This window comes from Medicago truncatula, chromosome 1, assembly GCF_003473485.1.
Source record: "Medicago truncatula cultivar Jemalong A17 chromosome 1, MtrunA17r5.0-ANR, whole genome shotgun sequence".
In the NCBI taxonomy this organism is placed as follows: Eukaryota; Viridiplantae; Streptophyta; class Magnoliopsida; order Fabales; family Fabaceae; genus Medicago; species Medicago truncatula.
This window is the reverse complement of record NC_053042.1, coordinates 35,023,623-35,085,651: the sequence shown is the minus strand read 5'-3', so window position 1 is coordinate 35,085,651 and position 62,029 is coordinate 35,023,623. Positions and strand designations below refer to the sequence as shown.

General features: G+C 33.2%; 7 protein-coding genes, 1 non-coding gene and 1 pseudogene across 10 annotated transcripts; 3 read left to right on the top strand and 6 right to left on the bottom strand.

Annotated features, from left to right (window-relative positions):
* The first annotated feature begins 13,042 nt into the window (after positions 1-13,042).
* Positions 13,043-19,116, top strand: LOC25484325 (flowering locus K homology domain). 3 transcript variants are annotated; one of them, XM_013613106.3, is made up of 7 exons: positions 13,043-13,181; positions 14,012-14,652; positions 16,033-16,282; positions 16,779-16,927; positions 17,279-17,563; positions 17,670-17,864; positions 18,585-19,116. In XM_013613106.3, exons 2-7 carry the CDS (start codon positions 14,020-14,022, stop codon positions 18,774-18,776), a joined length of 1,704 nt encoding a protein of 567 aa, XP_013468560.1. In that variant the 5' UTR covers positions 13,043-13,181; positions 14,012-14,019; the 3' UTR covers positions 18,777-19,116. The 3 variants fall into 3 exon arrangements, with proteins under 3 accessions (XP_013468560.1, XP_013468559.1, XP_024635674.1); XM_013613105.3 differs by having other exon boundaries at positions 16,776-16,927; XM_024779906.2 differs by having other exon boundaries at positions 13,046-13,181; positions 14,018-14,652; positions 16,776-16,927.
* A 1,600-nt stretch (positions 19,117-20,716) lies between these two features.
* Positions 20,717-20,819, top strand: LOC112418854 (U6 spliceosomal RNA). Its single transcript, XR_003008927.1, has one exon. It is a non-coding gene; the product is annotated as a U6 spliceosomal RNA (small nuclear RNA).
* A 2,908-nt stretch (positions 20,820-23,727) lies between these two features.
* On the bottom strand, positions 23,728-28,940 carry LOC25484324 (fructokinase-1). The gene is made up of 5 exons (XM_013613104.3): positions 28,467-28,940; positions 26,622-26,872; positions 26,250-26,541; positions 25,102-25,254; positions 23,728-24,597 (listed from the first exon to the last, which is right to left on the bottom strand). Exons 1-5 carry the CDS (start codon positions 28,809-28,811, stop codon positions 24,211-24,213), a joined length of 1,428 nt encoding a protein of 475 aa, XP_013468558.1. The 5' UTR covers positions 28,812-28,940; the 3' UTR covers positions 23,728-24,210.
* A 1,096-nt stretch (positions 28,941-30,036) lies between these two features.
* LOC25484323 (cytochrome P450 94A2-like) lies at positions 30,037-31,594 on the bottom strand (annotated as a pseudogene).
* Positions 31,595-34,519: 2,925 nt separating this feature from the next.
* Positions 34,520-36,376, bottom strand: LOC25484322 (cytochrome P450 94A2). Its single transcript, XM_013613101.3, has one exon. The coding sequence runs from the start codon at positions 36,335-36,337 to the stop codon at positions 34,808-34,810; it is 1,530 nt and encodes a 509-aa protein (XP_013468555.1). The 5' UTR covers positions 36,338-36,376; the 3' UTR covers positions 34,520-34,807.
* A 4,103-nt stretch (positions 36,377-40,479) lies between these two features.
* LOC25484321 (iron-sulfur protein NUBPL) lies at positions 40,480-45,917 on the bottom strand. The gene is made up of 8 exons (XM_013613100.3): positions 45,718-45,917; positions 45,510-45,618; positions 44,375-44,497; positions 43,372-43,469; positions 43,084-43,210; positions 42,367-42,452; positions 41,508-41,633; positions 40,480-40,793 (listed from the first exon to the last, which is right to left on the bottom strand). Exons 1-8 carry the CDS (start codon positions 45,727-45,729, stop codon positions 40,635-40,637), a joined length of 840 nt encoding a protein of 279 aa, XP_013468554.1. The 5' UTR covers positions 45,730-45,917; the 3' UTR covers positions 40,480-40,634.
* A 3,183-nt stretch (positions 45,918-49,100) lies between these two features.
* Positions 49,101-51,302, bottom strand: LOC120578305 (uncharacterized). The gene is made up of 9 exons (XM_039830974.1): positions 51,039-51,302; positions 50,665-50,762; positions 50,489-50,573; positions 50,321-50,407; positions 50,140-50,226; positions 49,906-50,043; positions 49,691-49,824; positions 49,517-49,589; positions 49,101-49,423 (listed from the first exon to the last, which is right to left on the bottom strand). Exons 1-9 carry the CDS (start codon positions 51,300-51,302, stop codon positions 49,280-49,282), a joined length of 1,110 nt encoding a protein of 369 aa, XP_039686908.1. The 3' UTR covers positions 49,101-49,279.
* On the bottom strand, positions 50,671-53,498 carry LOC25484320 (protein FAR1-RELATED SEQUENCE 5). Its single transcript, XM_039828134.1, has 4 exons — positions 53,103-53,498; positions 52,274-52,403; positions 51,039-52,194; positions 50,671-50,762 (listed from the first exon to the last, which is right to left on the bottom strand). The coding sequence occupies exons 2-3, from the start codon at positions 52,328-52,330 to the stop codon at positions 51,310-51,312; spliced, it is 942 nt and encodes a 313-aa protein (XP_039684068.1). The 5' UTR covers positions 52,331-52,403; positions 53,103-53,498; the 3' UTR covers positions 50,671-50,762; positions 51,039-51,309.
* A 3,599-nt stretch (positions 53,499-57,097) lies between these two features.
* Positions 57,098-61,265, top strand: LOC25484319 (myosin-binding protein 3). Its single transcript, XM_013613098.3, has 5 exons — positions 57,098-57,237; positions 57,803-59,118; positions 59,198-60,632; positions 60,801-60,886; positions 61,037-61,265. Coding segments are annotated over exons 2-4 (2,601 nt in total). The 5' UTR covers positions 57,098-57,237; positions 57,803-57,953; the 3' UTR covers positions 60,802-60,886; positions 61,037-61,265.
* The last annotated feature ends 764 nt before the right edge of the window (positions 61,266-62,029 follow it).

The following is a 62,029-nucleotide window of genomic DNA, read 5'->3' as shown; positions in this document are numbered from 1 at the left end:
TCAACCCCAAATGAGTTATTTTCCAATTTCTTTTTACTTCGAAGTGTTTTTTAATTAATAGGAATCGAATTTTGTACCTCAACATTTATAAGACTTACATACAACGCACCAAACATTTGTGCTAGACCTGAGTGGTAGAAATATTTAGCTTTAAAAACACCCCAACTCTCATAATTAATTTACCTAAAAAAGTATTGTGGGATATTTGCCAATCACCACTAAATTGTCCACCTTTACTTAAATTGATTTTTGAGATGGTTTCAATGCACTTTTGGTTTAAGTCTTCTATTTTGTTCATAATTAATTTAGTCCCCCCACATTTCTAAAAGCATCATGTTTTGAAGCTTTTTTCCATTTGCTTTTATGACAATACCCTATGTTTATAAGGTTGTCAAAATAGTTGTTATGAATTAAATGTTTATATATCATTTTTCTTTCTAAAATTGGGTTTGTGGTCCTCAGTTTTTTTTACAACTTGTGGAATTTTTTTTGTCCTCTTTCTTTTTATATGATGTGGCAAAGCTCATTTGGAGTTTGAATAATTTTAGTAAGTGGAACTGAATTATATAAAATGGAAATTAGAATTTGAATCACCTTCTCTACACTATCACGATCTAGAAATCACTATGGGTACAATTAAGTTCAAATCAATACAAAAAGGCTAGGACAAGTCATTCAAAACTTCTAATTATTTAGGAGATTAATAATTAGATAAAACATTAAGAAAAGTGATTATTAATAAGTTAATAGCACATGTTTATATTGACATACTCCTATAGTCAATATGCTCATGCTCATGCTCAAGAATCTCTCAATTTTCGGTTGTTACTACTAGCCATCCCCAAGGGTAAATTAATTATAAATTCAATTTGAAAACGATCACATAAAAAAACCGATAATGACAGATCAAAAGCTAAATCAAAATAGACCAAATTGCTTGAATATAAAAGGAGAATTCAATAACATAATAATTTTAAGGTGGTTCATCTCATTTTAGTCTAAAGAACTTAGCCACCCATCATGTTTATGGAAGAAAGATAAAATTACACATGTAGGAATTAATTGAATCTTAAATATCTCGTTTCCAAGGTTGAATTCTTCAACTTTAAGTACTCCATCATGGACTTGGATTGCATGCAGTCATGCAGTTGGAGGAATCTGCACCATTCATATTAAATTAGACGGCTCACATCATATATATCAACAAATTGATCTCAGCCCTTCGGAGTTTATCAACGGTCCCGATTCCAACTGCAGTCAAAAGTGATTGCAAGCAATCTGTTTCCCTCCATATTGTGCTCTTGTCATAATTCTCAAGTTACAAAAAACAAGAACGTGTAGGGTTTTCATAAAAAAAAAACTTTTAAATAACTCTAGAAAACAACGCTGTCATCTGGTGAGTTCAGATCTGTTGCCAAGCGATACAATACAAAAATGCGCAACTTCAAACCATCGTTTGGTGAGCACAAACTCGTCACCAACCAAGATGAAACAGAAGCTACAAGCTCAATTTTATCGTGAGATGAGATTAGGCGGAAACACAAGGTCCTTTGCATTTCTTTCTCTCTAGGTTATGCATCAACGACATCAAAATTTTAGTAGTAATGTTCCATTCAAAAGATCGACATATTTAGTTGAACCAATGAAATAAGAAAAAACTACAAAAGGCTTTGATTAATGAAGAAATTGAAATCATAAACGCTTAATTTATTTAGGAGCTACAAAGCAACAATTAATTAAAATAACTCCTAGAATTAGCTAATAACCTAAGATAACTAAGATAAAGAGAGATCAAAATATAATAAAAACATGCATATGATGCAGAGTTTATTGGTTGTTGACAAGCTAGATTTCCCTTTGGGTTTACTATCTTCGTTGTTTTAACCTACGGGTCTAACTAACCAGTGCCCTCTGGGCAATGGTTAAGGAAAATATAAATAGAAAATTTGTCTTAAAAATATAAATTTTGACTTTTGATTAAGTAATAATTACATCACTTTTTATAAAAATAAACCGTCAATATCTTCCTAAGGACCTAAGAGCCCTCCTAAAGGGATTTAGGACCCTCCTAGAGGCCTCAGCGTCCTTCAAAAGGGCTCTGAGGCCCAGGGCGCCGCCTTAGCGTGCTCTTATGCCATTGGTTAAGCAACCAAAAGTACAATAATTGATATTAGGGTTTAGTATTGTATTGGTCATGCCTTGAGAAGAAGGGTGATATTTATAGCCCTCTATGAGCTTGATTTGTCGTGCCTTAAGCCTCAAATAATGAGGGTATTTAAAGTCTTTCTTTCAAGCTCTAGAGGCTTCTAAAAGTTACTATTTAGCATTTTCCTTAACTTATGAACTTGTTTTTACTAAATTTGCTTATAACACCGCAACAATTATTTTCTCACCTTCTGTTCAGTTTGCTTGTGGTTTTGGGTTTTGGCTTTGAATTTACAATGTGCATGCCAGCTTTTCAGCTGCCAAAGAAGCAGGTATAGTTTGTTATCTGTTCTTTTTGCAGTCCCTCTTTTTAATGGAACTTGCTTGGTGACTTATTAGACCAACTACAATGGACTGTTGAATGAGCAATTCAACATGTTGAAGCCATGCAATGAGGGTGTTGAATCTGCAAAAAATCTGAGTTGGAGGAGGGAAGTGTTGAATGGATTCAACAAGTTGAAAGGATGGCCCACGGAGACAGCTGGCGCGCGCAGATTCGCCAAAGCAGGCGCGTGCGCTACACGCGCGGACCGGGAGAGTGGCAGACGTCACACGCGGAGAGAGAAGAGAGGAAATGGATAAAGGGAAGACACATGGCATTATGTGATTGGCTGCTTGGATTTTTATCTTCTTAATAATTTGGACCCAATTATTTCATTGCAAATTATTTTATTTTATTTTTTTACCAAAATTCGTAATTTTTTTTTCTCTATAGAGACTTGGATCATTTGATTTGGACACAGAAAAAAATCAAGTTTTTCACTCTCTTAATCTTATTATTAGCTTTGTATTAGCATTTCTTTTGAAGTTTTAGTGTTTATTTAGTGAAATGGATCCCACTAACAATCAATTCAACACCCAAAATTCTTCCGATTATCATTTTAGCTACCAAAATCCCAACAATTATCAACACCCAAATCAATTTTCCAACCAACATCCTCAAAATCCAAATCAATTGTTAAGTGTTTCCTCATTTTAATTTAATTATAATCGATAATTGTAATTTTATGTAATTATAAAAACAAAAATATAATATTAAATAAGAATAAGAAATAAAAGGTGGTGGGGTAGGGTGTTGAATGAAAAAACCATTGGAGAGGTAAAAATTGAATGGGTGTTGAATTAAGAGAGAGAAAATGATGTGGAGTGTTGGGAATTGAAAAAGTAGATGTTGAGGGTTGTTGAAACTTTTCAACCATTGTAAATGGTCTTAGGCAGGTGATTTCAGAATCAGATTTTTATGGAACCTCTGCCCACCGTAATTAATCAATGATGACACTAAAGATTGCTTTGGGAATTGGGACGACCTATGATATTTTACAAGGAGTAGTTGTTTGTTATTCTGTTCTTTCATTTATTCCAAAATAAAATGATGACATAGTTGAATTGAATCATCATACAGACATTTGATTGTAGCAATCATGTGGGGCCAAGAAACTAGTAGTTCTAGACCAACACGTAGTTGCTTTATGGCCACAATATCATGAATGTATGCATATATATACACTATCATCCACACATATTTAAGACACCCACACCCACACCCAGACACCTGACACGAATATGAACAATGATTCAATGACACGTCAATACGAGTAATAATTTGAGAACACAAAAGGATTGAAGATGTTAGAACATCAACTCGTAAAAGAAGAATAAAGAAACACAAATCGCAAACAATGAAAAACGATTAGTTTTTGGCCAAGTGTGCCTTCCTATGCGCCTACAGAGCAGCTGTAGTTTTGCAACACCACACTAACTCAGCTCCCTCGCCTCTTGTCCCTCTTTTATGCCTTTGAGAGCCATACTCAACGGAATTAATCACATGCAATCAGTATCCTTTCAACCAACATGTGCCTAACATTTGACGCATCTTCAATATGTGCCTAAGAAATTCCCTACTCATGATAATATTTGACATGATATGTCTGCTAAAATATATAATTATTTTTAAAATTATTAATGCTATGCATACTTTTTAATCACAATATTTGATCAACTTTTTGTCCATCTTATGTAAATTTTGAATGTGCTCAGAACCTAGTTTTCAGCTGACTTTACAAATTTATGAAGCCAAAAATGTGAATGATTTATCAACTGTACTATTCTACTTTAAAAGTTATACTACTATCAATGTTTTTTAATACACATGCATTTTAATGAAGTACTTATAAGTACTTAAAATATAAATGTTTATCATATAAGCTATTTTTACAATGAAAGAGAGGGTACAGCTACACATTTTTCATGAATACATCTACACATATTTATAAGATAATTCCATATAAACTATATAATAAGCTATTCCAAACGCACAATAAATGTATTATCTTATAAATGTTAACAAGACCCTCTTGATTTTCTGTTCTTTAAGTTGCAGGTAGCTATTCCTTTTTCTCTGTTTGGCCATGTTGTATCACCATCATGTGCTACTTCTGATGTTCGAGTGCATTTAACTAAAAGCATTCTCAATCAGATTCAGTCACTAATGATTGGATAAGTAACAATGTCAATTGTGAGCCTAACAAAGTGAGTATATCTTATGTGCATGCTTTTCCATGTGATTATTGTATGATACTTAGGATTAATATTATGATAAGCTTCTTAATTACTGGTAAACTCTAGTTTCAAAAATTATAAGTTGTTTTTGACAATTTCACATAAAATAAGAAATGTAATTAATTTTATATGAAAAAGAGAAATTATGAAAGATTTTACAAAACTATTCAGCATTAATGGCATTGAAAAGAGAAATTAAAACAATTGAGAAAAAAGTAATAGTAAAGAGTGCGATAGGAAAAAAAATTGTTCATGTTTATTGATATTGTAAAGTGACATAATTTAAGACAATTTTTTTCCGTAAATTGACTTATAATTTGAGACGGAGAGAGTAAAATTGGTTAATGCAACTAAGGACAACTTTTACAAAATTTAATCCACTTACAATTGTCTTTGTTCACCCATCTTTAATTTCTCTTTCTGCCTCTTGTTTCATGCAGAGGTTTAGTTTGAAGCACCTACACAAACACGACCCTAATACGTAGACATCTGTAATAATTGAAGAAAACTAAAGTAATTGAATGTAACAAAACGTGTAGGTGTCCAGCACACATGTCGAATATTGAAGAAGTCGTCGTCGATCTAATTAAAGTTGGTGCTACAAATAATTCCCCACCTGCATAAATAGTTTGGTATGAACAGAAGATATATTGTGATTCTTAATTGCAAATCATGAAGATTATTCCCCAACGGAAACATAAGAGAAGATCACAAGGTAGAACAATCTTTTTTAGTTGTTGAAGTCCTTAAACAACAATAAAAACAAAATCTATTATAAGAGTTTATGAACAAAGCAACACATCTACTCTTATGATTTATGAAGACAACAAGATAAGCAACAAATGATGGAATGTATTCAGTTCTTTGAAACAAAATCACCTGGAATCTTATACAATTACCAATTATAAGTCCTTTTGTAAGCCTTTTCTGGCCTTCAATTGGCTTAGGAAGGTTGTATTGTGATGAGGGTATTAGTGAATAGTGTTTGCTTGGTTGTTGCTGAGGGGAACGAAGCCTGGTCCGAAATCATTCATGAGAGTTCTGTCAAAGACTGAAACTATTTATGAATGATCTCGAACCAGACAACGTTCCCCTCAACTTTTTATGTAAATATGGCAGACATGAGAAGGTAGGGAAGAGAAAAATATAACAAGAAAGAAAGTGTTAATAGAGAAAAGGAGAGACTAATGGCTGAAGATTTTTATATAGCCATGCATTATTTTATTTTACGGGGTCCTTATTATATACTATATATACACGTAAGTTTCAGAGTAGATTTTTCTTTGGTCACATGATTTGAAGTCCACTTTCTACACCACTCATATCTTGCTTTTCACATGTAGGACTTTTCAATTAGAAAGTAAGGATTGCTTGCTATCAAGAATTACTAATAGATATTGATCCGAGGCTGATCTAGAACGACAGTCAATGTTGCTGAGGTGCGACGGAGGATCGCAACGGAAGCTCTTTGGCGGAGAGTGGTGTACCTACAATCACTTAGACACTCAAGTCAGTGGTAGATTGAGATGAATGAGAAGTGGTCAGAATAAAATGCATACCTTTCTTCCGAATGCAGAAGTCCCCGTATAGTGGGGAACTTCACGAGAATTGGAGGAAAATATCGTTTAGTGATATATCGAGTGATTGATTGATCAACTCTTATTTCTATCACGTGTGTCATTATACTTGTAGGGCGCGTGTGCAGTGGATCTGGCATGTAAGGTCCAGTTTAGATGGATTTTGTATCGATCCGAAACATTAATAAAATTGGTTTTCAACAAATTTTCAACTTTGTGGGCAAATTGTTCCATTACAAATCATTTATTATTGAATTTGGATTAATCATGTATCATGTTTGGAAATTGCATAAACAAATACCTAATCATTATTATGCATGTTTTAAAAAGGCTGAAAAACTTGACCAAACAATTGTTAAACCTGAGGACACCCTATTTACCTCATTGGCTACCTGCTACCTTGGACTATAACTAAAGTTGTACCGAAATTGGAGGCACATGGTACCCTTAATTGGTACAGTAATCAGTGAATTTGAAATTTTCGAAGGTTTTTTATTCTTTTGAAGGTTCTGACCTTAGTTTTTTTCTCAGCTCTCAAGTAAAGGATTTCCCTTTTGCTTGCCACTAGGGTAAAGAGAAGATAATGATGTACTTGATGGTGATCCTTCATTGGTGAGATAGTATACCATATTAATTGTGCCAAACTTGTCTAGAAGGCTTAATAAAAAAAAATGTTTAAAGGTAGAAACATGTATAGGAAGAAATGAAAATATATATTGTGCCATAAAAAAGGGAACATGGAAAATATGTTTTTTTTACTTCAGTGCATAGTTAATAAACTTATGTGTCTAACGTCAAAAAAAATAACTTATGTGTCTAAATTTATGATTTATATAACGTTAATAATGAGAAATTGTATAGATAAGATGGAAATTTTGAAATTTTGAATTTAGTGGACACAACAAGATTTTGTGGATTTCTTCCAGTCAAGTTAGTTATCAAGGACCAAAGTTCATGAATATGTTGAAGACATGTCCCTAAGGAGACCAAAACGTTGTCTGGCCCAGAAATCTTCATAATTTGAATGAAAAGACATACAAAAAATAAAGTTTACACTTAAAATTTTATGTTATTAGTCAAAATGAGCTTTTGTGGGGGCCTGCGTAGCAGAATAATTTTTCATTGATATAACTTCCAAAAGCTATAGATAAATCTAACACTAAACTAGCCAAACAGGATAAAAGGTGCATGGAATAATGATATATATGCAAATTTAAAAAAGTCAATAACAATGCCTTTTAGTATGGCATTGGTGCTCCCTGTGAATTATTTCAAGTTTCTTCGACCAAATAAAGGTTCTTGATTTTTTTAGATTTTTGTTGGTGACAACCGACAATAACCGAGATACTATTCTAACAAAAATAAATTCATAACAAGTTGGATTTCTATGGGAATGGTTTGGAGAATTACACTATTACATTGACAGATGTCAAATACTTGAAGAACTCTTCAATGAAAAGTGGACGTGTTACATGTAAATTAGGTGGCGTTTACCATGCACAAGTAGATCTTTTTATGTATGGTGCAAAAAGTTCATTTTACCTGTAACAGCAGGTTTTCAGTCATATTAGAAATATTAAATATATCTCATACATTTTACTCATATATTTTTTAGATCGACATTTTATGAACAAAAATTTTTAATTAACATAAATACAATTGCATTATTATTAAAGATTCTTTTTGAAAATATCAAACTATAACATCAAACCTACTACTCAAGTTGTCCTTCTTCGATCTTGACTATTGAATATTTAAATAATAAATCAATGGTAAAATACTCATTTTTTATCATACACAAAAAGATGAACTTTGGTTATTCTAAATGCCACTTATAAGTTAATGCATGTTTTGTTCTACTTTTACTCTTAGGTTATCAAAATTACTAACTCCGTCCGTATATATAAGATAATTAAGAAAATGGATATTTATATTAAAGTTGTTTTTAATCACTATTGTTTTTACAATTTTATCCTTAAAAGAGATAATTGGTTTATGTTTTTCATATGCTATTTATTGTTGATTGAAGGAAAAAATGTATAATAAATAGAGGCATGTATGCAAAGAAAGTATTTGACATATGTCACATCCGAAAAGATCAATGTAATAGTGTAATTCTTCAAGTATTTTTACTTCATGCGTCTTAAAATAATAGTTATTTAAAGTCTTAGTACGATTTTAATAAAATGATTAATTGTGTTGATTTTAATGATAAAATTAGTATTATCTACTAAATTGCATTTATTAATTGTAGTTGGTAGAGTGCTTAAGTTTGATGAAATTCAGTAAATAAGTGTATAGTATTGAAAAAATAATTAATGTTGCATTGATATATATTGACAAATATTTTGAGACGGAATGAGTAAATGTGTAAAATTGATACTGATATTGATATGTTTGAATTTTTTTGACATAATTGATGTTACCTACATAATTTATTTTAGAAAAAATTACATTCACCTCCCCTAAATTCTTCTTAAATAACACTCGAATACTTTAATTTTAAAACTTACATTAATCTTCCTTATTTATTTATCAAATATACACTGGCCTCCCTTGCAAGATAACACTGTTACTTCTTTATTAAATGAAACCAACTACCATCCCATCCCATGAACACAAAAGCAAAGAAACCATGGGATTCTAACCACAAAGAAGCTTCCCCCTTTGTTGAAATATTCTCACTAATTTCCTTATTCGTCACACTTTACACAAATTTCCCTTTCCAATAATTTTTTATTTTCCCCAATTTTCTGAGTTTCAAATACCCTAACTGTTACATAAATATAAATATTAATTTGTTGGGTGCAACTTGTTTCAAGGAAAATTGATAATTTCAATTTGCTAGGTGTGTAGTAATTTTGGTGATCAAGTGTTGTTCTGTAATCTAACAGATAAAAATTTGAAAAATGATAAACTGATTTAGATAATTAAAATCTTACTATTCAAATCTCAACATAATTTTTATCTGTAATCCAAGTTCTAATTAGTTTATGATTTTCATAGAACATTATGGACCCAATTTAGTGTTGTTCTTTTTGTAGTATTTGTGTTCGTAGATTAATATCGGTCTTTTACCGATGAGATGAACAACAATATTAGTCCTGTTTTGATTAAATGAACAATACTTGATTGAAATTTCTCGTAAGCCACAAGAGTATAGTTCAAACAAAAGTAAACGTGTTTACAATACAAGGGAGGTAGGTGTTTCTTTCAAACTAGATGGGGTAAACATGTTATTTAAGAAACCTCAGGGAGGTAAGTGCAATTTGCCCTTTATTTTAATTTGGAGTTGGAGTTTGTAGCTTTTAGACTCAAACTTGACTTATACTCCAAATTTATCATCCAACTTCAATTTTACGAATAAATTATTCAAACATAAATAATATTACATTTAGTTTACTTTTAATTAAAATCAATGTATACAAAACTAAATTTTATCTTAAAATCAAAAACCAAATTTTATCTTAAAACCAAACATGCACTTAATACCGTAAAAATCTTTCTCCTACCCCACAAACACTCTCTCGGTCTCATCATTAGGATACTCATAATGTCCTTCCTAATCGCACCCTTCAATCCTTTCTTTTTTGTGGCTTTCGCACCGTCTCCAACTCACCAAAGGTGGACGACTAATTTGACTCGTGTGTAGAGGCACGCGCACTGACCAAGCGTTATTCCCCCGGGAAATCGAACCCGGTATTCCCTGGGTACATCCTTGGAAAGAGCTCCTTGCCACTAGAGCCCAAACAACTTGGTTTGCACCCTTCGATCCTTGTTATAAGAAACAAAACCAAAAATATCAAAACCAATGCAATTAATAATTCATGTAACTTTTTGAATATTTTTACAAATATACGCTCATAAAAATGTGAAACATTAAATACGTTCACTAATATTAAAAGAGAAACATTAAATGAGGGGTAGCAAAGTCTTTTAAGCAATAACGACATCTTAAAAGTTGTGATATTTCTTTTATAAATAGGACCGAATTTTTTTTAAAAAAATTTCTTATGATAAGGACCGAAGAGAGTATATTCTTAGTTATCCATCCCTATTTTGCGATCTTTTCTCTGGTCATAATGAGATGCACAAAATCTTTAGGTCATTCCTTAAAAAATAAATATCTTCAAGTTATCTTGTTGGCATGTGTTTGTGTTATTTAGATAGTGCAAAACAATTATCTTTTTGCTCATAAAGATCTATCCTTATCGAAAGTTTTAGATCAAGCAAAACTTCATGCTTTGATGGTGGTTAAAAAGTTTCGAAGAAAAACTTTAGCTATGATGTGAATTTTTTATGGCTCAATCCGCGTTGTAGTTTTCAATCTTAAGCCTTTTCTTTGTTCCGATGTGACTCTTGTTGAGAACTATTAGGTGCACAACTTAGATTTTTTTTTCTACCCTACTTTTTGCCAAAAATACCAAAACTACCATACTTTTTCAAAAAATTGTATAAATGCCCAACTTTTTCAGATTCTTCTGGTACCACTCTCTACTTGAAGCTGCGGGGTACCCTCAAAAGTGAAGAAATTTTTGTCCTCATTATACCCCACAACTCCAAGTTGGGAGGTAGTTTCTTTATTTTTTTTTTTGAATTTTTTAAATACCCCATCTTGACTTGCGTGGTATTTTTGGGATTTTTTAAAAAAAAATTAAATACCCCACAACTTAGGATAGAGTGGTATAATAAGGACAAACTTTCAGCTACATTGATTTCAGTTTTTGCATGCATAATATATATAAAAAATAGTTAAAAATAACTTTATTTTAATAAACTATTAAAAGTTATATAACAAATAAAATTACCATAAAATCTACAATTATTATAAACTATTAAAAGTTATATAACAAGTAATAATTGTAGATTTTATGGTAATTATATTTGTTACCATAAAATCTACAATTATTATAAACTATTAAAAGCATATAGGATAGGATCAAATGACACCATGGTATCAAAATTAGTTTGACACCAAATCTCATCCATTCATTTCATTTAATCCAAAAGTTTAAAACTATCACCAAATTAATTAATATATACCAAATACTCTCTATCACCTAATTAAGAAACATCTTTATCATCATTAATTTATAATCAAACATTCCATTTTTATTTTCCCAAATTTATTTGTTCCTCTTTTTTATTTTCCCAAATTTATAAATTTTCTCAGATTTCTATAATCATACTTAAACTTTTTTTCTAAACTTTTTTATAAAATGAATGGTTGAACTCATATACCTATGATTGTTAGAGTCATCATCACCATCAATGATATTTCTTTGTCTTTATCTCATATACTCATATTTTTTTAATAATTAATTCAATTGTATTAAAAAAAAACCAACAAGCTCGACAAATGATTCTGAATTGTTCATGCTAATTAGATTATTTTGTCACTCATATGTCTAATTTTTTTTAGAGGACTCGTTGTGTCTCATGTTTAATTGAATTAAGATTTATCATGATTTATAAAAAATTATAAAGTTTGAGTTTGTGCTTATGGCCAAAAGAAAAAAATTAGGGAAAAATAAAAAGGGTTTGAATCTACCAAAAACAAGAAGGTATTGTTTGATTATGAATTAATGATGATAGATATGTTTTTTAATCAGGTGATTGAGAGTATTTGATGTATGTTAATTAATTTGGTGATAGTTTTAAGCCTTTGGATTAAATAAAATGAATGGATAAGATTTGGTGTCAAACTAATTTTGACACCATTGTGTCATTTGATCCTATCCCTATATATATATAGCTTTAAAAAAATCTATATATTATTTTATTAAAAAAAATAAAAAATTTATATACAAAAAAAAGTTGAATACATTAAGGGTCTGTTTGGGAAACCCAAAAAAAAGCTTTTAGCTTTTAGCTTATAGCTTATAAGCTCGTTTGACAAAAAAAGCTCTGTTGGGTAACACTTTTTCACCATGAGCTTATAGCTTATTTCACGAGCTTATAAGCTATTTTTCAGAAGCTATTCCAAGTAGCGTTTGAGCTTATAGCTTATAGCTTCTCACTTTTTCTTCCAATTTTACCCTTATTATTTCATTTAAATTGTATTTTTATCCATTATAATTATTATAATAAGCTACGTAATAAAAGACTACTATCCCTTTATTCCAATTTTTGTATATATAGCAGCTGACCTTTTTTTTTTTTTTTAAAAGTATATACCTTCGTTTTTTTTTTTACGAAACAAAATACTATTATTCTATTAGTGTTACTTTTTTTTTTTTGAGGTAAGTGTTATTTTCTTTATTCTCTGTTATTAGTATTATTCTATTAGTGCTACCTTTTTTTTTGTTTGTTTTTGAGGTAAATGTTATTTTCTTTATAAAGTGGAAACACTTAAATGATAATAAATATAAGATAAAATTTTAGTGAATAAAATTTAATTTAATTTATAATACATAGGATATATTAAATTAATAAATTTAAAGTATTTTTTGAAAGAAAAATTAGTTTACAAAATTACAAATACTTAAATTAATGATATGATTTTTATTATGAATTAAGAATACCCTTTATGTCATTTTACATTTATCAGCTAGTTGAACCGCTATTTTTACCAAACACTTCAATTAGCTTATAGCTATCAGCTATCCGCTATTTTTACCAAACAGAGCCTAAAACAAAAATAAAAAACCGGGTAAATTAGGGAGCAGAAAGAAAATAGAGTATATATATATATAGTTTGTGGTGTCTTTTTGTCTCTCTCTCTCACTATATCTTTCTCATCCTTACCGAAAACCTAAATTCACCACCGCACCGCACACACACCTTTCTCCAAATCCAATCGCCCGCGCTTTCTCTCTTTCTTCTTCTTCAACAATCACAGTAAGTTCTCTAACCCTAACCCTAACTTTCACTCTTCTCCACTCACCACATGCTTCTCGCGTGCTTTCTTGCGTTTTGGATAATTCTTGATTATAGTTATCGATTTTTTTTTTTTTTGATTCGTTTGGATATTTATTTTATGCATCAGTTATTATTATTATTATTTAGTTCCATATGATATGATTTCAATACATTGATAGGAATATTGAATGAATGATTATTGATTACTGTTTATTTGTTCTCATGATTAGCGTAACTGACATTGTATAATTTTACAGTGTAAATTGATTACCGTAACTGTCAACTCTGTTGTACATGTGGCTAGATTTTTTTTTCTATTTAGTTGGTTTGAGAATTGAGAAAATAGGATTCGCACTGACAGTGTAAAACAATTGTATGCACTGACAGTGTAAAATAATTTTACACTGTTGTACAATAGCAACTGCGTATCCCGCCAAATCACCCCACTACACCCCAATTTAATGGTACAACATGGATAAATACTTGATTCCTATTGGATGTCAGCGTAGAATTAATTTATACTAACATAGCATATCCATTGCACTATGAGTTTAATTAGTAGCACTGTCAGTGTAAAATTATTTTACACCTGCATCCAATGATGTGTTGCTACGTCATTCAATGTGTTTATAAACACATAGCTGTCATATTCATTAAATGACGTGGAAATAAATCATTTGATGCACGCGTATATTCCTCATGATTGTTGCATTATTCATTTTCTTCTTGTGTATTGTGTGTGTTTCAATTTTAGTTTTTGTTGAGAATGATATTGATGAGGTTTTGTTTTCATATGATGGGTTTTGAAGTAATAGATATGTCTGGGGAACATTTTGATGGAGAAGATGTTGGCTATGTGCCTGAGAATATGGAATTTCCACAAATTCATTCCGATGAACACGATGAAGGAGATGTGATTGATGACTCAGGGTTTCCTCAACTGCACCATGATGATGAGTCTGGATTTCCTCAACTGCTGCATGATGATGAGTCTGGATTTCCTCAACTGCAGCAAGATGATGAGTCAGGGTTTCCTCAACTGCAGCATGATGATATTGATGATGAACAGGTGGGAAGTTTGGGTGAGGATGCCAATCTTCCTGAAGATCAATTAGAAGGTCATGATGTGGAAAATTTTCCTGAAATTGACGATGCCATTGCCAATGCTCTGACTGAAGAGAATACTAACGAGGAACAACATGATGAAGGGAATCATGTGACTGAGAATTTTGGTTCGCCGGAAAAGAAGGTACCCGGGGAAGATTCGAAAGGAATTGAAATAAAGAAGTGGTATGGGTGGCCTGGAGAGAATGTTTTCAGGATGTTGGTTCCTGCACAAAAGGTTGGCAGCATCATTGGACGCAAAGGAGAGTTTATTAAGAAAATTACTGAAGAGACTAGGGCTCGAGTTAAAATTCTCGATGGACCTCAAGGAACCGCAGAAAGAGCGGTAAGTATACTTTTCAATTTGTTCTTTTTATTAATGTAGCTAGGCATAATCTCGGATATTGTAGTGTATTATAGATATTTGTTTGACTTATCAGTTCTTTTGTTAGAAGTATGTTTATGGTCTTTGTTGCCCATAACACAAACATAAACTATTTTAAAACTTAATCGTGGTTAAGGATGCAATTTCAATCATCAAGAACTAGGTTAATGAAAATATAATAGAAGGAACATCACTTCATGAAAACTAACACTCCATTATGCTTATGAATAAACCCTAGTGCTCTATCTTGTTGTGGCAACTATTTAGGGCTTTAATATGGAAGACATCTACTTGGATGAAGCAAGCTCTTAATTCATCAATTTGAAATTGAAACTAAATGGTTCATTCAGGATAAAACACGGTAGCACAGATGAACACTATTGCTAAGGAGTAAGGAATTGTATATTATATAATAAGGAAACGGTGATCAGTTATCAAGGAAGTGAACCTATTAAAATTACATAATCCAGCTAAACACAAGAAATAATAAATAATGAAACAGGTTAATATAAACAAAAAGAGATGTCTTTTATTGAGATAACACAATGGATGTGTGCAGGTTGTCAGCAAATATGAATGAACCAAGTGGCTTCAAATTGAAGAGCCAAAGTTCAAGTTGCAGGGAAACAGCAATGAGCATGTACAACTGCTGAAATGTTGTTTCTGACTTAAGAACCAGAAATAGTTTGTGCAGACTTTGGTGGCAAGAAGCTTTCACTGTACCTGGTAACTTTAGAACTTGGTCGATTGGTGTCTTGCCACACTCAAACTCTTACCTTCAAAACACACTTGCAGTCAACTAAAAAAAGCTTCTGAAATTTGATCCACATAGTACTGAGTATGCTAAAACTGATGAATTCAGGGTGCTATGTCATTAAAATTTATAAATCTAACATATATATTGAGCAATTCAATTACTCCTAGCACTCCTATCATTATTGAGTTACTCCAAAGATTTAAAATTATTAATTAAAAATTAAACTATTCATATTCATAGAAAACTGGTATAGTGAAAATAATTGCTAATTGAGAATATAGAGATGCATCGTTCCAAAGAAATGGAAATAAAGTTAAAGGAAAATTTAGTTTCACCAGTGAAAGTAATTGCTAGTTCAATGAACAGAAATGAAAATTAAGTGAAAAGGTAAAACAAAATTTTATATATTTATTCTAGAGATACAATAGTGAAATTAGTGATCAACGAGTGTCTTTGGAACATTTGAAATGAATCAATCATATACAGTTAGATTTTCTGGAATTCATCTGTCTTTGGTGTTTAATGAAAGCCTGCTATTTCCTACACGGTGTTTCTGAATTCTATTTCATTTATCCTTATAAAAGGTAATGGTTTCTGCAAAAGAAGAGCCAGATCGCCCCATACCACCTGCTGTGGAGGGTTTGTTAAGGGTTCATAAACAAGTTGCCAATGTGGTCAGTGAGCCTGCAGATACTGCACAAGGTGCAGGGCGCCCAAGTATTACGAGGCTTCTAGTGGCTGATACTCAAGCAGGAAGCTTGATTGGGAAGCAGGGGTCCACTATAAAAATCTTTCAAGATTCTACAGGTTGCAATATACGCATTCTTGGTTCAGGTGCGTTTTCAGACATTATTTTTTTGAAGGATTACAGATAACACTGACGTAAGCGTTGATGTCAGCGTAATCCGTAATTTTCTGACATTATTAAACATGGGGAAATATTGCTTGAAAACATTTTTTTTTTCAAAATTTTTATTCTAGAGGTCTTTTTATTTGTGTATTTGACACAACTCAACTTTCATTAACTGATGCACATCCTTCAAAAAAAATAAAAAATAAAAAATAAAAAATTAACTGATGCACATTTTATCAGGATCACTAAACCCGCCACTCTCAGATGCACTGATTTGCTTACTGATATTCTTATTTGCTTACTTATTTGCTCGACGAAAAAAAACTAACTTTCTAAAGGCATATATTATGTCTTTAGAAAGTTAGTTTTTTCCTCGAGCAATGCCCTAATATTTAGCAAACATGTATAGGAGATACATGATTTATGAATATGCAAGTGTGTAATTATTGTACCTGAATAATGTAATGTATACAGCAGAACACCTGCCAATTTTCGCTTTGCGGGATGATAGTATTGTTGAGATACAAGGGGAACCCGCAGGAGTTCACAAGGCAGTTGAACTTATTGCACTCCATCTACGCAAGTTCTTGGTTGACCGTAGCATAGTCGGAGTGTTTGAAACACAGGTAAAGATCTGTTTTCAAAATTTAAAAGGCATGAATGGGCAGATTAATAATATCTTGTAGGTTAGTGATAGATAGGGCTAGGGTGGACTGGAAATCATTTTAGGCGGCTATCTATCATTTGCATGTTATATGTATGCTGGACTTGACTCATTTATTGTTTTTATGTTTTGCATTTTGAGAAGGGGTTTCAATGTTACCTTCAAGTGTAAATTACTCTGTGTAATGGCCTCTTCTCTTATGCTTGGGATTGAAGCAATGCTTTGTATTTTGTTTATTTTGAGGCTATATGGAGCATTTTACTATATTGCTTTTCTATTATTTAATTATTTTTTTCTTCATCGCAACCTTTAGATGCAACGACAAGATGTTCGAGGTAACCAGAATATGCCACCTCACCAACCTTGGGGGCCTCCTCCTCAAGGGTTTCCTGCTCATGGCGGTGGTGGTGGACCTGCTTTTCCGCCCAATCCTCAGTATATGCCACCTCCACATAACTATGATAATTATTACCCACCTGCTGACCTGCCTCCTATTGACAAGCACATGCATCAGGGTCCACCACCTGCCTACGCAAGGGATGCCTCTTTGGGAATACATTCTTCCGGTGGACAGCCACAGCAATCTGGTGGGACTAAGGTGTCTTCTTTTGCCTAACTGATCATTGCAGAGAGCGACTTTGGTTTTGAATCATCATCATCATCATCATGATCTTGACTTCTGTAATTTATTTTCTATTGTATAGGTCACACAGCACATGCAAATCCCGCTGTCCTTTGCAGATGCTGTTATTGGGGCATCAGGAGCAAATATTAGCTACATTCGCCGTGCTAGTGGAGCAAGTATTACAATTCAAGAGACTAGAGGTGTGCCAGGGGAGATGACTGTTGAAATAAGTGGTACCGCTTCACAAATACAGGCAGCCCAACAGCTGGTTCAGGTATTTGATTTTGAAGGTCTTTGAGATTTCTAATCTGCTTGTTATATGTCTTATCATTAATGATGATTAATAGAGTCTGCTTGTTATGTCTTCTCATTAATGATGATTAATAGACACTGATTGAATTCTCTGTGATTGGAAATGGTAGATTTTATGTTTGCATTTTTGGTTTATTCTTGTATGTGTGGATAGCTCCATATATACTAGTTAATGATTGTCTTTGGATGATAATTTTTCCCAGTAGTTTTTAAATTGTGTTGTGTATGATAGTTCAATTTTAAATGTCTACTGGTATAGTAAAAGTATTTGTTGGTAACCATCTTTTGTAGTTGAAGATATATATAAATAAATGATAGCATTGAATAATGAGAGGGAATTCCAATGACATTGAAGTATATTTGTTTTTTTTTTCTTGCACTTTGCCTTTTGTTTTCCCATGTTATCGATGAACAAAAATTAGATGAAAGCCTTTCTTGAGAAGGTACAGAATGTGAAATGGTAGGAAACCTTATAAAATAAGGCTAAACGAATTGTTGTAAATAGTGGCAAAGGATAGAACCAATTTTAGTTATCATTGTCATGTGACTTCTTTCTGTTTTTTCTTTTTCGATGTTGTCGATGTACATAAAATTGAAATCCTATCCTAAGAATAAAGGTGCATGTTTTGCTTGACATCTTTTTGTGTATTTATCTAAATTGGTCACAATCTATCTGATGCAGAATTTCATGGCTGAAGCTGCAAATGCCGTGGCCGCCGCACAGGCACAGGATCACATGGGAGGAACAGTTAACCAAGGCTATAATTCCTATCCCACCAATGCTCCTGTTTATGCATCTCCACAATCAGGTGCTGCAGGCCATGCACCACCTGCAGACTATGGTTCTGTATACGGCACCAACTATGGCTATTGAGAATATTACATTCAATTTTAGTTGAGGAGCCTTGCGTTTTTTAAACAATCCATTCAATCTTAGTTCTGGTTCTTGTATTCGAGTTGTACTGCATTTGGTATAATATTGGATAGGATTTAGAGAATATGATGATTCAGTAGGTTTTTTTTTTTATTTTTTTAATGTTGTTGGTTTCCTTCATGTTTCCAAACAAGAAATTTTTACGGGTCTTGAATTTAAATGTCGTTAACAAAGATAAATATAATCACTTGTCATGATAAAGATTGAAATGTGATGCTTGATAAGTGTATGAAACTAATGCTTCTAGGTAAACAGTTTAATTAAACTGTATCATATGAAATCTGCCAGATGGTTTTATTATTGCTTTTGGAATTGTTAATCGATAAAATGTTGCAAATTGCGAAGTTTTACATCAGTCCTTTCTACTTTAATAGAGTCTGGATAATAAGGTGTTTTAAAAATTTTAAGTGAATATTTATCATGTGAAGTGTATTGTAAAATATTTCATTTTGCATAAGCTCTTCTTACTAGTTTAAAACATTGGAGGCTTTTTTTTTGGTAGGAAATTATTTAATGTGTTGAGATTCTCACTCAATTTCTTTTGAGAAATAAGAATGATACTAATCCATTTCAGATGTGTCAAATATTGAAGTGTTACTTGGAAACCGAGTTTTAAAATGTATTGAAGTGTAATTTTTTTTTGAGAGAAGATAATCTTTAGCTATTTAAAAGTTATCGAAATGTAGTCTAAAAGATGCATTGAAATGAATATTTAAGAATTTTGTAACAAAAAAAAAGAAGAATATTTAAGAATTTTATATGAAATCTTTCTTTAAATGACCGTATTTTCAATCTACTTAAGGTCTTTTTGAATTAGATATCTCTACTATCGGATGGGGTCAAGTTTGTTAAAAGATACTAGACTTTCACAACATGTTAACTCTGTTCAACCGTAGCATAGATATCAAAATTTTAATAAAAGAAATATATAAATCCCACGTAGATAGTTTGGTTGGTGAGTTAAAAAACATCGAATGAGTTTTAAGTAGGGTGTCCCACATTTGATTCTGAAAGTAACATAACCCCTAATTTACTAATATTTACATATAAAAAAAGGGAACCTTTACAATTATATCGTACATAGTTTTTCAGCATAGATTTATATCTTCACTCCAAAAATTTAAACATTGAAGATGTGCAATTATAATGTTACGACGAAAATAATGTCTTCCTTAGTTTTATCAGTTCCCTAGTTTTTGTTTTCTAATAAACCTTTCATATTCTTGGTTTTGATTTCCCTTGATAATTGAGCAGAGTGAGTCTCTAGGACAACTTAGTGATAATTAATTAATGGACCTTCAAATACATCAATAATTATTGGAAAATTGCTTTTTTGACATTTAAACTTCCTAAAAACACATGGAAAAATCTGAAATATCTTTAGCGGTAGTTAACTACCACCAACTTATAACTGGAAAACCGACGTTAGTTAACTACCGCTGAGTTTTTGATTATTTCCATGTGTTTCTATGAAATAATGGATGTCAAAAAAGCAACCATCTAACTATTGGGATCCAAGAAACAAGAAAATGGAACCAATTTATGGACCTTAAAAAGTGATTTTACATACAAAAGAAAAGGAAGAGCTAGATAAGTGTACAATGCAGTGCAGCCCGTGGTCTCTATCTTCTAAAATTTAATACAGTATATCAATAACAACATCTCTGTATATAGTTTTCAAGAGAGTGTGGAACCGAACGAACCATCATTTATTATGCGATGAATCTTGGTGGCATTAAAATGATTGATAAGTTTAGAAGTGCAATGCATGTTAGTGTTTTATTTCCTAGTTGTCATACGCACACACAAAATAAGTCCCACATCGGTTAACATACATATTTATTTAATGTTTATATAACGCGCAAATGCTCTCTTCTATTGTCCCTTCGGGGACATCCGATAAAATTGGAACGATACAGAGAAGATTAGCATGGCCCCTGCGCAAGGATGACACGCACAAATCGAGAAATGGTCCAAATTTTTTTTGCATTTTTTCTCTCTTCAATTCCTTTCACTGGCTGCAGGTATTGGCTTCTTTTTTCAGCCATTTTTGTCTTTGTATCACTGATGGATATTCAAAACTTGACAAGGCTTAGGGTTTATGCACACTCTGATGATACTTATTTCTGTTTTTAATTGTCTTGGTTCATTGCGAAGGTAATGTTAATTTAGTCAGGTTATAGAATCAGTTAGTTGTCCACAAGTCCTAATTCAAATGACAAAAAATGCCGAAATTGTCTTGGTTCATTGCTTTGCAACTTTCTCTTTTTTTACTATTCAATTCAATCAATAATAATCATGATCCATATTCAGTATTCTTCCCTGGAGCTATCTGCTTAAATATTTTAGTAGTAGAATGAGTAATGCTGTTAGGATAAGAAAGTGTTCTTTCTCTATTATTAGGACAGGAGAATTACTATTCTTGTAAGATATGAAGAGAAATTGTAATAAAGCAATACCTTTATTTGTGTCTAGAATCATAAATATGTCCTAGTCTATAATGTCATGTAGAAGTAGAAGAAGAATCATCAATGAATCTTAGAAACAGAATTACATGAACACGGAGAGAGGTAGCTAGGGAAACCGAGGCATGAACTCGTAACACATACATTACATATCTTCATGTCTTAAAGTTTACCAATAAGTCTCTTGTTGGAACTCTGCAAAGTTAGACTCCTTGTTAGTTTGGAAAGTTGTTAATGTAACAATCCAAAGAATTGGCGAGTTTTTGCTACAACAGAAACGATTGATACTGCCTGAAATAGCTGCATTAGTCTTGTAACCATTAGGTAAGCTCATAGTTAAAGGTTAAATGTGCTGAAAACATGAGAAATTTTGAAGAAAGAGTGATGTAGGGTCAGTGACACTTGTATCTATGTCCCAAAGGATATCCTTCTTACACATATGAGTAGAAGAGATGGAATTGATGGATGCAGATTGAGAAAGAAACAAATTTGCGGTAGGTTGAGTTGAAACAAAATTTGTATTTCATGATGATGAATCAAAGTATAGAAACGTCGTAGTAAAACTTCTATACTTAAGTACTACCCGGACATATACCTCTTTCTTTGCCCGATGATTGAGTCAACATGTCTCCAAAAGTCAACAAGTTCACTACCAGGCCGCCATTACAATGTTACAGCATCTCAAGAGTGTACTCTCTTGCCAAGGGCCTTCCAAAGTGTGGCATTTTTGTCCTAGTTGGTACAGCCTAGTAGTTTGGCTGTGAGGGGAATCCTAGGTTTGTACCCACGGTCACCATATTTCCCTCTCCGTGTGTGTTGGCCACTAGGTCAATAGCAAAAAAAAAAGTGATGAATACATAAGAGCGATCTAAAGAAACTGAGGATGTGCTTGGTGAAGATGGATCTTCAATAGGACAATCTGACTATTGCCTGCAAACTTCCGGTGGTTGTAGTCGGATGGTTCTAACTTGATTACAGGCGTGTTCAATTACCATATGTTATTACACTGTCAGTTGTTGGAAAAAATAGGAGTTTTTATTTTTTTATTTAAATTTGTAATTCTTAATCTATGTATAACATATCTCAGAGACAGACTCTAATCAAGTCATTTTAGAGTTAAGGAATGAGCTCAGCCAGTTTGAAATTGTCATATTTTGATTTGAATTGTTGAATTTCTAGATCTCTTATCTTTCATTTGTTAGTAGGATTGTGCATAATCCTATCCTAATTATTCCGTGTAAGAATAATTTGTAATTCCTTGTTGTACTTATACCCTTTTATTTATTCTTGAGTACATGTTGAGAAAGTTAAAGAACCATTTCACTTTGTTTATGTTTTGGGGTAGAAACTTCATTCCAATCTTTAAAGGTTTTTACGAGTCTAAAGAGATTCTTGATCCATTTTCATTGTTCCTTGAGCGGTTTATTTTGGATGTGCAATTCCTGGATGAATCGACCTTCACCCTCTCATGAAATCAACCTGCAGTTCAGCCGGACTTGACCCTTTCGTAATGCATATGTTTTTGCAATTCCAAGCTCTTTAGTATTCATAGTTCTGTAAACTCAAAAAACAATTTGATCACAATCTCAAAGCATCCTTTACATGACTTACTATTTGTTTCCACGGTAGAAACAGATGTAGACGCACATCTCAAAGCATCCTTTATTTTTTTGAGAGGTTATATTGCCTATTTCTCTAAAAGATTTATCCGGTGTTTAACAGCAGAAACTGTTCAGAGGTCATGGTACAGGATAATTGCATTCCCCTTCCTTTGCCAACCACGGATGACGGAGGCAATCTACAAGTGCCACAACATAGGTTTTAACAAAATGGAAAAGCTTACCAGACACAGAATCTGCATGGGAAGATATCTAAATTATGGAGCAGTACTACCTTAACCTCAACTTTAGTAGTATCAACTCAAAGGAGTAAAAAATGAGAGCTGAAATACATCAAGGAAGTGCAATAGTATCAACTAGGAATGCCAAGTGAGGCAGAGAAGCACAATTCAAGCATGCAGAGAGCAGAAAGGGGAGAGTACATTCATCAAGGAGCCTAACAGAGATTGCTGAGGAAAGGAGAAACTGAGGGCGAATATAAAAGTAACAAGTTAGAATGAACGTCATGCTGTTGACTCATAATCTTGTTTATAACTCGATGTATATGTTTCTGTATTTGAGAACTGTTGTCGCCCTGTAATAGCCCTTCTGTTAATATAAATATCCAGAAATTTTGATTCAATAATTTCTGAGACAACTCTTAAGTATTGATTATGTTTTAGCAGTTATATTTAGTCTTGTTAGTAGTTACATCCTTCAATACGTTAATTTCATCTGTTCTTTTGTATGCTGTAAAACATGGCCTAAGTCCAAATATAATAAATACCGCAATTAGCATTTCAAACACCACTCTTTTAGCAGGTTATAGGTGAAGAACATTTGTCACATGTTTGTATCTAATTCCAACCATGAAGTATCATAATCATAATAACATAATCCCTATTCAAAATATTAAAATTCATACAAACCACTTTTCCCTCTGCCATCAATTAACTATCAAAATATGTATTATAGAGACTATTACATATCACTACTTGAGAAGCATTCATGCAAAAATGAAGCCAAAAGAAATGTAATCTGCCAGAGGATAAAAGCTCTGCCTCACCCTTTATGGGAGGAAAAATACCCTTGACATCAAAGGAATATACTTGAGACTGGAACGAAAGAAATCAGCTAAATTGTTTGATGAGCAGCTACGTCATATACTTGCTCAAAACAATGTGTTTTTCAGAGATAAAACTCTGCTGTCTTAACGCTTACTTTTAGACTTTTAGAGGATAAAGGAGCCAAAAAGTTGAGAGAATCCAGAGAAGGGTTAGTTCACATGAGTGGCAATCAACTGTCAAAACATCAAGTTGGCACATTCTCCACTGTCTGTGGAAACTCAAGCTTGGGCAAGAGCTCAGAGGCAACCTTGTCAAATGGGATAAAGTTGACATGATTTCTGTTTCCATTCATCACAATATTTGACAGACATGTTACTTCCTGATCTATCACTTTCTTTTCAAGAATGTCGGTCCAAAATTCACGATCTTCATGGAAGCTCGATGATCTTAATATATCTACTACCTTTTCCAGAGATGCTACATTCCTACCGGCACCACAGCCCATGGCTGTTGCCGCACCTACTGCATTTGCAAATGCTAATGTATTAACCATTGGCAATTTATGTATAAAACCATATGCAATAGCAGCTACAAAACTGTCTCCACACCCAACACTGTCAACAATGTTCACCTGATGATATAATTTATAAATCCAATTAGTTTGCATTCAAGAGTTATCACAAAAATTTAATGGTTGTAAAATAAAACTCCATAAATTTTGCAAGAGAGAAAAACAAGACTTTGAACACAGACAGAAAAAGTGACAAGTTATACTTGGAGCATATCAGACTCTCACTTGATAATTCCTTTGATATTAGGATGTTGGAAATGCAAGTTTAACACACAAATAGAAAGATATTTCAGTAGGAGAAACCACGTCCAATGTTCAGAAGGCCATTATGTTTTAAAATATAAAGTGTCTGTAGCTTTAATCGCGTACTTTTCATTAATTTGCCCTAAACTGGAATTTCATCTTTAAGCAGAAAATATAAAATTCTTAATACAAAGTATGTCGTAGCAAAGTTAAGTAGAGTGGCAGTATATAAAATGAAAAAAAAAAAAATCAATATGTTCTATAATTGCAAAAATTTGTTGGAAGCAATTAAGAGAGTTCAGAATGAGATTGAGAAGTTACCTTAAATGCAGGTGCACACGCTATACTTGATGAAGTTATTAGAATTGAACCCTTAAGACCCATTTTTACAATCACCCACTTTGTGCGGATCCCTCTTTTAAGCAACTCTTGCCCAGCTAATATCGGATCTCCTATGCCAGTTAATGACTCAGCCTGCATGCAAATCAAAAACATCAGAGATGTTATTAAATTGAAAAGTGTTTTGTAAACTACCTACAAATTATAAATATTAAAGTGATTAATGGGTATACATTGTCAGTGTAAATTAGTTTTAAACTGACATCGAGCAGGAGCCCTTCATTTTGCCACTTCATACCATTTATTTTAAGTTAAGTAACAAGAATGGGATGACATGTCAAAATGATGGTTTCACGTTGGATGCATGTGTACAATGGTTTACACCAACAGTGCCCTCCTTTTAAACTCATAAAAGCAGAAGCCCTTTTTATTTGCATCACATAACTGTTTTATAGTAATATAAGAGAAGACTAGGAGAAGACCAATATCTCATTAGACAAATTATAAGATTGTCAGCTCCAATAATCACAGCTCCAAATCAGTTTAAAGATTCTCCTTTTTCTACCATTCCAATTGTTTGACATGATTTTGAGCAACAATGTCAAACGCCCAAGTGAAGTGTATTGAAATTTGCAAAACTATAAATAACTTTTAAATGTTCCAAAATCATGTTTATTGGGGAAAAGGCACTAATTTCAACATCCTGAAAGAGTCCATAAATATGCAAGTACCATAGTATATAGATTATAGATCAAACATAATAACTTGGAGAAACAAACAAAACATGTCCAATGGTCCACAACCGAGAGGAACGACAGAAACACTGCATAAGGTTAAGAAGGTTTTTATAAACAGAGAATATATAAATATGAAGTCCTTAGTATTAGGATAAGAAAATGAAGACAGGTTAACATGGAGCACTGTCAATAATCTGAAAGCAAAGTGAAAACAGAAATATGCAGCTCAAATGAGAGATAGAAAGACAAATTTCAGAGTTTATAAACCAAAGAAAAAAGAACTTAAAAACCAGCATATCCCAAATAGTAGAGGACAAGCGTAAAGTAGACAGTCATAAGCAATCACAGTTGTATTAAGGATAGAAGCAATATGATGATAGATGTAGTGAAAACCTCGTCAGATGTTAGAAGAAGAACGTCACTCATCCTCAGAAACTGGTTAAGAGCTCTCTGTTGTTCTTGAGTCCCAGAGGAGAGGCTCTTTCCACGTGGTCCAGGATCAAAGAAGATTGATGTGCCAACTTCAACAGCACAGTCCACTACTGAGAGTAGTAAACCAGGAGAGAAATCATCAAATCCATATCCATTACAAAACAAAACCTTTGAATTTTTAATAGCTAATTTTGCTTCTCTGGACATTTTGTTCAGCCAATTAAATGCAGGATCCTTGCTAAAATCAGCTCGACTAGTAGGAAAAAAGCTTAATTAGGCCATCGTAAACAAAAAAAATGAGAAAACTTGAGTATGACAGTGAATCATTTTTACCTACAAAACCCATGTCTTTGTAAAGGATCAACGAGAACCCAGCATAGAAGTGTTTCATAAGAGGCACCAGAACAGCTGACAGTATCATCATTAGTACTCATCCCAACCATGCCAATTCCCTCATCACGAAGCACATCCGACAGAAAGTTCCCATAGATTTCCTTACCAACATGACCAATTGATACACAGTTAAGTCCTAGCCTTGCAGCTGCTATGGCCATATTGCAGTTCCCACCAGCTTCCCAATGTTTCTACACCAAAAACCACAGGATACAGGACAATAAAACCATTTGTAGAATATAAATATGAAGAACACACAGAAGTGGGATGAATGATAGTCAGCACTGTTTGGTTTAAGAAAACATTTTCCGTCTCATTTTATATTTTCCTTTTACTCTCAAATCAGCATTTTAATCCTTGAAATTGTAAGGGTCGGTCCATTAAGTCTCTTAAATTCACAAAATAGCAATTTAGTCCTTTAAATTGAACAATGTGAGTCAATTTAGTTTCCAAATTTAGCCCTACAATTTAAAGATTTTATGCTTATCTGGATGCAACAAGAAACTATTCAAGTCAATATGTATGTCTCACATCCATTTTAACATTTTATGCTTACAAATTAATCGATATTCTTCAATATAAGGGACTAATTTGCTATTTCGTAGATATGAGGGACTAAATGGCTCAACCATTACAATTTGAATCACGAGAACACTGATTTACTCCCCTTTTAAGAGTAAATAGGCAATTTAGTCCTCGAATTTGTATGCATCCGTCAAAATAGTTCATGAGTTTTTGCGAGTTCATGATTTTTGCGAATCGTCAACTACATCTATGAAATTTGTAAAATGTCATTCAAAGTAGTCCTTTAAATAAATTCTATCATTGGAGGATATGACATGACACATTAATTGCATTCGTGGTCCCTCAACATTGATCCTACATCAATGCCAACACACTGGAAGCTAATTTGCCTATGAAATTTAGATCTATTAAAGACTAATTTGCAAGTAATTAGTCATCACACGGTTGCAATTACTGACCAATCTGTGATTGATATGACCTAAATTTCATAGGCAAATTAGTCGATTGTGAATTAAAATTGATTTGAGATCAACGTGCAATATGATATATCCAGTTAATGTGCCACATCATAACCTCTAACAACAAAAGTTACCGGAGCAACTATTTGAATAACATTTTACAATTTCGGAGACTTATTTGCCAATTTGAATAAAATCGAGGGACTGTTTTTAACAATGCTTACAATTTTGGGACTAATTTGCCAATTCACTCCCCTTTTAAGGGGTAATAGTCATTTTGGTCCCTGAATGTGTAACGAGTAGTCACGATAGTCCCAAAATGTATAAAAATTCCAAAAGAGTGATTGATTGTGCACTATGTTAATCAAAATAGTCCCTCACGTTAAAATGTTCCGTAAATACTAGCATATCAGTCCCTTACGGCCATATCAATCACTATAAGTATTTACTTATTGTCATAGTAGTCCCTATAAAAAAAAGAGTTATGGTCAACATTGAGGGACTATTTTAACAGACTATTTTGACTAACAAAGTGCACAAAACTGTTTTAAAATTTTGATACATGGAATCGAATAATAATTGTGGCTATAGTTACACATTCAACACTAAAATTACTATTACCCCCTTTAAATTACAAAACTGTAAGTTTTTCAATTATTAATATTTTTTTGTTGAAAAAGACAAATAATATTAACGAGAATACAAGGAGCAGGGGAACCAACTAAACCAAGAAGAGTGTAATAATTAAGATTAAAGCTAATCCGAAGATTTGATGGAATGATTAGAAGAGCGAAAAAGAAACCTTGGGAGGTGGAGAGGAAGCCAAATGTTCCATGAAAGCTTTACGTTGTTGAACGGAAGAAGGAGGCAATTGAGGAACATTGAGAACAATATCAACACAAAGATTACCCAAAGTGGCAACATCAACGTGTTTGGATCCAACGCTTCTCAGCTTCGAATCGGGAGAGACTGCGACATCGAGACTTTTACACGCGATACTGAGATTGAGAATTGGATGAAATTGAAATTTGGGTTTGAATTTGAATTTGGATTTGGATTTGGATTGGAAGAAAGTGGCATGGTGGTGATAGAAAGGGGATGGAGAATTTAGGGTTTTGGTGGTGGATGGAACTGAGAGGAGAGGCATTCAGCAAATGTTTTTGTTTTCTAAACTCACAGTGGTGTGGAATAAGCCAACTTTTGTTTTCACGAAATAGAAGAAGGAAGACAAGGAATGATTAAGGAATCATGTAACTCATAAGTAAATAGTGGATTGGAGAATGTAATCTCATTTTCAATTCACTATTTTTTATTTTATTGAAATTTTTAGTTGACTATTTCAGACGTATATATGCCTCCTGAAAAAGAAATAAAAAATAAAGAAAAAAAAAATTATGTTTGTTTGTTGTCTATTTGTTTCATAGCGCAGTGTGTGTTTGATTTCCTGTTTGCAATATAAAAAAACATGTTTGTATATTTTTCGATTTATTTTTGCCGTTATTTTTAGAAGTTTCAAGTACTAATTTCTACGCTAACGTGTTTTTTTACCGTGATTTTCATCAAACTCCACTTTATAAACGCAGTAGCGAACATGTACGTAGATAAACAAAAATTTGAACCCCATCATGACATTTGGTTTATCAATTTTAACATTTTTGTCAATTGAGTTATGACTTGTAAACAAATGATTTTATGTTTTATCAATTGAAATTTAAAGAAATGCTAACAAGTGTCCTAAGGAAATTTGAGACAATCTCTAATGATGGTGACTCAAATTTTGAAGACTTGGTACGTATTACAGCGGGGATAATTTTTTTGAGGTCTTATAAGACCCAATGTTTCACTTAAGACCTCAATTTTAAGTAGGACCACACTTTTTTAATATTAAATAATTTAAATGTAATGATATGAAATTATTGATAGTTGATTAGTTAGTTCTATTTAAGAAAAGGGTGTTGCTAAGTTAAGGATTCAAAAATAGAAACAATTGGTAATTAAAATCTCATTGGAGATTTCATTTGATTTGGTTTCTCTTATGAGCTTCAACTGGTCCATCTCCACAAGCTTGTTTAGACCTTAATAACTAAGAACTTCCTCAGCTAAGCAAAAAGAAAAGAGGAACAAGGGGTCTCCCTTTCTAACATCTCTAGAGCAAGCAAAATAGCCTTCATGTTTTCCATTATGGATGTTGATAGCTTAGCTGAATGCAAAAAAGTATGAATCCACACACCAACACCCAATTCAAATTAAAAGATTTCCATTTTATTTTTTTTTAATTTTCATTAATGATTAATAATAAAAATAATTTTTCAAAATTATAATTTTATCCATAATTGAGACAAGAAAAGGAAAATTTCAAAATTATCCTACACGTCCTCACATTTTCTTTTGGGTGCAATTCACCACCTTACATTATATTGTAAAATCAGATTTATTCATGTGTGTAAGATGCGCTTCTTGATCTTTACCGGAAAGCCACCTTTCATAATTGAAGTAAGATGTGAATCAAACACTGGTTCAACCCCTTCATCCATCGCTGGAAGCAACCTAAACTCCCTTATAATGCCAACAACCAACCTGATCTTCATTTCTAAGAACGCCATTTCTTTCCCTAAACACACCCTCGGCCCAGCTTGAAAAATCGGATAAGTATAAGGATCCATCCCAACAAAGCTCCATTTTCCATCGTCAGCTCGACTCAACCACCTCTCAGGTCAAAACTCAGCCCAATCGGATCCCCATATTTTCTCAGACCTTCCCATAACATATACATGATACGCAACTATCCACCCTTTCTTCACTAATGTTCCATCTGGCAAAACATCATCGTAGGCTGCTTCCTTAGCATCCACTGAAACTGGAGGGTCCATTCTCATACTCTCGCATAACGATGCATGAGTGTAAACCATATTCTTCACCTCATCGTTACTAACTATCATTGATTTTCTAGTAATCTCTTTAAGAATCTCATTCTCTACATGACTATGCTTAGAGATTAACAAAAAGAACCACGTGAGTGCAGCTGAAGTTGTATCTCTCCCAGCAAGAATAAAGCTTATCACAATATCAACTACAAAAGATTCGTCCGAATGACCAGAACTTAAAAATCGCGACAAAATATCCACCGATTCCAAGGTTTCCTTTTCTTTAAGCTCTTTTTTCTTTTCCCTAACAATTTTTGTGGCGAGCCCCCTTACTTCAGCGACAGCTTCTTTCAACCGTCGCTCGGGTCCAATGTTTAGGAATTTTTTCACTTTCCATAAAAATGGAACATCAGCGTTTATCCTGTCGCCGCTGATTCGTGTGCTATCGTCAAAAGCTTTGACAAACGCGATTTCGGGAAGAGAAGGGATGAGATATTCCGGATCGAATCCAAATGTGATTATGCAAATATTATCAAACGTAAAACGTTGGAGAATATCTTGAAAATCAGGGAGGATCATTTAGTTTTTGGAGGCTTCATGGAGAATAGGAAGGAGACGGTCGTTAAGTTCAACATCCACCACCGTTTCGATGAATTTGCATGGGGATTTAGTGTTGAATTCATGGCTGGAGATTTGTCGTTGAACCTTCCAACTTTCACCGTCGGTGTTGAAGATACCGTTACCAAGAAACTCAACGAGGGATTGATGAAATGTGGGACCTTTGTTGTAACAAGGGAAGTTGGTTTTTAGAATGTGTTGGACTACGACGGGGTTTGCCGTGATGACTGAGCAGGAGCCGAAGGGGCGGTGGAGGACAAAGGTGGAGGAAGGTATAGTTTGGAGGATGTCAGAAATCCATTGTATGAGGCGGTGGAAGTTGGCTGCAATGGGAAACACAGAACAAATGATAGTGTATGAGTTGGGGATTTTGGAGAGTGTTTTGCATTGTTTTTTTATGGTTAAGAATAGGAACGAAACAAGAGTTGCAGAGAAAAGCAACAAAGAAACCAATGTTTCGGGTTCCATTTGGTACGTAAGATACTTCAATCGGTGTCATCCATGACGATCTCTTTCTCACTCGTAAAAGTCAATAAATAGTTCAAGACAATTATTAAAGTCTACTGATTTTCCACTCAAAAAAGTCAAAAATGATTATTTCCAGAAAAAGTAAAAAATGACTATGTTTTTTTTTTTTTTTGTCGAGAAAAATGACTACACCCTCCGATCACTAATATAAGCAAAAAAACTACATTTTAGGTTCATTCATTTAATGATGCACATGATCTTTATTATAGACCATATACATCATTAAATGAATGAACCTAAAATGACTACACCCTCCGATTACTAATATAAGCAAAAAAACTACATTTTAGGTTCATTCGTTTAATGATGCACATGATCTTTATTATAGACCACATACATCATTAAAGGAATGAAAATGTAATTTTTTGCTTATATTAGTGAGCGGAGGGTGTATGTTCTATTATTTGAATGAGAGTTTTTGTAGAAGATCGTTTTTAAGCATATCCAGTCAAATCTTTTTTTTATTAAATGTTCTATTATTATTTTATAAATGTATATAATAACAACATTACAACCTTTAAAACATTTAGTTACATTATCTGGAGGCATGGGTGTTCCGGTCACTTTAATTTTATTATGTATTTTTGTAGGCATTATGTCGTTATATTCTATTAACTTGGATGCTGTGAGTTTGTTCACATATTCATCCTTTACATTTTTAGCGATGTTGAATGATGTAACCTGTCGATTTGAATGAATGAATATCAGTTTGTTTTTATAAAAAAAAATATATATATAATAACAACGTTAACATCTTAGCTTGTCAACAATTCTTTCTAAATCTGGTTATTGTTCCCAACGTCGGATTCGTCATCGACAACAGGAAGGAATGTTGTCATCTCTGTGTGATTGTCGCTATACTAGTTGAGTCTGCATTCTTCAACGCATAGAAGTATAGAACATATTATGAATATTACAATGTTTCTTTCGATAGGGTTCCTTTATTCTAGATGAAATAATGTTGTATAGAATTTCATGAAATTTTTCAATCTAAATACATTATTCGTTTTAGGGTTATTAAGGTTTTAGAGTTTAAACAATTATACCCTATTTGATTAATAGAAAAATGAAGTGTTTGATACGTTCAACATATTCGAACCCATGATTGATAAACATAAAAAATTAGAAAGTCCAACACAGAATTTCTCAAATTCACTTGTGATCCTGAAAAGTTCATATATATTTGATATGTGTTGAATATTACTGGACCAAAAAGAAATTGAAATGAAACATCTTCATTAATATATTTTGGAAAAAATTATAACTGCTATATACATTACATTAAGAGAAATACACTTGTAATCTATAAAGCCCATATACTTAATACGATACATATATAATACGACAATGATATATAAAAATTTCAAAATTCAAGATATGATACAACCGATAAACTTTAATAAAAAAATAAATATAAAATTAAGTATCTTTTGAAGCAAAAGAACTTGCAACACTTTCTTCTCCTAGAGACTTTTTTTTTTTGTCCAACAAAGACAAGGGGAGATGAAATAGAGCATAAGCGACATAGAAATACGAAGATGAGAGAGTAAGAGAGAAACCTTAAGAAAAAGATGAAATGTAGTAAGAGAATTGAATGAACTAAGAGAGAAATAGAAAAACATAGAGAGAATACGAAACTTGCTCGTTGAGGAGGAAGAAGACAATCAGCGAGTATTCGACGGCGGTCAACTGAGTGGACGACGACTACTTTAGAAGAAAACCAAAACCCTGATTTTTAGATAAGGAAAGGTGATACGCGTAGTTCGTATGGTGTGAAAAGAGAAAGAAGAAAACTAAGGTATATTAGATGAGTAATCCATAGTCATAAATGTAGTTAGTTACATTAGTTTGCTTAAACTTTGCTAGTTAGTTACCTAATACCTTACTCTACAAGTTATGTGTATATAGATAGTTGTATTGTTCTATTTCAACGATTATTGAGTAACAAATCTGCAACAAATTAAACTCCCTTATCTTTCTCTAACCTCCTTATTCCAAATTCTCTTCTCCTTCCTTTCAATTTTATTCATTCTCACCATTGCTTCAGAAGCAAGAAAACACAAGATACGCTAATAATTACAATATCAACTGCAAAAGATTCTTCTGAATGTGCGTAACTCAAGCGTCGTGGTAGAATAACCAATGATTCCAACACTGATTTTTCTACAAACTCTTTTTTCTTTTCCCTAACGATTCTTGTGGCGAGTCCTCTTACTTCAACGACGGCTTCTTTTAGCCGTTTCTTGGATCCAACATTTAATATTTTCTTCACTTTCCATAGAAATGGAATGGCATCATTTAACCTCTCGCTGCTGATTCATAAGCTGTTACCAAAGGCTTTTACAAACTCGGTTTGGATCAATTGTATGCGGCCGTGGAAGTTGGGGAAAAAGCAAAAGCGGAACCGAAGATAGAACAAGCTTTAGGAATGGTGGTGGTGGTGGTGGTGGAGGAGGAGGATATCTCACATATCATTGCCACACATGAAAAATCTACCAGGTCAAGATTCTCGGTGTATTCTCTTTAAAAATATATTTTGCTCTTCTTAAAGATAACTTTCCGTCAATGCATCCAAATTAACCACAAAAAAGAACCTTATAACATTAGGAAATGGCATCACAAAACACTGTTTAAGCAACAATTCTATCTAACCTCAATGTTGAAGTTAAATTAAACTGCTAATTTGACAGCAACTATGCATCGTCAAAGAACCACTAACCACTTATTAAACAAAATTGAAGATACTTGAATCTGCAAATCTAAATCAAATGCCAGGCTTGCATCTTTATCTTATGCTACAATTTCAACAAATTTAGAAGTAAGCAAACCCCTGGTTTAGACTTAGGACAGTTGAATCTCTCATATATTAACAAACATCAAAGGATGCATTCATATATTTGTGACACCAAATAAGAAGAAATGGCACACACTTATATATAAAGCATCACATATTCCATTACAGAAACCTACATTGGATACACCAGTTCTATGAAATAAGTAAAAACACATGCCTAGCACAGATTGATATAATTTCCATTAAATAATAAAAGTCATAATTTTATTCTTAATTTAGACGAGAAATGTAAACTACAAAATTACCTACACAACCTTAGTTTATGCATAAAATAAGATTTCATTCATTTGTGCTGCCACGCTTCTCAATCTTTACCAGGAAGCCACCTTTCATTATCGAAGTAAGGTGTGCAGCGAACTCCGGCTCAACCCCTTTATCCATTGCAGGAACCACCCTAAACTGCCTCATGATCCCGGCAACCACCCTTTTCATCTGCAAGAACGCCATTTCCTTTCCTAAACACACCCTTGGCCCAGCCTGAAAAACCGCATAACTATAAGGATCCATCCCAATAAAGCTCCACTTTCCATCATCAACTTGACTCAACCATCTCTCAGGTCGAAACTCAGCCCAATCGGGTCCCCATATTTTCTCGGACCTTCCCATAGCATATATATGATATGTCACCCTCCACCCTTTCTTCACTAAAGTTCCATCCGGCAAAACGTCGTCACAAGCCGCTTCCTTACCATCCACGGGAACCGGAGGATACAGTCTCATACTCTCACATAAAGCCGCATGAGTGTAAACCATATCCTTCACCTCATTGTAATTAACCGTTTCCGATTTTCCCATAACTTCCTTTAGAATCTCATTCTCCACATGACTATGCTTAGAGAGTAACCAAAAGAACCAAGTGAGTGCAGCTGAAGTTGTATCTCTCCCAGCAAGAATAAAGCTTATTACAATATCAACAACAAAAGATTCATCTGAATGACCTGAACTTAAAAATCGTGATAGAATATCCAATGATTCCAACGATGATTTTTCTTCAAGCTCCTTTTTCTTTTCCCTAACGATTCTTGTGGCGAGTCCTCTTACTTCAGCAGCAGCTTCTTTTAACCGTCGCTCTGATCCAACATTTAATATTTTCTTCACTTTCCATAGAAATGGAATCGCTGCATTTAACCTCTCACTGCTGATTCGTGAGCTATCATCAAAGGCTTTAACAAACGCTGTTTCGGGAAGAGAAGGGAGGAGATACTCCGGATCAAATCCAAACGCAATTATGCAAATATTATCAAACGTGAAACGTTGGAGAATATCTTGAAAATTAGCGAGAATTGTTTTGTTTTCCGAAACTTCAGAGAGAATTGGAAGAAGGCGATCGTTGAGTTCAACATCGACAACAGTTTCAACGAATTTTCGGAGGGATTTAGTGTTGAATTCATGGCTGGATATTTGACGTTGAACCTTCCAGATTTCACCATCGGTATTGAAGATACCATCGCCGAGAAACTCGAGTAGGGTTTGGTGACTTGAGAGACCTTTGTTGTAGCAAGGGAAGTTGGTTTTGAGAATGTGTTGCACCACGGCAGGGTTTGCCGTGAAGACTTGACGGGAACCGAAGGCGCGGTGGAAGATGAAGGTGGAGGAAGGGATGGTTTGGAGAATATCAGCTATCCATTGTATGCGGCGGTGGAAGTTGGCGGAAAAAGCAAATATGGAACCGAAAATTGGATAAGGTTTGGGAATGGCGGTGGAGGAGTGTGTTTTTGGGGATATTGATAGTTTTGTTTTGGCTAAGAATAAGAACGACACGAGAGTTACAGAGTAAAGTAAGAAAGAAACCAATATTTCGAGTTCCATTTGGTACGTAAGATATTTTTGACTTGGGTTGCTATCGCATTGTAGTTGCCCTATATATAATGGAGTGGATTAAACGGGGTCATTCATCACGATCTCTTTTTCACTTATAAAAAGTAAGTTAAATTGCATTTTTGGTTGCTCGAGTAGTATTGCTTTGGTACATTAATTAAAATTTGATTTATTTTAGTCCCTTAACTTTTCTATGTCACACATTTTAGTTCTTTTCGTTAGTTTTAATTCAAAAACGTTAGTTTTTCTTTATCTTTTTTTTCTATTTTTCATCTTCATATCATCTCCGTCAATCTTAAACAACAAGAATCCCAGAAAACTTACAGAAGAAAATGAAGAAAATCTAACATTTTTTAATTAAAATTAACGGAAATGATCAAAATGTGTAATGGAGAGAAGTTAAGGAATCAAAATAAATCGAATTTTAATTAAAAGCGATACTACCTAAATAGTTAAGGGATCAAAAATGCAATTTAGTTTAAAAAGTAAATAAATTGTTTAAGACAATTATTAAAGTCTATTTATTTTCCACTCATAATTAATGATTCTTTTTACAAAAAAAGTAAATAATGATTACATTATATTATTAAAAAACAAAAATAAACATTTGACAAAAAAAACAAAATGATCGTTTTTCTAGAAGCTCGTCTTTATTGGTAGCATGACAAAAAAATGAAAAGAACATAAAAAACGAGGAAGTAGGTAACATAGTTCAATCTAGGGGTATTAAGCCTCAAGGTAGATTTGAACTCTAATCTGCCAAAATGTAACACCAAATATTGAATAACTTCTTAATTTTGTTAAGAAATTCAAGCAAAGGATGTTTTTTAAGCACAAGTAAGAAAGAAATGTCAATAATATATTATTTTAAACAAAAAAAATTGTCAAAAAATAAACATATATATATATATATATATATATATATATATATATATATATGTATATGTATGTATGTATATGTAAATGATACATATGTTGAAGAAGATTAAGGATTCGTTAAGAATTCGTCTTGTAAATAACCAGTTGAATAAAGTTGTTGATTATGAATATCAAATCATGATAAATATCATTCATCTACCACTCATTAGAAGAGATAGTTAGTTATTTAATCTCCCTTGTTATCACGTAGTAAATTACTAGCATTAGTGTCACCTGAAGCACCACAACTTCCATCAATATTCGACTTTGTTATGCATCCATCTTGAGGATGGGCCACTTAACAATTTGATGAATAATTTGGTGCTCTAAGAAGTGAATATTAACATAAGTTAAATATGTACACATGATATCCATAGAATAAAGGACATTTTAAAATTTCCATTGATAGTCTCCAAGAGTATGATTATTTATGAAGTGTCAGATCCACTAAATAGTTATTGCAAGCATGTTACAAAAGGTCCTTTATACGTGGTTTGAAATGTTTTAAAGGTTGTGAAGCTGAAAAAATATGGATGATTAACATTACGCGTCCGTTGTCAAACTTCCTTCCATGGAGCACGGTCTTTAAGATGGTGAAGCACATCTTCATCATGAGTTCACATCTCTAGAAAATAAGAGAATTTGTCAAGTTGTAGTGTTGTCAAAACTTGTTAGTTGGAATCATATTGTGTGTGCAAATATTCTCATAAAAATGAATTTGTTTTCTAATAAAATTCAATGAAAAAAGAATATGTTTATTATATATAATATTCATTTCCTATGGTCCCCATGAGCTTAGCTCAGTTGGCAAGGACATTGCATAATTTATGCAGGGGCCGGGGTTCGAACTCCGGATACCCCACTTCTCCACATTTAATTGTGTGAGCTCTAGCCACTAGGCTATTAGACCAAAAAAAAAAATATTCATTTCCTATGTGTATCTTAATACTTTTAGATTTTTATCCTTTTTAGGGGCTTTTAGATTTTTATGTTGATATTAGTGTAGTTTGATTTAAAATAATTAATTTTGAGGGAAGTAAAAGGACTATTAATTGAATTTGATCTTCGTTGTATTAGTTAGGTGAAAGCATACAAATAAAAAAACAAATATTATAATATCAAAATTTCTTAGATTAAAATTATTTCTATAATTAAAAGAGATAAAAAGATAAACTTTACTCAAACTTGCTATAATTTTTTTTGACAAGTGCTATAAAATATAAATTGATTTTATCAAGTGACAATTGCTTGCAAAAGCTTATATTTATTATATTTATATTTATATCATTCAAAAATATTTTCAATATACTCCCTCCGATCTTTAATATAAGAAATTTTTTAATATTTTTTTTTAATCTATTAGATCTAAAAAATATTTACCGGCATATAAGATCAAGTTGTTTTAAAACTTTTTATAAGATTGTATTTGTTAACATATTTAAAAAATTACAACAATTAATGACTATATTGGTTTTGATGGTTTTTTTTTCTTCTGTTTTTCTTCTTATAATAACAGCTCTTATAGGTGAACCACCTTAAGTGGCGTACACACATTGATCTCCACACCAATATGCGACACGTAGCCTCCTTTTACTGTGGGAATCCAAAAATAAAATAAAATAAAAACAGTGAAACAATTCCTTCTTCAGACCTCTCTTTCTTCTCCCTCATCGGAACCACCATCGGCCCCCACCGCCCACCGTCGTCCTCCATCTTCAACCACAAATCTCACCACCGCCGTTGTCGCCGTTCTCACCCCCAAAGCTCACCACCACCGTCGCCGTCATCACCCTCAAACTTCACCGGCACCACCGTCGCCATCAGATCTAACAACCTCTGTCCGCCTTCGACCTCGAACATCCACCACCACCATCGACATAAATCTCACCGCCGCCAAGAAGGAAATCAAAAACATCAGATCTAGAATGCAAACCAAAATGCATGGAGGTGGTGATGGACAAACGACGGTGATGAAGAAGAAGAATTTGTGATTCGGTTGTGGGAGTTGATGGAGGTGACAGAACGATGGCGATGGAGATGGGGTTGCGATTTAGTGAGGCCGGTGGTGGTGATGACATAACGACATCAACGGTGGTGGTGAGGCCACAGAGAATAGGAAGAGAAGATTGTGTGGTTGTGAATGAAACTACCAAACTACCCCTATTGTGTGAAATTACCAAACTACCTCTGCCACATCAGCAGTGATACAAAGGAGTGTAAACATAGAGTGGTCTACCTATCTTTTTCCTATAATAAGGATAGGAGGTAGTACATATGAATGAGTAAAAAATAGCCCAAACCATCGTCCACTCTCGAGCAAGTTAAACTATTATCATGTAGCAATTAATATAAGGAAAATGCTAACTAGTACCCATGATAAACTAATTAAGAAAGCAAATATGGCAAAATTATTTTAAAATGTGTATTTTAAAATATGTGTAGTCAAACTTTTAAAAATATAAAAAGTGCTGGTGTCCCAAAGACATTAGTTAGCATGACCCGAAGTATAAATCGATTTGGTTACATGGCACTACTACCCCACTTATGAATCCCTCGTCGTGACTCGTCAGATGTACCTAAAAAAATGTGGCTTACTATTCAGTCTGCCTTTTCAAATTATGGCATACTCGTCAGATGTCGTTCTAACATGCACTATCAAAAGTAGAAACGAGTACAATGCAAGTAGTATAATTTTCCAAGTTCTCCCAAAAATTGTGGCTTACAATTCAGTCTGCTTTTTCAAATGATTGGATAGTGGAAACAGAAGTTTAGGACAATACAGTACCAAACCAAACCAAGCCGGTAAATCCCAATCAAATAGCTAAGTTGTCATCATAAAAGACAACCACTTTGAGGAGTCATTATATAACCACCTTATTTTCATATCTTATATTATAAGAATACATCTCACATACCGCCACCACACGAAAAAAAGCTACCACATCTACCAGGTCAAGAATAAATCTCTTTGAAATGTATTGCTCTTCCTAAAGACGATAACCTCTCCACAATGCATCCAACTCAACCACAAAAAAATAAAAATAAAAAAAGAACCTTATAACTTAAGGAATGGCATAACAAAACCCTTCTGGAAGCAACAATTTTATGTAAGCTCAATATTGAAGTTAAATTAAACTGCTAATTTGACAGCACCTATGACGACGAAGAACCTCTAACTGCTTATTAAACAAAATTGAAGATACTTGAATCTACAAATCTAAATCATATGTGAGGCCTACATGTTATATTATACTACAATTTCAACAAAATTTAAAAGTAAGCAAACCCCGTATAAACAGCATAAGGGAATCAGCCCGGTCCTCTTTTCTTCCTCAGGGACTGGAGTGTTATGACGGCAAAGTGAAACATTTCATAGTAAAATCTCTGGTTGAAATTGTTTCTCCTTGAGTTTCTGAACAACCTTTTCAGCTATATTTCCATATGCTCTAGAAACTACTGAATCAGGTGCGGCCAACACTATCGGGTGCCCTTGATCACAAGCTTCCCTGATCTCCACTTCCAGCGGTACCTTTAATCGATAAACAAAAACTTGTCAGAATACTCAATAGATAAATTTTGCAATCCCACTTAATACCGGGAATAGAGGTTGTGCTGTTTATCAATAATTTAAGCCACAAATATTACAGTAAATTAAGAGAAATGCTCTTCTCAATGTGTAAAATCAACCCCCCCGAATAAACTTAACAGTCTACCAAGTCTCCCATGAAAGATACAGCAATAGCACAGCACAATCTAAAGAATGTGCCAAACTGCTTGTGTGTATCACCACCCCCAATAAAACAAAAAAATAATTATAGGGACTAGCTTAAATTTCATTTTGAAGAAAAAGATAATGTTGGACTTTAAACACCTCAATCTCAAAAATTAGTTCTCTCAAATTCAATAACTTCAAATTACCTATGTCTTTCTTAATTAATTTGGGTAAAACTTTTTTTTCAAAGACACAGAAATAGTTCCCTCTCCCCCTGGCATTATTTAGTTTTTTTATTTAGGATTAGCTTTACTCATTAGATAGTTAAAACACCGATATTGCTAAAGCACAAAGATAACTTTTATAGTAACATCTAAGAAAAGAGTAAAAAATTGATCAGTTGTTAACTTAGTCATTTACAAATAAAAAATATATTACAAGTCTGTGTTCAATTGCTTGCTTCAATAGAGTCCGGTGATCTGCAAAATTATAATTTAAAAAGTACAGTTTACATACAGATAATCAGCATACCTCGCCCAAAAAATTTAATCCCATTTCAGTGGCTGTGCTATGAGCCCCTCCTTTACCAAATATATATGAAGGTTCGCCACAATGTGGACACTTAAAGCAGCTCATATTCTCTATGATTCCCAAAATCTGTAAGGACAATTGGAGTTCTCAGATTAACAGACATCAAAGCTAGGATGCATTCTTATACTTTTCAGATGACATGTGAACACCAAATAAGAAAAAGAAATGGCTGATATATCAATGCAGGCATCACAAATATCATTATCAGCAACCCATATTGGACAAACAAGTTCCATGAAATAAATAAAAACAAATGCCTTAAAACATATCATAGAAGCACATATGAATATACTTCCAGTTCCACATCATTTGAGACCGGGTATGTTTACATATATAATCAAACTAATTTTAGTAACATAAACAATAAAGTGAAATGAGCCATTAGGATTTCTAAATGCATTGCAGCAACTCCTAAGCTCTGATTCCGACAAAATGCAATCTCCTGATTCAGCATAATTGGGATTTCAACCAACCTAAAGAGGTTGGAGGCCATATAGCCACTAGATAACAAAAAATCCATGCCAGATGCATTAATGGTACAATGCACTTTTAGCATGACAATATAAACATTTTTTCTTAGAAAAACAATTGGGATGAATCCCCATGACCATGAGGCAATAGTCCAATTGAATAATAATTGGTAATTGCAGCATGATTGACAAGTTGAATTAAACCAGTAGTGTATGGTGTATCTTAGTATAGCACAGCATACATACTGAATTGCTCAACATTAGCATACGTTCCAATTTACAAAAACTCATAATCAGGTAAGAAAAAGTATGCCAAGCGAGTATTTTACCGGAATATCAACTTTATTGAACATTTGTACTCCCCTCCTTGCATCCATTAATGCAACATCTTGAGGAGTTGAAACAATCAGTGCACCTACCATAGACGAAGCCATGACAAAAATAACCAATGAAAAAGGTTAAGTGAATGGAAACTTGATAAGAAAGGTCATTTCAAAAGACAATTAATAATTTGGTGATAGCACAAAATATCCAATATTACGACACTTTAGTTCAATTTTATCCGTGATTGATTTCTTTGAACATAAAAAATGTATTTTACCTTTTAATGATCGTGACTCAATTAAAATTCTACTGAAAAAGTTTTCATTCTGAATCAGTGTTATTGATTGCAGATGGTGGAAAGCCAAAAGCCCATCATTTTAAGCTGCCATAAAACGCCATGACGACGCCATCCTTCAAAATTGGCCATGGTGGTTGTCGAAAAATCTACCACCACAATCTGTCATGGCACCGCCATGCCGATATTTGAACACTTTCGAATTTACAGAGCATAGTACAGACTACAAATAGACCTAGCATAACCTTCTTTATGGATTTATTGAATATATCAGGTAGATAAGAATAAAAAAGACTAAAATGCCAAAATCTAGACAAAGTAAAGGTCCAAGCTGTTTGGCTAAGTTTTGCATTAGACATCACCACAGGTGATCCCCCAAAAAGCATCCAACTAGAACTATCTTCCAGATTCCTAAATTGTTAGCTACCTGATAGTTGCAGATTCTGAGACATAGATATTTGCACATCACCGGTGCCAGGAGGCATATCTATCACCAGAATGTCAAGGTTCCCCCAGTCAACTCCCCTTGTCATTTTCTCAAGAGCTTTTGATACCTACGATAATCCAGCAATAAAAATTCAAATAAAAAACCTCTGCGATATGTTTCAATAACTAAGAACTAAAGTTGTAGAAGGCAGTTAAAACAATAAATAAGTTAATGAAAGTGAAAAGGAGACCAATCAAGGGAAATCAGAAATTACAGCTGCATGCATACCATGGGGCCTCTCCAGACAATCGGGGCATTCTTCTCCACAAGGAACCCTATTGACATACACTTGATCCCATAACTATCAATTGGAATCATTTTATTATCTGAAATTACGCGAACAGAAAATTATTGGCATGAACTGCAATGGAAGATGGAAAGGAACTTAGCCATAAAACAATGCTTAATAATTATGTTATCTAGAAGTAGCAATTTTAAAACAAAGAAAATGTTTTTAAAAGCAGACAAGAAAAACAGAACAATTGTAGTTATGAGAAATGACAGCAACACACTCCTAAAAATATCATGTGTTGAGAAAAGTGTATTGCTCGTACTCCTCTTCTAGTTATGTATTGGGTTCCATCCAATCCAAAAAACAAATGAAGTGGATGATTTAAAACTACCTTATTCAGAGCATTGCCATTTATGATAATCAGCAAATATTACATATGGATAAGTTTATCAAACTCAGAATACCTGAGAAGTTAATTAAGTAGCAGTTAGTGTTTTACTTTTACAGTTAATCATATAACATGACTAACATCTAGAAGACAAACAATCAAACAAATCCTATTGCTTTAACATTGTCACTAAAATTGCTTAAATGTGAGTGGAAAGCAAACTTTGTTTGATATTGATGCTTTTCATTTAACATAACACAATGCCTAAAAGCACACATGTAGAAATCCAATGCCATTGAAGATGAATACTTCTCAGAAAAAGTTAAAGTGGGAATAAATAAATATCTATGTAGCATTGACAGTTTAGGTTAAAGTTGTGCCCGAGTTTCCAACACTCCTACGAAACCGACATGTGTGATCACATTCATTTTCTCAATTTTTTTTAGCAATGTCTATGTGTCAGTTTCATAAGAGTGTCGGACATCGACAGCTGTTGGTTACATTCAATCAAATTCATTTTCTCAATTATTTTTAGCAATGACTACGTGTAAGCGCCGTGTCCATATTTGTGTCTGTACCAGTATATTATAGAGAAATATTGAATGATATACCTTGTGTGACTTCAGGCTTTGTGTCGATGTTCATCATGATAGGAATGTTGGGTCCATACACATCAGCATCAAGTAACCCAACCTTCAACTGGAACTTACTTGCAAGCGCAACAGCTAAATTCACTACAAATTCAAATCAACTCATTTTAATTCATTTTCAATAAAGCTCAACTAATAATAGCCTGTTTGGATCAACTTATTTGAGTTTTGAGCTTATCTAGTGACATAAACACTTATAACACTGACCGAGACAACTTATGAAAACATCTTATGACATGTTCATCAGTTGTTTTCAGCTTATTTCCATAAGTTCATCAGGGTAGCTTATGAAAACAACTAAGCACATGTTTAGTTCTGCGGTGACAAAAATTAGATTTTGAATTAGTTAATTAATTTTGCAAAATTGATTTTATTGAGAAGAATGTAAAGTGGTTTCTGTTCAGATACATTTACGCAAAAGTGGGTTGAGCAATAAATTTAAGGGCCTGTTTGGTAAGACACATATTTGAGCTTATGGCTTATTGCTTATAATCTCGTATGACTGAAAAAGACCTGTTTGGTAATTGTCATTTTCTCACAAGTTAATATAACTTAATTTTATGAGCTTATAGCTTTTTTTGATAAGATAATTCAAGTAGCTTATAGCCTATCAATTTTTATCTCAATTTTACCCCTACAATCTTAATTGAAAAAAATAAATATTAATTAAATATACATTTTTTTGTCATTTCATATTTATATGCTATTTCAATCGCTAATTTTATCAAACACTACAAATTCAATCAGCTAGCTTATTTGCTCTCAACTATAAGCTAGCTTATAAGTCATCAACTATAAGCTCATCTGCTACAAGCTAACTTATCAGTTATCCGCTGTTCTTTACCGAACAAAGCCTAAGCGTAAAAATCACGTTTAAACTCAAAACCAATTCTACTCAAAACCAACCAAACCTATCAAAATCAATTTTACACCTCTAGAGTCAATTTTGGGTACTTCAAACATGGAACCAAACATAGGCTTATATCTTATACAAAAAATGAAACAACTTATTCATAAGCGTGTTTATGCTATAAGCTGCAAATCAACCTGTTAATCCAAAAAGGGCCTACTCCGGAAAAATTGAAGGAGTTTTTACCAGCAGTTGTGGACTTGCCGACACCGCCTTTACCGGAAGCAATAGCTATGGTATCTTTGACTCCATCAATGCGAAGATGCTTCGCGTAGCTTCTAACACTTCCTAGCCACTGATCACAATGAAACAATAAAATGCAATTATAATAAACATTTTACAGATAAAGAAAATGAAATATAGCAAATTCAATGTTGAAATGTCTCAGTCTTACCCTCGGCCTCATCAACTTTGATGTGAATGTATATTCTGTTTTCTCAGGGGATCTTCTGTTAGGTTGAATTTGAGGAAACTATAAAGCTTAAAGCAATTGATTCAACATATGGATGGATTGGGTTACAATTACATCCAACAACAAGGAATGGTGGTGAAATCGAATAGAACTAGGAAAGAAAAATCATGTTTTTATTCCTATAAATATTTCAATTTTTGGTTTCAATCCTTCTAAAAAATTTATTTGATTTTTAATCTTTTAAAAGTTTTTATTTTTTGCTTTTGATTCCATTTTTTTTATGTAATCTCGGGTGGATTCTAGGGTGAGGGTCCAATTAGGTCCCTCACCGGTGGACTACGAGAAAAATACCAATAGATTAAATAAGTGGTACATATTTATTTAAATTAAAAGTGGGAACATGGAGAACTGCTCACATTCAATCAGATCCTCTAATAGTTTCATTTCCTATATACGATTCGTGTAGTATTCTTCCTCCATAATCAGATAACTGCTCTTCCCTCAAACCATCAAATTTGAAAATCAAACTATATGAACCCTAAAATTAAAAATTAAAATCTTCTTCTTCTTCTTCAAACACCAATTCCCCTTTTTCAGTCCAAGATCAGACTACAAATCAAAATCATCAAATTGAAAGCTCTCACTTGCGGCGTTTGGTGAAGCGAGGGAGTGGACGTCATCTCTGATTCTTTACTTAGCCACTCAGACTCGGTGAGTTTAGCTTTTCCTTATCTTCAAATATGGTTTTGAATTTGGGTTTCTAATGTGAAGGAGAGATTGAGCGCCAAATTGGGTTTCCTTTTATCCCTTTTTAGTTTTAATTTCCGGTTCCTTGTAATTTCTTATACTTTATTTTTTGTTTTTGCTTCAGACCTTTGTAATGCTGAGAATTTAGAATTATTGGGATGTGTTGATGATTCTTTGTGATTTTGGAATTTACCTTTCACCGAGGTTTTGAATTATGTGCTATATATCTTGATGAGTTACTTGTAGTTGCTAGGGATGAGTCATGCAATTACCATGTATTGTGCACATGCTTCCCATTCTGTTAACAAGTCTATATTTTGTACTTGCATGATTATGAAGATAGGCAATGAATTAAGCATTGATGAGTTATGAATATGCTCCACTCTAACTTCAATTGTTGTATTTTTGTGATTAAGATGTTATTGGAACTTGCATTTTTTGGCGGTAGGAAGTCTAAGTCTCCAAGTTTTTATGGGATTAAGATTTCAGATCTTTAGAGAACAAGTGATGTAGTTTAATTAAAGTTTGGTTATGTTTTCCTTTGATAGAATAATCATTGATGAGTTTTATACGTTATGCATCAAAATTTGCCTTATGTAGACAAACTTTAGGTCTGATGTCTAGGTTACTTTTCTGTGCATCTTCAGTTTTTTTTTATTTTGCCGTTCTATTTTCTTATCTGCCCGAACTTGATTTCCTGATTACATCATATCGACTCTTGTGTATTGTTGTGATTGTCACTGATTTCCAGTAGTTCATCTAGAAGATTTTCCTTAGTCTATTCCTACTGTACCTCAAATGTTGTTAAGGTTCTCTTTTGATACAGGTACCGTGATCCAAAGACTGGGCTGCCATATGCTACAAAAGAAGCTTTTAAAATAATTCGACAATAGAGTAACATGCATTGATATTGTTACGAAACAATTGATCTTATTCAAAACCAGTGAAATAAGAAGACAATTGATGTATTGTTACAACTCATGGAAGGGCGAGCGGAAAGCGGAAAAGGAAGAGCAGTGAAAGTTATTCTCAAAATGGCTCAGGACTTTATACCAGATACCAAGTAATTACTACACATATTGTGCTGGATAGAATTGGAAAAGATCAACACATGCATGATAATTGCACCAGCCCTCAAACTACTCTAGAGTTTGTGGAAGATAACTAATTGTATCTAGGATTGACACAATTTCTATTGTACCTACTTTATATTGTGTCTCAGTTTCTATCGAATTGCATCCTATTATTGTTAATATGTACCTTATTAATATTTAATATTGCCTCAACTTATACTCAATGCATAGAGATTGAGCACATTCTACTGATATCGCTTTATTTTATATTTTTGCCCTTTTCTTTATGAATACTTCAGGTTGAACAAAATAAAGTTCATATTTTGTAGTATATATGTAGTGCACGAACAAATTGAAAACTAACAACACTCTATAAAGACTGAAAATTAATATCATATGTCTCTATTAATGATCGCAACACAACACTTTTAAGTTCATGTCCACAAAGCAAAGTACTTTATGCCAACAAAGTATATATATCCTACAATCAGGTGATCTATTTAGTAGTGTTTATCGTATTTTCATCATGGTTTACTATCTACTAGACTGATTTTTTGTAATAAAGTCCAAACTGAGCATCACAGTGAAAAATTCTACCCACCTTCTATTAAAGGTTGTAGAGAATCAACACTGTCATTTGCTTGAACATGGACGGAAAATCACATACAAAGTAGTTTCTTGTTATCTTCAATTGTCAATTCCTTTTCCTTTTGGAAAGAGAGAACAGGGCAAAATCAATCAATTGCACAAGTGTTTGTATTCTGGACCAAATCAGAAGTAAATACACAATGCCAAAACTAAGAACAAAAAACATAAACATACACCTACTAAAGGCCGCTGGCAGCCAACCACAACAGCACTACAACACAAGGCAAAAAAGAAAAACCGGCAATATATAGCAGGAAAAAAAGCGCCCCTGCCAAAGATCGAAAACCACAAAAACAACAAAGGCCACTACAATACCAAAACCCGGCTGCCAACAACAGACGATCACCATAAAGACTGAAAATTAATATCATATGTCTCTACTAACGATCGTAACACAACACTTTTAAGTTTATGTCCAAGGAGCAAAGTACTTTATGCCAACAAAGTATATATAGCCTACAATCAGGTGATCTATTTAGTAGTGCTAATCATATTTTCATCATGGCTTACTATCTACTAGACTGATGTTTTGTAATAAAGTCCAAATTGAGCATCACAATGAAAAAATTTACCTACCTTCTATGAACGGCTGTAGAGAATCAACTATGTCATTTACCTGAACTTGGACAGAAAATCACATACAAAGTCTTAAGGACATAACCATTCCAATTAAGCTACACCAGTGGCCAAGACACATTAGACCAATGGAGATCACTCATCAAACACAACTCACACTCCTTATAAAATACAAAGCAGATAGGAAAATAAAAGGTTGAGATAGAAGCAATGCCAAAAATAAATAATCAAGGCAACTCCATAAATATAATAAAAAAATAACAAAAGCTTGGGCGACTAGGCCAATATCCAAATAAACGATCAATACAAATAAAAACAACTGCCTCGTTAAAAACCTTGAAGGAAAAAAGAGTGCAGTGTTAAACAACATTAAACAAATCTAACCAAAGTAATCAAAAAACAAAAGGAAGCAACCATAGAAGAAAGTTCCTACAAATTAATTTGATTCTAATGCGAGTGGCTATTGTAGACATGCCTACAATATCCTAGAAGAAAAAAAATTAGTTGAAATATTTTGATTGCTCGACATTGTTCATATCGTGCCACGCTTTTTCAGCTTTCTCCACCAGGATGTCTTTATATTCATTATGCTCACCCAACAACAAATCAACCGCCACCTTCATTCTAACAACATCTTCTTTCATCTGTAAAATTAATTGATAATATCAGCACTGATGCAAAGACTTAATTGATTATGTTACAAAAATAATTGAATATGTTAACTTCATGATACCCACCACGACATGTATGTTAGGTGTAAAAGATGAACCCATTGCTAGCCATTGTAAGACCCAAACAGCAGAATGTTGACTGTTTATTTAAAATGTACAAGTATCACATGTGATTCAAAGGAGTGTATATAAATGGAAAGTGAATATACAATAGTTAAAATAAATTGAATATTTTGTTACCAAAATCCTTCAGAAACAAGTCCTACAGACTCGGCCATATCCCAATTGTCTATGTGCTGCACTTCACATAGAAAGTGGGGTGGAAAGTGTTCACTTTGAACCATGGTTTGTACCATTTCACTAATAATTTGCCACTACAAAATTGGTAAAACATAATAAGATAATAAATTAACGAAAGGTTCAAATACAAACTATCACAAGTGTCAAGTACTTACCAATTTCTTAATGTCGTCTTGTCTAGGGATTATATTTCTTTTCTCAAAACCTGGATCTAGGTGGTACAAAATTTGGCCATCAATGGATGCAACCATAAGAAACCAATTGCCAACGCAATCATAAATTGGCAAATAAATCTGTTGAAATGATTATAGTATGTCAGGTTATACACATCAAATTGTATCATAATATGTTTATTGGAAATTTAACGCGTAATGAAAATAAATTCATACATGCTTTAGGTTTTCAATTGGAGGCATCCAATTTTTCCCATACTTCTCGATTAGCTCTTCAATTGTATTACGACGGAATGCATCTCTCTACAAAACATAAAAAGAATAATGTAAAAATCTAGTTTGTCTTACCATGAATAAGCATATAATAGTTTAATTACTATCACTAACAAATACATACCACAAATGAGGGGGGGAGTGACCATATACTTGGTACATCAACGTTCCTCTCAATCCATGTCACCTTAGCGGACATCATCTCAAGTATCTACAATCATTTAATAGTATTATTACTTGACTGCAAACAATTATTTTAAAAGTTGTGGTCTTGTAAGTAAAATTAAATTACCTCAGTGTAAACTATTCTTCCAGGACATAGAGTCTGAAATTCACTTCGTGAGCCTATGAGGGTTTCAACCTTGAACAATTCCTCACTACATGCATCAAAAACAATTTAAAATTATATATGATGCCATTATTTGTCAACATGAAATTTGAAAATGATTACTGCCTCAAAATCAATACCTTAGATCATTCTTGGAATGAAAAACATAACATGAAACATGTTCTTCCACAGGTTGGAGTTTCATTTTTGATGTCGTAACAAAGTTGGTCTCAACAAACTGTTAATTAGAAATTGATTACATATACGATGTGAGAAAATAAAAATAAAAATATAATTTAGTGATATATGTTCCCCTTAGACATCATGTTAGCCTCCTTGATATCTAACTTAGGAGACTTAAAATGTCTCCCCGTGGGTAAGGTTGAGAAGGACAATCTTCTTGACATTGTTGAAGAAAACTTGTTTTTCTTCTATGACAATTTAGAAATTGTTACTACCAATATAATCATTTTAGCATACTTGTTATAAATTGATTTTTAAAAATGGTTGGTACCTTGCTTGTGCTTCCCTTCAAGTAGGTGGACTGAATGTTAGAAGTAGTTTTTGATTCTTTCTTGTCTATTTCATCATCGTCCGGTAAAAGGATAACATTGTCGACATTGTGTTCTGACAAAGATTTGGAACGGCTAAATGGAGACTTAGCAACAAACTTTTGTTCAGAAACCACATTTTTGCTTCTTTTTGATGTTGGGGGAGATCCTTGACTCAAGTTGAGTCCGCCGATTTTTGTTGGCTTATGCAACGTTGACTCTATCATTACAATTTTACTTAACATGACGTTTGTTCGTTCCATATGTTGCATCAAATGCCAACACATCACCATAAGCACCATAATCCATTTGGCTAATACCGTCGCACCAAAACAGGTGTTCAAGCCTACCTTCTCCGTCAACGGTGTGGCGATAAAACATCAACGAGTCATTTGATGCCAGCCCATGAAGATATTGTAAAGCATTTTTACCATCACACCGTTTCAAAAGACGTTGCTTTCCTATTTGATTATATATATCCTTCTTTCGAAACCCTATCTTTTCATACCCTCCTGATTGGTTTGCCAAAGAACTATAGAATTGAGACGGCCCTATCCCAACCTTCAACATGTCGTTCATCTGCATTATATCCGACTCTTTCATTTTTCGATGTGCAGCAAGCATTCCATGGTACTCTTCATCTAAAAGCTCATGGTTGTGTTGATCAGTAAAAACAGTTATCAACCAACGTTGTGAGAACATATCTATATGCACCCGAAATTTTGCTTCACATCCACACCGAGTCTTGGGTTTACACTCACGCTTACGGTTTTCTATTGTTAAACCTCTATCCTCCCTAAACCCTTGTCTGTGGCAGACAAAGGTTTGCTGTAATATTTCCCCTTTATTGCTTTTAATCATCTTGCTCTTGCGGACCGCAAACCCATTCATTCTAGCATACCAATTATAGAACTCATAAGCCATATCCAAGCTTGAAAACTCAAATTTCCTTGTCTCATGGGGACTTGTTCCCTTCAGGTCCATGCAAAGAATATCCTCCTTGTTATCAATATATATAATTTCTTCGCTACCTTCCCCAGCCTCAACACTAACAACATCGTCGTCATCAATCTCAAATGTTGCTTCGTCAGTTACCCCAGTTGACAAGCCTTCTAGTCCCTGCCGCAACAAACAAAGCTTCAATATATGTACCAAGAAGAAAATACAATAATATTGGTATTTAATAAATTTCTTATACCTCCACGGATGCAACAGATTCATCCATCTGCATATTCTCTTCAACATTATTTTCCATCTCAAACACGTTCAAACAAAAATGTCACCTTTCACTGTTCAGTTAAATGTACCGATGCTCCTTTTCTATTGCCCTACACATATTATGGCATCCATGTTATTTTCAAAACAAAAATTTACAAATCACAAACCAAACCTTAAACTCAAGCACAAGATGAACATGAGACATGTCAGTGTCGACATAAACATACGGGGTTATATTCAAATAGTTCACTTTCACCAACGTCGTATCTAATATTAACATCGGGCTTCATAAATCAAAACACAGAATTTCCGAACTTGTTATGTATTTGGCTGAATGTGTGTGTGAATATGAGTCTCTGAATGAATTTAAGGTACTATAATAGCAGAAAGTAAAAAGAGAACTAACTCATCAATGCTTAATTCATTGCCTATCTTCATAATCATGCAAGTACAAAATATAGACTTGTTAACAGAATGGGAAGCATGTGCACAATACATGGTAATTGCATGACTCATCCCTAGCAACTACAAGTAACTCATCAAGATATATAGCACATAATTCAAAACCTCGGTGAAAGGTAAATTCCAAAATCACAAAGAATCATCAACACATCCCAATAATTCTAAATTCTCAGCATTACAAAGGTCTGAAGCAAAAAAAAAAAAAAAAAAGGTACAAGAAATTACAAGAACCGGAAATTAAAACTAAAAAGGGATAAAAGGAAACCCAATTTGGCGCTCAATCTCTCCTTCACATTAGAAACCCAAATTCAAAACCATATTTGAAGATAAGGAAAAGCTAAACTCACCGAGTCTGAGTGGCTAAGTAAAGAATCAGAGATGACGTCGACTCCCTCACTTCACCAAACGCCGCAAGTGAGAGCTTTCAATTTGATGATTTTGATTTGTAGTTTGATCTTGGACTGAAAAGAGGGAACTGGTGTTTGAAGAAGAAGAAGATTTTAATTTTTAATTTTAGGGTTCATATAGTTTGGTTTTCAAATTTGATGGTTTGAGGGGAAGAGCAGTTATCTGATTATAAACCAAGAATACTACACGAATCGTACATAAGGTGTGAAACTATTAGAGGATCTGATTGAATGTGAGCAGCTCTACATGTTCCCACTTTTAATTTAAATAAATCTGAACCACTTGTTTAATCTATTGGTATTTTTCTCGTAGTCCACCGGTGAGGGACCTAATTGGACCCTCACCCTAGAATCCACCGTAATCTCGTACCTAGAATTTATGTTTTTAATATTATAATAATCTAAATTTTTTTTAGAGTATTCTATACATTTTTGCATAAATTTATTAAAAAAATATAAAGATCGTACATGAGTTGACTTAAAAATAGAGACCAAAAGTGATGATTGAAAATTTTCCCTATGACTAAAAGTCTAAGGAAATTTTTAGAGTGACTAAACAAAAAGTTGACATATTTATAGAGACCAACAACATATTTAACTTTTTTTTTTGTTAGTTACATTAATTCTTATTAGTTTGTTTTAACGACAAATATTAGTATGTTAGTTGTTACTTAAACTATCTACCTCCAACTTCTTAATCATTAACTCAAATAGTCACCCAACACATCGTCACTGAAGTGCCATCAAATTGAACGGGTAGCACTTGGGTGCCTTTGTCTCTGTCTCTCTCCTAACCAATAATTTTCTCACATCAAAATAGTTTATTTTAATCATTCAATCATCACTCTCATTCCTCTAAAATACACTAAAGTTACAAAAGTCACTCAAGTGTCATTCCCAATTGAACTACTCAACATTCCAATTACATTAGTTCATATGCATGAATAAGACAAATCTTACGTCATGTATAAACTAATTTTTATTACTTGATCGATAAATTTCAAAAACAAATTAATTCAAATATGATGTGACAATTTGATTCAAGTGTGGAAAATACCATATCCATTTATGAGATTTTCGTGGTTTAGAGTGAAACTATAATTTGTACACAATCAAACAAGTAGTATAAAAAATTTGAATTCCCAAATTGTGAAGATAATTTGTTAGAAGGCATCTTAATTACATTAAAAAATAATCTTTTTTTTGGCAGTGCTTAAGAAATAATCTAATAATAAAGACATTATACTTCGTAAAGAAAAACATTGAGTTTTTTATTAATTATATGTGTATTCATACAAAACAATTTTAATGAACATTTCTAGATGCAAAATCATTAATAATTGTGTTTACATCAATATACAATAAAAAAACCATATATTTTATCCACATGTTTAGAGTAAGAATATGGAAAATGCCTAGAAAGACTATGAAAATGTGAGATTCAATTTCCTAATAGACCCTTTTTCAAATAAAATATTTATAGTTTTAGCATTAAGAATACCTCAATTTCGAGGATCATAGATATTTAAAGGAGGTTTGAAGTGGTGGTCAATGCCTACATACATCAACATTTAATGCATCAGGAACATTAGCATGGTCATTGACGGGATTGTCTTCAAGAACATTGTCCTTGAATCTCATATCTGTCAATTTTAAATAAAAAGATAATTATTTTTAGGTGTAATCAAACGTCCTCATGTGTTGTGTCATCGATTAGCTTTGAGCGATGATATAGGGATGGCAGTGGTACTCTATGTGTAGGGTACTAATGTGCCCTTCCTCATACTCACGTCTACAAAAAAATACCCGTACCCAAGCTCGTATCTTCGTGGGCAACAAATTTGGTGCCCTTCTCCATACCCTATGGGTACTTAAGTGCTCATACCCGTGTATCCATTACTCGCACTTTAAATATGAAAGACAATAAAAATATCACAATTAAAATAAAATTATGGTCCAAATTTTTTCAAATCAAGTCATAAAATAGTACAAATCTTATTATTTAGCCAGATAAAACATATTCAAAATATCCCTAAAAAATTATACACTAGTAGGAGAGAGCAATTACTATATTAAGTAGTTTTTAGGTTTAGATTTAGACTTAAATAGCTAAATTAATTAATTAATTATACACCAAAAATAAATAAATTATTTATTATATTGTATAAATATGTATATGCAGGTTGCAGGACTGGACATTATAATACCCTTACCTGCGCACAAACCCATTTAAATTTGTGGGTAATTACTCGGACTCAAGGCCAGACCCATGAAAACAGGGTTTTGCCCTACCCATTGTGGATCTTTTTACAGGTACCCATAAGGTTTGGGGTCCAATTGTCATCCCTATTGATATGATGCAACGTAATTGTACTAACCGCGTGTGAACATGTCATGATTGCCCTATAAAATTAGAAAACTAGTTGTTAAAAACCTTTAAAGGACTTGTAGTTGGATATGGACCAGTAGTAACTCATGCCAAGTTACTTTCCCTAACAACAGTAGCCTTGATCTTTTCAAACTAATCCATTGATTTTTTTCTCTTTTCATACATCGTCTTAGCCAAACATTGTCTTGGTCATGTGGGTTTAACAATGTCAAAACATTGTTGCGAGACCTAATACATTATATCATATACCCCTAACTCAATATGTTGTTTAATGAAAGACATTGTGATTACTACTCGAGTCTCGTAGCTTCGGTCATAATGCGTACATCGTAAAATAACTTCAAAATTTCATGGTGGAGGTCCTTATGATGTCCTAAACATGCCTGCATGTTTGGAGAACAAAACTTGACCTATGAGTAGACGCGCTGAACCCAATTCTCTAGTATATCGTCTCTTCAAAGCAAGGTACTTTCCCTCTTGTGATTATCGTAATACTAAGCTGGGTCACAATTCGAGAAATGTGTGGCACAATATCCTTCAAACATGTTTCATTGTCTGGAAAAGTGACTTAAAAGTTTAATTTTTCATGATTTTTTGCAGGCATGTTTAGGACATAAAAACATCTCTTGCAAAAAATTATAATTGTCCGACAAGGAACATATTAAATATGAATTTTTAACGCACCAAAAACTCATGAAACCAAAACAGTAAAACATTGACGTAAAAATTGAATTTTGATTTGGTTTTTACAGACACCTCTATACAAAAAATAATAGAGAGGATCTACAAAGTTCAATAACATTCCTAAAACATATCAATTTATTTTGATTTTTAACCGAAACACATAAAGCCACAATTTTATTTACAGATGACCAGTAAGTAGACGAGCTAAACCCAATTCTCAATTATCTGGTCTCTTCAAAACAAGGTACTTTTCCTCTTGCCACAAACACAAGCTAAGAAGAGATTGTAAATAACTTGGTAAAATGGACGTGCTGCGCAGTTGCCACCCGGTTTATCGTAGTCAACATAATCTGTAACACAACCTTTCACTAAAAAAAAAAAAGTTATTATAGTTATTCAACACAATCAAAAGTTATACCAGTTCATAGTTTATTTAACATATTAATTTATGCATGTTTTCAAAATGAAAAGGATGCATCATAATCTATCAATGCAACAAATATGTATTCTTAAATATTTTAAATGATTTTCCTTTTAAAAAACATTTTAAATAATTCTGTTATGAATCATAGGATGGATTATAACACCTTTTTAATACAAGCACACGGAATATATACAATTTAAATTCTTATTTTTAATCAAACTACTTTTCACAAAAATGAAAATTAAGTTACTTTTAAAATGAATATATGCATCGACCATCAATTCTAAAATTATTAAAATTATTATATGTCCAATTTCATACTTTCATGTTTTGCTAAGAAACAAACCAAAAACCGTTAATTTCAACGGTCACTCGATCCGCGCCTTATTATATTTCTACAACCTTCTTCATATTTTTTCTTTGTATTAATTTTATTTAATTTTTTCCTTTATTAATATTTTTTTATTCCTTTTTCCCGAAACAAATAAGGCAAAAAAGACAAGTTCTTCACCATTTCTGATCAGAAAAAATTTCCTCTATACTTCATCATCTCTCCCCCTCATCAAATTGCAGATAAGGTAACCATATTTTCCTGCATTTATTCATTTAAAATATCAACAAAATTCATGCCTCTTAATTATTTCTTTTTATTATTATTATTATTTGTAATAATTTAAATCAGAATTTAATTTCACATTTTTGTTGTTTTTCTCTCTTGAAATATGTATTCCATGAATTAATCATGTAATGGATTCCATCATAATTTTATTTTATTGATAATTTTTCTAATTAAATTTTCAATTGGTAGATAATCATCTAAGACATAATAATGTGTAACGGTTGGGTTGGTATAAATTCATTTTCTGTTAATGTTTATGGTTACTCAACAATTATTATAAGGTAGTTGGAAATTGAAGAGTATATTTTGTTTCCTCTCTCTTTCTAATCAATAGATTTTTTTTGTTGTTGTTATTGTTTTATGCTAAGATGGTTACATTTGCTTGATGATGTTGTTGTGGTTGGTCTGTCTAAAAATTTCTTGATTGTTAAAATTGTGAATAATTAAATGCAATGTGTTTTGCTTAGATTTTGATTTTTGAGCTAATGGTGATTAGTGACTGTTTTATTTCATGTTTGTTGCAGCCTTCTAACCATAGGTCATTGAGATTTATGATAGGTAGATAGATACATCATCTATCTATTTTGGAATTTGATTTGGGTGGATGAGAATTTGATTGATGAATTTCCATGTTATAAATCTCTTTTGGGATTTGTAAACCAATTTTATTTGAAGATGGCAACAAGTAGAAGAGGTGGAATTTCATTTGTCAAATCAAAAAGGAGGGAAGGATTCACTGAGAATCTCACATTTGTGGCTTGTGAGTGGTTTTTGATATTCCTATTGCTAGTTGATTCATTGCTATCATATCTTGTCAAAAAGTTTGCAAGTTATTGCAAGTTGCAATTGCCTTGTTTGTTATGTTCTAGGCTTGATCATATCTTAGATGGCGAAAAGCCAGAGTTTTATCATAGCCTACTTTGCAGCGATCACAAATCAGAAATATCGTCAATGATGTTGTGTCATACTCATGGTAAACTTGCGGACGGTCATAGGATGTGCGATGATTGTCTTTTGTCACTCACTAAGAATGGTAAGCGCAACACGAAAACTCATAGGTTGTTGTCGGGTAAATTTGGTGTTGTTATCGGTGGTTCTGGCTATCAAAATACTCCGTTGAGCCGAGATTTGTTTTCCAGACCTAAGGGATCTAGGCCATGTAGTTGTTGTGGTAAGCTTTGGAAGTTAGAACAGAATGGCTTTAGATCTATCCAATTAAAATCGCATGGGAGATCTGTTGTTAAGCCATACATTCCTTTGCCACATGCGGCAAGGCAAAGCCGTTTAAATCATCGTGATAACTTGAAGAAAATGAGGGGTAAAACTTCTGAATCAGGAGGAAGGAGAAGTTCTCATCCATCATCTAATGTTGGATACACTGTGCTGAGACTTACTTCTGATTCTGAGTCTGAGTTTCAATTTTCAGATGATGATGATACTGGTAGTATATTTAATGAAAAAATTGAAGCTGGAAATGATACCATAGCTCCAAATACGCTAGAAACACCTACAAAACATGCTGTGAGTGATTTGAAACCACCAATGCCAAAGACTAGTTCTCCCAAACACGTACCTCTTCCTGAGGTCAACATGCGCCAACATGGGAATGACAATGGTGTGGAAGAAATTAACCGGCCGCAAGCAGATCAAAGTTCATCGAGTTCTAACCTCCCTGAGCTCATTTCACTAGATGAGGTTTCACCATCACATGTTTATCGAGAACCAGAATCAGAGGACTGTAAGATTACTGATCATTCTGAGAAATCTCTTCCTTCTCACCTATCTGAGCTTATGACTTTGAAAGCGGATCACATATTTGTTGGAGAATTACCAGAAAAATGTAACAATTCTCTATCCTTACATTTCAACTTTCTTTTTCTTTGAAATAGTCTAACATTTGTTTTCTAAAACGTTTCCAGCTCTACATGTTACACAAGCACCTGATAATGGACTCGTATCCGAAGAGCATGGAAAAGTCTCAGAGAAGATTCATAGAATGGAAGATGCATCTACTCAAACTGATCCGGAGCTATGCGACTCTGCTCCTCTAAGTCCAACACAAGAGGATTCAAATGACATGAGTAAGTCCTCTGACTCCATCAAGGAAAGAGAAGTACCTGGTTTTGTCATGGAACAATCACCTTCTAACGAAATCGACAAAGTCAAGGAAGAACTAGAGCTATCACCACCATCACAGTATTCTTCTCTCCATGAGTCGAACATGTCATCATTTGTTCCTATAAACCACATTCACTCCCCTAGGATACATGCCGAGGCAATGGAATCTGGTCTTGAATCTATGGATTTAACCAATATGACTGAAATTGAAGGTGAATCTATTGTTGATCAATTGAAGCGACAAATTGAGTATGACAAAAGATACATGGATGATTTACAGAAAGAACTAGAGGAAGAAAGAAATGCTTCTGCTATTGCAGCAAACGAAGCAATGTCTATGATCACAAGGTTACAGGAAGAGAAGGCGTCTTTGCAAATGGAGGCTCATCAATATTTAAGAATGATGGAAGAGCAAGCAGAATACGATAACGAAGAATTAGACAAAGTTAATGATCTACTCACGGAAAAGGAAAAAGAAATACAGGATTTAGAAGCTGAGCTAGACTATTACAGGATCAACTTTATGGATGAGCCTATGGTCCCCAATATGCATGAGGAAAGTAAAGATTCAAAGGAGGAAACTGTCATGACACAAAATATTCATCTTCATAACATCACAGATACTGTAAATAATTTCCCCGATTCAAATTTGTCTGAGGTATCCAAAGGCAGTAATGAAGTTGCGGCTGGTGAAACCTCTATTTTAGAATTTGAAGAGGAAAAACAATATATTTCAGAATGTTTGGAATGCTTGGAAAAGAAGGTTCATCAACTTTCTTTTAATAAGATTTCCTACGAACCGCCAAATGTTAGACTTGCAAATCTTGAAATTAGTAAATTGAGTCAACAAGGAGATTCTAACAGTGAAGGGCCCCATTTAGATGATCATGAGGAGGCTGATTTGTCCATACAAAAAAAATTAATGTCGAATGGAAGTCATGATGATAAGGATGATGATGCTGCATCAGATACCGATGATTGTTCAATTAGTATTGAAAACAACGATTCCACATGTGTAGAACCAATGTCTTCCAAATCTAGAAGAGAAGCTGATTTGGTTGCTCTAGAAAATGAAATATCAGACCTTCATGACCGGTTAGAGGCGCTCGAATTTGATCATGATCTTATTGCACACATAACAAATTCTCTTCAAAATGGAAATGATGGAAAAAAATTTATTCAAGACATAGCTCAGCAATTGCGCGAGCTACGGAAAATTGGAATAAGATCAAGATGGTAAGGAGACTGTTTTTCGCTTTTCTTTCATTTTTATGTACAAAGAAACTTTTCATACGGCATGTTAATATACATTGTTTATAACTGTGTCGATGGACACCGTATAATCCCACTCAGAATATTCTTCATTTGCTTTGACAAGTATATATTTTTTCAATTTCCAAGCAGACATACAAAGAATGGTGATCGTGTTTTTTTGCCTGGAGAGGATTGTTCGATGATTACGAAAATTGATGAACAAACTTAACAATTCTGTAAGTCTCATTTACAGTTCAATTCTGAATTTCTGATTCAAATATTTGCATTGCTTTAAAATCTATTGACAATTCAAATGATAATTCATTGTGATTATTTTATTCTCATTTTGGTATTTTTGCTAATTTATTTTCTTTATCTTTTGTCAGTATTGCAGATGTATGCAAGATCAGAATGCAGAATTGGGAAAACAATTGAAATCACAGAATCATGTGTTATTCTTTTGATGTCTATGTATTGTAGAAAGCCATGGGATATTCTCTAGTACAAAAGCACCTCCACATATGCTCTGATCAAGTTTATATTTCATTTGTGATAGAAAAACAAGTTCATATTTAATTATAGACTAGTAATAGGAATATCAAACTTTGGTTTTAATCTCTTGAGCCTTCTTTCCCCTTCAGTTTTCTTCTTGTTCTTTGTGTTTTGTTGACTAAATTGAATGTGGAGTTTTGTCATGAGGTATTGATGAGAGAGGAGTGTTAACAACACTCTCCTTTCAACACTCACTCTCATATTAGATGAAGTCAATGTGGATCCGAACACTTTCTATGAGATCCATTTCTAAAGTGTGGGATCTATATTAATTTTCAAAGTTTTGTAGACGATTTCTATTATGAAGCACAAACTCCGACATGGACACGATTGTTGACGATTTCTATTATAAAGCACAGACTCAGACGTAGACACGAACAGGTCGACACACACAAATATATACTCCTTCCGTCCCAAACTTACGAGTGTTGACCATCAACCCGTGTTAGACATTGTTATACATTTAAGAACAACATGTAAGACATCTAAAAGTAGTAATTTTCATTGAAAAACAACACTTATTTATTAAAAAGCAACATATTTAATATAAAATGCACAAGTTTTAAGTCAAAGTTACCACTTTAAATTTCTTAATATGTGCAAATGATAGAAAAACCCTTAATAAATTTCATCATGCGTACTTGTAATTGCTAGCTGAAAAAGGTTTTCGAGTACTTTGTCTTCATCTTTTCCAGTGTTCTTTGACTTTTTCTGCTACTAAAGTTTATTATGAGTGTTTTCCACCAAAGTTTATTATTATTTGTTTTATTTCTTATATTTATGTTAAAATAGTATTTGTGTAACCAACCTCAATATATATCGTGGGT

Coding starts and splice junctions, on each gene's coding strand:
- LOC25484325 (XM_013613105.3), top strand. CDS start 14,020: ATGTCTGGGGAACATTTTGATGGAGAAGATGTTGGCTATGTGCCTGAG. Junction 17,564..17,669: donor AGCAATCTGGTGGGACTAAG/GTGTCTTCTTTT, acceptor TCTATTGTATAG/GTCACACAGCACATGCAAAT. Junction 17,865..18,584: donor CAGCCCAACAGCTGGTTCAG/GTATTTGATTTT, acceptor TATCTGATGCAG/AATTTCATGGCTGAAGCTGC.
- LOC25484324 (XM_013613104.3), bottom strand. CDS start 28,811: ATGCCTCTCCTCTCAGTTCCATCCACCACCAAAACCCTAAATTCTCCA. Junction 26,873..28,466: donor CTTCCTCTCCACCTCCCAAG/GTTTCTTTTTCG, acceptor TTTTTGGTGTAG/AAACATTGGGAAGCTGGTGG. Junction 26,542..26,621: donor CAAAGACATGGGTTTTGTAG/GTAAAAATGATT, acceptor TTTTCCTACTAG/TCGAGCTGATTTTAGCAAGG.
- LOC25484322 (XM_013613101.3), bottom strand. CDS start 36,337: ATGGAACTCGAAATATTGGTTTCTTTCTTACTTTACTCTGTAACTCTC.
- LOC25484321 (XM_013613100.3), bottom strand. Junction 44,498..45,509: donor CGGCAAGTCCACAACTGCTG/GTAAAAACTCCT, acceptor TTGAATTTGTAG/TGAATTTAGCTGTTGCGCTT. Junction 40,794..41,507: donor GATTAAATTTTTTGGGCGAG/GTATGCTGATTA, acceptor TATCGATTAAAG/GTACCGCTGGAAGTGGAGAT.
- LOC120578305 (XM_039830974.1), bottom strand. CDS start 51,302: ATGATAGAGTCAACGTTGCATAAGCCAACAAAAATCGGCGGACTCAAC. Junction 50,763..51,038: donor TGAAGGGAAGCACAAGCAAG/GTACCAACCATT, acceptor TCTAATTAACAG/TTTGTTGAGACCAACTTTGT. Junction 50,408..50,488: donor GAAGAATAGTTTACACTGAG/GTAATTTAATTT, acceptor AAATGATTGTAG/ATACTTGAGATGATGTCCGC.
- LOC25484320 (XM_039828134.1), bottom strand. CDS start 52,330: ATGGAAAATAATGTTGAAGAGAATATGCAGATGGATGAATCTGTTGCA. Junction 52,195..52,273: donor AATCTGTTGCATCCGTGGAG/GTATAAGAAATT, acceptor TTGTTGCGGCAG/GGACTAGAAGGCTTGTCAAC.
- LOC25484319 (XM_013613098.3), top strand. CDS start 57,954: ATGGCAACAAGTAGAAGAGGTGGAATTTCATTTGTCAAATCAAAAAGG. Junction 59,119..59,197: donor TGGAGAATTACCAGAAAAAT/GTAACAATTCTC, acceptor AAACGTTTCCAG/CTCTACATGTTACACAAGCA.